The 65,721-nt window shown below is 37.1% G+C and overlaps 2 protein-coding genes and 1 long non-coding RNA gene across 3 annotated transcripts; 2 read left to right on the top strand and 1 right to left on the bottom strand.

Moving 5' to 3' along the window:
- Nucleotides 1-2,129: 2,129 nt before the first annotated feature.
- On the bottom strand, nt 2,130-4,164 carry LOC126690872 (uncharacterized). The gene is made up of 2 exons (XR_007644757.1): nt 3,943-4,164; nt 2,130-2,526 (listed from the first exon to the last, which is right to left on the bottom strand). It is a non-coding gene; the product is annotated as an uncharacterized LOC126690872 (long non-coding RNA).
- Nucleotides 4,165-33,765: 29,601 nt separating this feature from the next.
- LOC126691197 (uncharacterized) lies at nt 33,766-34,305 on the top strand. Its single transcript, XM_050386257.1, has one exon. It carries the CDS (start codon nt 33,766-33,768, stop codon nt 34,303-34,305), a length of 540 nt encoding a protein of 179 aa, XP_050242214.1.
- Nucleotides 34,306-39,848: 5,543 nt separating this feature from the next.
- Nucleotides 39,849-43,254, top strand: LOC126691196 (uncharacterized). Its single transcript, XM_050386256.1, has 3 exons — nt 39,849-39,928; nt 42,384-42,567; nt 42,640-43,254. Exons 1-3 carry the CDS (start codon nt 39,849-39,851, stop codon nt 43,252-43,254), a joined length of 879 nt encoding a protein of 292 aa, XP_050242213.1.
- Nucleotides 43,255-65,721: the final 22,467 nt, after the last annotated feature.

Genomic DNA, 65,721 nt, shown 5'->3' with positions numbered 1-65,721 from the left:
CGATTTAATTGTTACAACATTAAGATCACTTTGGTGAAATGAGATTAAGGATCTAATGACCAGAATCAAGATGCATATTTCCAATGTGAAATTACCCTTTTACCCTCCATGTGAGGTTAAATACGGGTTGAAAAATAGGGTGTCAATAGGTAGAGATCTAAGTACCTTTCTAACAATCTTAGGTTCAGGTATAGTTTCCCCAAGATTAAAGGTTGAGTTCACTATGTCCTTGAGCTTGGTATAGAATTCATCGAATGACTCATCTTCCTCCATCTTAATCTCTTCAAAGCTTGTAGTAAGCCTTTGAAACTTTGAATCCTTGATAGCCTTGGTTCCCTCATAGGTTGTCTGGAGGATGGTTCATGCTTTCTTAGCAGTTTCAGTAGAGGATATCTTTTCAAATTCCTCATTCGTGACTGCACTGAATAAAGCATTCAATACCCTATTGTTAAAGTTTGTTGCCTTGATCTTAGCATCATCCCAGTTGGCCAGCACTTTCGTAGGCTTAGTCCAGCCTATCTCTATAGCTTGCCACACTTTTTCATCTAATGACTGCAAGAAAGCTCTTATGCATACTTTCCAGTGTGCATAGTTAATGCCATCAAATAAAGGAGGTATAATAAGAGATTGTCCTCTATCCATGACAAACATGGGTCAATGGATCACACAATAAAGGTTAAAATCTAATCAGAGTGTGCCTACTTTGATACCACTTGATAGGTCAAGAATATATTGACCCCTTGTGATGAATTAACAAATTAATTAACCAAGTTAATTAATTAATTCAATTAGCATACAATACGCATGGTAGCATAAACAAATCACCAATTAACTAAATGCAGCGAAAATTAAATTGACATGGTGATTTGTTTACGAATGGGGAAAACCTGCACAGCAAAAATCCCATCGGGTGATTTTAAGTTCACCATTCCCGAGAATTCACTATTATCACAACAAGCGGTTACAAATAAAGAAATCTCAGTACCTTATACCAACCTATAGTTGAACCCTTACCCTAATACCCATTTAGACTTGTTCTGTATTGACAATCTCTCTTTTTCAATGCACGGCTCCCAATACGTGACTAACCAATTCAATGCACGGATCCCAGTACGCGGCTACTCACAAACTTGAGAAATATGTTGGCTGTAAAATTCTTCAATTCATCACACAATGAAGATCACAAAGCTCCTTGGTTACAAAACTCTATGGTGTACAAACACAACAACTTCTTCAAGAGAAAAATGAACTAGGGTAAATTTTTTCTCTGGTCACAATTTGCATGAACACTACTTTGCTTCACACTCGCGCAACCTTTGACGGTCCTTAAAATAATCCTTATATATGTTTAGAGTTGTGAGAAAAGAAAGCCCAAACATATGCACACGGATTGGATGAAAATCAGAACTGAAAATCTATTTTTCATAAACCTCGATAGATAGCTTATCTATCGAGCTAGCTGTCGAGCATCGGGCTTTAGCAACTTTTAGACCTCGATAGATACTAGTTGTCGATCTTTAAAATTCAACAAGTCTTCACTTATTTGTTTCTTGGACGGATTTGCATGGTTTTAACGCTTGATCTTGAAACCTTATTTCTTAAAGCATTAAACACATCCTATATCTACCCAATTACAAGTAAACTGTGTTTTGTTAAAGGATTAGCCAATTATATAAAACTAGCGCATGACCCGCGCAGTGGGCGGGCAAATTTTATTTATTATTCACAGAAAAATATGTAAAATCATAATAAAATTCTATTAGTAGAATATTAGTTGTTTCACTAATTGTCTATCAAACTCTAATAACATGATCATGATACAAAAATTTTGTGCTAACTCCATTAGCCAATCAAACATTATCATGATATCATTAAAATATTATGATAACTCCATAGACAATTAAAAGAAGTATACTGATTTTTTTAAAGAAAAAAGAAAGCTTCCCTCTTATATTTATTTTTCTTTATTATTATTATTTTAAATGATTAGAAACTCCCTTCTAATTGAAGGTCTATTTATGCATTAAATATGGTCAAATGAAGGCATACTAAATAAGGAAAATACAAAGAACCTCAATTATAAAAACTATGTTTATAACAATTACAGGATTCTTACTATAACTATCCAATTTAAACTACTCAAAGGACAATTAATTTCAAGAATACAAAAACTGGACGAAAGATATGTCTTTAGGCAGGGGGAAAAAAACCAAAACTTTTGAAAAAGTTATATTGTAGAGTTTTATCAATACCAATCACTGTACCACCCTATAAAAAAATAAAAGATGGTAGCACTTAATCAAAGTTACATTTATGAAATCTCACAGAGAAATCTGCAGCTACCTAATCCCTTTCCTAAGCCATGTACATCTACTTGATGCTTTTTAGCGCAATCCTTTTCCATAAATTTCTTGGTTCATAAGGATATTGACAATTTTTTCCCTCTTCTCAACTTCATTAATAGCCATTTTTATTTGTCTCTGGCAATTTCTCAACTACTCTCCAGCTCTTAATAGCAATTAAGACCTAACAAAGTAACATCAACATAAATTAGAGAATGGTGCACTATGTTGCACTCTATAAACTTCAAAGGATTATTATTAACATAAATCATTCAATATATTTGTCACTGACTGGGTATGGGTGTAGCAAACACATGCATGTACAAAATTTTGGGTATAAGCAAAAAAAAAAAAAAAAAAAAAATGCTTGTAATGTTGAATGCTCATGGGACCAAGACTAATCTAATTTAAAATTTAAATTCAATGTTTAGCAAGCATTTGGAATAATATATATATATATATATATATATATATAGCACATTCTATTTGTAAATTATCTGCATATCAAGAATCATAAACTGATTTAGGAATAAGCATCATCTTTAAAAAATAACTAACTCAAAAAAATATAGATTGTGGATAGGAATTTCAAAAACATTTCTTAAAGACATCATCTCTCAATAGAAGCTAAAAATACGAAAATATTTAACCAATAGACTAACATGTACCAAAAAATCAAATGGCATTCAAGACGATTAGTGTTAGACTCCTATAAGATTAACACAATGTAACACCCATATATTAGAATTGAATAATACCAAAATTGAAACACATATATTACAATTAAACACACACATAGACTAAGGAGAAAAATCCCATGATCATTCACTTAAAAAATCAAATGTCAAAAGCTCAAACACGCAAAAGTAGCAATAAAACATCACAAGTTATGCATAAAGCCATGCCTATATAACTTTTAATCATCCAAATGCAGCAATATTAGAAGCAATTTTAAGGATTCTTTCCTACTCTTAATGGTTTCTGCAACATAAAAATCACAATCAACATGTATACATCTCACAAAGGACAAAGAACAAATTTGTTAATGTTCCACTTGTCAATTGAAAAAATTCCCAAGTTAATGACCAAAATTGGAGTCATAACCATAACTGGAGATCGTACTAACTTCAATAAATATATGTATCTTTGTCTAAAAGAGTGTAATTCCTTTAAAAAAAAAAAAAAAGCTAGGTTATCTTAAACTTAGGCAACCAAAACAATCTGATTCCATCCAAACCAAGAAAAGAAGAAATACTGGACTTTAGATAAAAATGTTTTCTATTAAGCTTTGCAGTCAGGGGGGCTTTGATGAAGGGTGGGTTTGGTGAGTCAAAGAGGTGATGTAGTTTCCACTGGGGATGTGCCACCGCTAAGTCGTGCAAAGTTTACCTGCTTCTTGTGCTAGTCATGTCACCGACTTTACTTCCATTCCTATGTGTTTTAACCTATACGTTTTAAGCTATACACCACCATCATAATGCAAATACCTTAATCAAAGCCACATATAACCCAAAGATATACATCCAAACTAATCCAACTATTATAGAAAAAAGAAGATAATATTTAATGCACAAATTGAAAAATAAAGAGTAAAACTTACTGTTTGCAGTTCCGGCAGGTCAGTGGTGGGAGGGTTCTTTGTTTCTGTTTCTTCTCTGCAACACCATATACCCAAGTTTCAACATACCAATGTTGATTATCCTCTTTGAATACTTTGTCTTCTCCAAATACTATTTCTATTGTCTATAATTTACCACAATTGCTTTTCCTTAGTATCTAAAATTTTCAGTATCTACACTCCTAATCATTAAAACCCACCTATCCACTCTTTATATATATAAAAAAATAAATAATAAAAAACAGATAAAGAGAGCCCATAACCGTAAATAAACTTTAAACAAAGCAAAAAATGAGATAAATGCAGAGAAATTCTAATGGTAAAGCATAGAGAGAGGGAGATAGAAATCTGACCAAAATGCCTAAATCAAAACAAAGCAAATACCCAAACTGCCAAACATAAATCATAGTTATCACAAGATTTTGGTTTTTCTTCTAAAAATTTATATAAAAAAAAAATCAAAAAAATCAAAAAACAAAGAAAGCCAAAAAAAAAAAAAAAAAAAAAAAAATCATCTTGCATTGAGAGAGAGCTTTGTTTAAAACCAAGCGAGCACTTTCCCTTGCCATATGCTTCCTACATGTTGCAACGGCCTTATTGCAAGAAAAGGCTTTTGCTTTTATCTCTATATATTAAGATAGATTTAAGTTACATATCTTTTAAATAATCCAAAGCCAAAAAAATACATTTCAAGCACATTACTGATATCAAATGCTAAACAACAAAGTTAGCACGTTTGGTGCACACGGTAGGATAAGTAATAAATCCCACAATTGGCTAGGTGAAGGATTACATTTATTCATATATTAAGGTAGTGTTGTAGAATGGTAATAGACCTAAAAAATGTCTGAGTGAAAGTTAATGCCTCCTTCAATAATTTGTAATGTATTACAATCTTTGATCATTTAAGCTTTAAAAAAAATTAACAAATGCAGAAGCAAACTATATTGGCCAATTATATCTGGCATATATTATAATTTTTAGGTAATTTAACAATTTCTGCCAAAAGAGAAATCATTTTAAGTTTTACAATCAATATGTATACATTTCATAAAGAACAAATAACAAATTTGTTAATGTTCTACTTCTCAATTGAAAACAGTCCCAATTAAACTACCAAAATAGGAAATTAAAACAAATTTGTTAATACTGGACTTTACATATACATACATACATATATATATATATATATACACACACAACTTGGATAGAGTTAGATATAGAATTACCACTTCAAATAGTTATCTTCTCCTCTAATTTATTTCTCTCTTTTCAATTTCAATTTCAAATGAAGGTACATTATTAACAATACTTACAGTGGTTCAAGATTAATCTACATAGTTCCAATGGCTTTAAAAAAGGGACCATTCAGAAACAAAAATGCAAAAACTTTAAAATTTAAAATAAAACTTTAGTGTAGTTTTGATTACTCAAAGGTTTGTGCTTTGAGCAACAAAGCAAATCTTCATTTTATGTAAACTCAAAATCAAAGCAACCCAAATATTCAAAATCGATTCTAAATACCCAAAATATTGAGCCAAGCCAAATACCCTAAAAACGAAACTTCTTCTAACCAAAATCCCTAAATCAAAACCAAACCTTACCCAAAATACTAATTTAAATCATAATTAACCCCCAATTGATTCCCCAAATTAATACCAAAAACCCTTAATTTTTTAGTTTAAAGCAAAACTTTACCGAAAGCGATTCCAATAGTCTGATAGTGGGTAAAGGCTTATGGTGATGACAAAACTTGTGGTAGTGCCCCTTTCTCAATCCATGGTGCATTAACTTAACAGTCTAACGATTATTCTTCCTCTTCTTCCAAAACAAAATCCAATCGGTCGATCTCTCTACACTCTGTGACTAACCGACTCTCTCTCTACCGTTCTCAAACTTTTGGCCTTTAAACCTTGATTGTCCAAAGCCAATTGTAAATACCCTAAAACTAAACCAAAATCAAACACAAAATTAATTGAATCTAAATACTCCCAAAAGTTTTTAGTATATTGAGAAACTAAAACGAATCAAAAAATTAAATCAAAACCTAATGCAACCCAAATACCTAAATAAAAATTAATCCAACCAAATTTCTCAAAACTAATTCATATTTCATACCCAGATCTAAGAAAAAAATAAAAATAAATTAAAAAAAACCTTACCCTTGGTAGTTCTCTCTCTATATCTGTATCTCAAATCCTATGTGCACCTTCAGGTTACTGGTGCCAGTTCCGGTGGTCTAAATCGGGCATACTCCTTCTGCTTCTTTTTCTAGAAAATTTGAAAATCAAAAAGGTCGTTTTGGTGTAACTGGAAACAAAGATTTTTTGAGAGGAACTGAGGGATGGTTCTCTTCTTTCTTGATCGGAATCTCTAAAAACAAAGATTGAAGCTGGTCTTTAAGATTGGGCCTAGACTGTCTTATGGCTTGACGCAGTTGGCGACTTGCTCTCTCTCTTTGTTTCTCAGATTCTCTCTCTGTTTCTCAAACTCTCTCTAGTTCTTTGCCATTCAATTGGCTTTGTTTTAAACCGTATGGACAACACAGTAAAAAAATTAAATTGAAGCCCTCAAACGGTGCAACGTGTGGTATTTTGTATCTTTCAAAGTGTGAACGTGGCAACATTTTAAGGGGGCATTTTTCCCACCGTGGCAGCACCTCCTTAAAGGCTTCTGCTATTATATATAGTACTAGCATTTAGCCTGTGCAATGCACAGGGAACATTTTACACATTTAAAATACCATCAATTTGGCATAACTATACAATAAATACAACAGTTAATATGTTTATTAAAGGCTTTGTTTTCTCCTCGCTTGAGGTTTCTCTGTTGCTTGAGAGCTCAGCTTCTTGTGCTGCACTCTCTTGTACTGTAGAATTGGTTGTTGCCTTCTGTTGAAGGTGTCGTCAGGTTCCTTGGAGTACCAAGTGTACTCCTCGGCTAGTGGTTTTTTTTTCAGGGGTGAGGGAAATAGTTTCTATGGAGGCTCTTGCCCAATCTTGGACACGCCTTTCCCTATCTGAGAGAGAAGGGCCAGGTTGCTGCCTCATACCAGAGGATGGTGTAAAAACCTTCTCCATTGCAGCAAAGTTTCTGACTAAAAGAGCCCTTAATGCCGAAGCGATTGCTAGGACTTTTAATCCTTTGTGGCGAGCAAGAAAGGGTTTCAAAATTCAGAACATTGGTGATCATAAAATTTTATTTTCCTTCGAAGACAAAGATGATGTAGACAGGATCATGGGAAGCGAGCCGTGGAGTTTCGATAAGCATTTGGTTGCTATGCAGCGCTATGACAATGATGGACCACTTGAGGATATCAAGTATGATAGGGCTACCTTTTGGGTACAAGTCCATGGACTCCTATTGAGGTATATGACCATTGAGGCAGCGGAAAAAATATGCGGAAGGGTGGGAGAGGTGATCAAGCAGTCGGATTCGAAGGTTTATGATGGAGGTCACTTTATTCGAGTCAAAGTTTCTGTTGATATCACAATGCCGTTATGCAGGGGGCGACTTATCTCGTTGAAAGATGATAAGCAAGTTTGGGTCTCATTCAAGTACGAGCGTTTGCCAAACATCTGTTATTGGTGTGGTCGACTTACGCATGATGACAGGGATTGCGAGCTGTGGATAGAAAGCGAGGGGACTTTGAGGAATGATCAAAAAGAGTTTGGTCCCAACCTACGTGCTCCTCCATTCATGGTCTCCAAGAAGAATACTATTGTGGTACCGGGTTTTTATGCTACGAGGAAGGCGAGTGCGACGGCTGGACAAACATCACAGCCGATGGAAGAGGAGCAACCTGCCATGCAGAACCAGTCCGGTGGCAGCTCTGAAACGGAGTATACCTCAACTGGCAGTGACCGTTTCAAACAAGGAACCGTTACGCATTCAATGGACAACGGCCATAAAGGAATTAATCCCACTGATCATGCAGACCCGGATTCTCCGCTGCCTTTTAATTCTAATTTAAATGGGCTGCCCAGCTGTTTAAATGGAATTGATTCTGCCTTAAAAGAGACAATTAAGGAGTCATCTAAGTCAGAGAGGTATGGGAAGAGTCCGGATACAGTTGAGCTTTCCATGTCACGTGCCTCCTTAAGTGGAACAACTCCAGGTCAGCCAAGTGAAGCACCTCTCCCTCACGTGCCAAGGCAGCCAAGTGCAGAAACACATCCTCACGTGCCTGATAGGGTTTCACCAAATAATGTTCAGGGACGTGTTCTTCCTTCTTGGACCCGTAGGAGCAGACCACAAACAACACAGGAAATCACACCCACTCAATTTACCACAGGAAGAAAAAGGCCTATTCATCCAAGTGTTTTTTCTGAACTTCCATCAAAGCGGTTTTAGGCGTCTCAGATAGATGATGAAGGGTTACTTATATTGGCGGAGGCTGATTATCAGCCCTGCCAGGAGCAATGAGTTGCTTAGCATGGAACTGTCGTGGGCTTGGGAACCTACGTACAGGTAGAGAGCTTGTGGAAATTACGCGGGCAAAAGATCCCTCTGTAGTGTTTTTGGCCGAGACACTCACAGATGATGCAAGGCTAGAAATTGTACAAAGAAGTATTGAGTTTGATCATCGATGGGTTGTCCCAAGGGAAGGGAGAGGTGGAGGACTGGCTTTATTTTGGAGGTCTTCAATCAATCTGACCGTAGTAGATTCTTCGAAGTATTATATTCATGCAGTCATCAATAAGGATTCAGAAAATGAATGGCGGTTGACAGGCTTTTATGGTGAACCAGAGACAGCAAGGAGAATTGAGGCATGTGATCAACTTAGGTACCTCAACTCTCATTCTAATACTCCATGGTTGTGTGTTGGGGATTTTAATGAGATCATTAGGCAAGACGAGAAGGTGGGAGGTGGTATTAGGCCTCACAATCAAATGCAACTTTTTAGAGAAGTAATTGATGAGTGTGGGTTTATGGATTTGGGTTATATGGGTTCTAAATTCACTTGGGCTAGGCACTTTGAGAATGGAAGCTCGATATGGGAAAGATTAGATAGAGGTTTAGCCACAAACAGTTGGTTTTTGAAATTTCCCGGGACTAAGGTTCATCACTTGCGTTGTGATTCTTCTGATCATATTCCCCTTCACATTATTTTCTCGGGTTTGGAATCACAGAGTAGAAAGAAGCCGTTTAGATTTGAGGAAATGTGGCTTTCCAATCCGGGTTGTAATGATATTGTTGAAGCAGTATGGCATAACTCTAGTACCATTGAATCTAGTGTGGGTATTTTACATAGGGTGGAGAAGTGTGGTAGGGATCTAAGTTGGTGGAATAAGAATGTATTTGGGAATGTGCGGAGGGAGTTGGATAAATTGAGGAAATTACTCCTCAAGGCCGAAGGTGTGGCTGTCCTTAGTGGGGATAATACTAGGGTTAGGCAGTTGAAGAAGGAGATTGATGTGTTGAGGGATAGGGAGGCAACTATGTGGGCCCAAAGGTCGAGGTTACTATGGGCAAGACAAGGGGATAAAAATACGAATTACTTTCATAGCTGTGCCACAAAGAGGTTTAGGAAAAATTTGATTGAGGGTGTTAGAGATGGAGATGGTATTTGGAAGACCCATCCGGAGGAGATAGCACCTGTTTTTGTCAACTACTTTAACACACTTTTCTCTTCATCAGGATATAATGGGTTTGAAAGAGTGTTGGAGTTTGTACCTAATGTTATTACAGATGAGATGAATTCTTCACTTAGGCGTGCCTTTGATGCAAGTGAAGTTCAAGTGGCGTTGAATCAAATGGCTCCTTTAAAAGCTCCTGGACCGGATGGAATGCCCCCACTTTTCTACCAACATTTTTGGGGCACGGTAAACCATGATGTCACTTCTTCCATTTTGATGTGGTTGAATTCAGGTACTCTACCTACTCCCCTAAACCATACTTTTATTACACTTATCCCAAAAATTAATTCCCCCGAACATGTTCACCAATACCGTCCCATAAGCCTTTGCAACGTACTGTATAAAATTTTCTCCAAAGTTTTAGCCAACCGTTTGAAGAAAATACTACCTCTCATCATTTCTGAACACCAATCTGCTTTCACTAAAGATAGATTAATTTCTGATAACATTATGGTGGCGTTTGAGACTTTACACTGCTTGCAAAGATATAACTCTAGTAGACATGGTTATATGGCCATTAAGCTAGACATGAGTAAAGCCTATGATAGGGTTGAGTGGCATTTCCTTGAGGGGATTATGAGGAAGATGGGTTTTAATGATGGGTGGATTAATCTTATTATGGTGTGTGTGAGCACTGTCACTTACTCAGTTTTGGTTAATGGAGAGCCTAGTGGTTTGATTCGCCCAACAAGGGGTATAAGGCAAGGAGACCCATTATCTCCTTTCCTGTTTTTACTATGCACGGAGGGGCTGAATGGGTTGATTAAAAAGGCGGAGATGGATGGTGATATCCATGGTTTTTCCTTATGTACGAGAGGCCCAAAACTAACACATCTGCTTTTTGCAGATGATTGTCTTCTCTTTTGCAGGGCAACCATGGAGGAGTGTGGGAGGGTGCTGGATATTTTGAATGCTTATGAAGAGGCATCAGGACAAAAAATTAACAAAGCCAAAACAGCCCTTTTCTTTAGCAGAGCAACTGATGATGCAATAAAGAATAATATCAAAGAAGCTTGGGGAGTTCCAGAAATTATGCAGTATGAGAAGTATTTGGGTCTACCATCCTTGGTTGGGAAAGGGAAAAAAGCAAGCTTCAACTACATTAGGGAGAGGGTGTGGAGGAAAATTCAAGGTTGGGAAGGGAAGCTACTCTCACAAGCAGGTAGGGAGGTGTTGATAAAATCAGTCATCCAAGCCATCCCAACATACACAATGGGATGTTTCAAAATTCCCTTGGGATTGTGCGGTGAGATTGAAGCCATGATTAAAAATTTTTTTGGGGACAACGAGGTGACCGGAGGAAAATTCATTGGGTTAAATGGGATGACCTAACTAAACCAAAAGTAGAGGGTGGTATGGGTTTTAAAGATCTTGCCATGTTCAACGATTCACTCCTCGCAAAACAAGCTTGGCGGCTTTTGCATGATCATAACACTCTCTTCTACAAGGTCTTTAAGGCAAGGTTTTTTCCCAATACAACGATCATGGAGGCTAAGGATTCAAGATTGGGCTCGTATGCATGGAAAAGCATTCTCATTGGGAGGGATGTGATTCAAAGGGGAGCGAGGTGGAGGGTTGGCAATGGGAAAAAAATTAGAGTTTGGCAGGATCAATGGCTGCCAAGGAAGCATCCTCCCTTGTTATCTAATTGTCCAATTGTAGACTTTGAAAACTCAACTGTGGATATCCTCATCGATCCACACACTAGGCAATGGAACGTAGAGATGGTGGAGGGTTTATTCCATGAGGAAGAAGCAGATTTAATAAAGAATATTCCATTAGGCCGAACTGAGGCAGAGGACGTTCTGTTTTGGCCCTATTCAAGCAACGGGGTGTACAGCTGCAAATCTGGATACAAGTTTCTAAAAACGGAGGAAGAATTGATGGAGAGAGCTCATGACTTGGCAACAACTGATGACACACACGTATGGAAGCAGATTTGGTCCATGAATGTGCCACAAAAAGTGAAGACCTTACTGTGGAGGGCATGCCGTGAAGCCATGCCAACAAAGCATGCTCTGTTTCGGCGCAGAATTACAGAGGATGACTTGTGTGTGAGGTGCCGAGATGATACAGAAAATTCACTCCATGCATTGTGGTCGTGCTCTGAGCTTGATGTGATTTGGGCAAATCCGGAACAGTGGAGTTTCAGAGGTGAAGTTCACTTCTTAACCTTCAAAGAACTCTTATCTTGGATAATCAAACACACACAGCTGCTGGAATTGTTTGCAGTCACGGTGTGGTCCATTTGGAACCAGCGAAACCGAGTGCGGCTTAACCAAACAGCAGATGCCATCCATCAGATTGCTCTTCTCTCAAAAAATTGGCTAGCCGAGTACCAAGCAAGACAGATCAGTCCTAATCCATTTCCCATGCGTACTCAACCAACGAGATGTAAGTGGAAGCCTCCACCATCAGGTACGTTCAAGATTAATTTTGATGGAGCGAACTTCCCAACGGAAAAGAAATCTGGTATAGGAGTGGTTATTAGAGATAGCAGAGGTCTTGTTATTGCCTCATGTTCGAAGGTGGTGCACCAGATGCTAGGCGCTTCTGAGGTAGAAGCTATGGCTGCGACATGGGCTCTTTCCTTTGCAGCTGATGTAGGGGTGAACCGGGCTGTGTTAGAGGGAGATTCTTTGGATGTTATTGCGGGTTTAAGAGAGGATAGGATAGTTTTGGTGCCATACGGATTACTGTTGGAGGAAGCAAGGTTTTTGTCCCAACAATTTGATGAGTTGCGTTACTCTCATACAAAGAGGGAGGGCAACAGGTTAGCACATAGTCTGGCTAGATATGCAGTTGGCATACCAGATTTTTTAGTTTGGATGGAGGATGTTCCTCCTCAATTTTATTCTGTATTCCAAACCGATTTATCGGGTTTTTCTTAATAAATTACATTGACTTCTTTCTCAAAAAAAAAAAAAAGGCTTTGTTTTAATAATGCCAATCAATTCAAAAAAAAAAAAAAAAAAAGACAATTGTGGGATATAGAGTTAGGTTTAATAACATTGTCAAAAGTCCGAAATTCCCCATAGCAAAAAATAAAGTCTAAGAACTCATTAACCCAAAAAACATTTAGTGAGCTAAGCCATATTCTAGCCCTGATGAACTGTAAGTGCCAGCTCTATTTCACTTGGATGAATTGGGCCATTATCATTCACTTGTAAAAGCTATAGCACAATAGCACCTGGAAAAAAAAATGATGACAAATACATATCTTCTCACATGCGTTATTTTTTTATTTTGTCCATCTTGAACATGCCAACTACAAAGGTATACACAATAAGAACAAAATGGATTCTTTGGTGTGCTAAATGGATGATTGTTGTCCAAGGTTAAATGTAACCTCTGAAATGATAGAAGCTAATACAACCTTTTGAGCTCCACATTTCAAAAATTGTTTTGTTTAGTAGAAGTGCACTTCTATTCATAATCCACTCAAACTATTTTTGCTAATCTATAACAATCACGAAAGCTAAGGAGAACGTATTCAATAATAATATAAGGTAAAATTCCAATGTAAAAATACAAAGAAACAATATTTTAATATCTATTGGAAGAAACACTCTAAATTAAATCTGTGAAAAGTTGAAAACCACAAAAGAACCTAAAACAAAATTGGAAAAGAAAAATAAATTCATATTTTTTCTCTACCAAGTTACACTTTGCTCAATCATTTGTAGTCTGAATTCTAAGAATGCATCTTATAATCCTGGCCACCAAATCTCCTCCATGGAAGTTGTTGGGAAATTTAAACCCTGGTCAATAGAATTAACAAGTTTTAAATCCAAGTTGTTAATTAGATTTATTATTAATAAAACTTGTTAAAACAAACAAACATCAATATTATGTCAAAATCATGCAGCGGAAAAATAAATAAGACAAAATATGATGACCTAGGAAAACTAATGAAACAAACTAGTTTCACAGTAAAAAACCTGGGGGGAAACTTTCCCGAAAAGCAATCCACTATAGAAAAGAGAAGTTTCAGATCTAGTACAAAACCTTTGTCCCTAAACTCTACAATCCCCGTAGATAAACTCATAACAGAAACCTTCTACCGCTTCAGAACCTTTGAACTCTTCAATATATGAACGCCACCCTTTTTGTTGCATGGATCCCAGTACGTGACTAATTCCTTTGCACGAATCCCAGTACGTGACTCACTCACCAACTTAAGGAAGAAGAATGTTGGCTGCAAAGTTCTTCACTTCATCAACAATGAAGATCAAGAAGCACTTGGTTGCAAAACCCTAATGCGTAAAGACGCAGTAGTTTCTTTCAGAGAGAATAAGACATCGGTCACCTTTTGCATATGTTCTCCTTGTATTCTCTTATGTGACAGCCTCTAACATAAGCCTTATATAGATCTAGGGTTGTGAGAAAAAAAAACCCTACACAAATACAAAAGCATGTACCAAAAATCAGATCTGAAAATCCCAATTCCCGTAACCTTGATAGATACCTCGATCGATCGAGAATCTGTTGAGCTTCATTCATTAAATCTTGATAGATAGTTATCTGTCGAGTAGCTGTCGAGTAGCTGTCGAGCTATCTATCCACTGGTGTTGAGCTATCTGTCCAGTTTTAATGAATTGTCCTTCTTTACTTGTTTCTTGGTCCATTCTTCATGGCTTTAATACTAGACTTGAACAACATGTTTCTCGAAGTATTAAACACATCCTAGATCTAACCAAATACAAGTAAAGTGCGTTTTGTCAAAAAATTAGCCAATTACACAAAATATGTCCTTAACAGAAGTTTCAAGCGTGTAATGGTCATAAGCACTATAGTGTCAAGAAATTTTTTACTAAACTAATGTCCAAAGTTGAAGCACATACATGCTGGAGGAATTGCATCTAAAATCTCATCTATAACAAATTTAAGCACATCAAGCAGTTTGGATATTTTCTGTTTTCTTAACTTTTTACAATACAATTAAATTTTAGTAATGGCAGATTTCAAACCTTAATGAAACTAACAACACCTTAAATCTGCCAGGTTTAAAATGGTCTCAAGGAATGCAAATGACACTAATAGAGTTACTGGTTAATAAGAGAAAACATCGCTAATAGCTCAAACGAACTTTAATGTACTTATAAGTGGAATATAAGATCTTTTATATACTTAGCAGTGATTAGCAGAATCACTTTCACACCTGCTAGAGAAGCCCTCAATTGAATGTGGATGCCCAAGATTGATGTACTAATCTAAATAGAAAAAAATTAAATAGAATGTTGTTAACAATTGAAATTGCCAATTAGTTATAATATAACTTTTTAAGAACACTTGTAACAAACATGCATAACAGAATGAAACACATATTCATTACAGAACAAACAAAATCAAAATTAAATTACTGAAAACCGTAACAAGGTGGGAAGATGAAATTTGGGATTTGATGTATATACAGGGTTCTGTATAAAAAAGAAGGAACCAAAATAGATTGAATCAGAAAGAGTGTGCACCCGTATCGGACTCTACACCATACACTCACCTTTGCTGAACCTTGACAAACAAACATTTATCACCATCAAGACTTCTACCAACTTAAGCAAATATGAAGCACACTTTTCCCATATATTTTTATTTTAACAGAAAAACACATAAAACTAACAAAGCATATCTAAAAGCAATCCAATATGTATTCAGTCTCTCAACAATCATCTCCTTCTGGCCAAAACAAATTTTTTTTCCTAAACTCTGAACAAATAGAAGTCATGAAAAATAAACATTACTGCTATGCATGATAAAGAGATGCGTATATTTACTATTGCAAATAAACATTACCACTATTTGGATTGCATTTGATTCTACATGGGTTTTACAATTTTTTTGCAAATAATTTTTGAGGCTTTGGGAATGTCTTTTCTATTAACTCAAATAAATATCAAAGCAAAACTATATGAAGGAGTGAAGGGACTTATGATGCGTACTCAAAAAACACAACACCAAAACGCATTTAGAGTTTCAAGAAAGAATTATCTATATATATATATATATATTTAGGGCCATAATTTATTGTAATTGGCTAATTCTTTGACAAAATGCACTTTACTTTTAATTGGGTAGATCTAAGATGGCTTTAATACTTCAAGAAACATGTTGTTCAAGTCAAGTATTAAGGACATGAAGATTGATCCAAGAAACAACTAAAGAAAAACTGTTCATTAAGTCTCGACGGATAGTTCGACAGATACCTGCTATCGAGACTTAATATAAAGCTCGATAAATAGCTCGACAGTAGCTCGATCTATCGAGAATTACGATTTTAGAATTTCCAGATTTGAAATTCAGCCTAGTCTTGTGTATTTGTTTAGGGTTTCTTTTCTCATAACCCTAGACATATATGAGACTTATTTAAAAAGCCGTCACATACGGATACAGAGACCAATAGATTTATTCTCTGTGTAAAGCTTCTGCGTTTGTACACCTTAGGGTTTTGCAACCAAGTGCTTCTAGATCTTCATTTTTGATGAAGTGAAGAACTTTGCAGCCAATAACATCTGTTCAAGTTGTTGGAGTTAGTCACGTACTAGGATTTGTGCAAAGGTTAGTCACGTATAGTTGGAGTAAAGATTCAACTGTAGGTTGGTATTTCGGGATAAGCCAGGGTAGTTGGTAAGATTCCTTATACTTGTAACCGCTTAATTGTTGACTAGTGGATTTTTGGGAGTGGTGACCTTAAAATCACCTGGTAGAGTTTTTACCTTGCGAGGTTTTCCCCATTTGTCAACAAATCACTGTGTTCAATTTATTTCCCGTTGCACTTAGTATTTTTGGTGATTTGTTGGTGCCTTCACATTTTGCATGCAATTGAACTTAATTAATCAACTTGGGTAATTGAATTAATTAACCAGGGTCAAGCTATGTTAACTCAGCATATATATATATATATATATATATATAGAGAGAGAGAGAGAGAGAGAGAGAGAGAGAGAGAGAGAGAGAGAGAGAGAGTTAACATATTATGGTGTGGGAAATATGGATTGAATGGGAGATAATAATTTATTTATAGTAAAGAAGATGGGATAAGAAGAGTCAAAATAAAAGGAAGATGAATGGGTAGAAGAAAGAGTAACGGTTGGGTAGAGGAGAGTGGGAAGATCAAAAGGTAAAAGATTGAATGAATGTTGGAGAAAGTGAGAAATTAATAAAGAGAAGAAGAATTAAAAATGAGAGAGTAAGAGCTAAAAATAGGTGGATGATGTGGCACAATTAGAGAGTAGCAACATTAAATTCTATGCTTCAGCTTTTAAATATAAACTAACCGCGATTCGCATGTTGCACGTACTAATTATTTTTATGGTGGTTTTATTAATTTAAAAAAAAGTAAACTAATTTAATAAAGAGTAATTTATTTTGTAATCATATTTTTATTTATTATATGAACAATAATAAATCATAAATATAAATTTTGTCATACCAAAATGAAAACAATACAATTTTTCTCAAAAATTCAAAAGGCAAGTTAACGAAAATATTCATTATTTAATAAAATTTATTTATACCATTTTGTGAATCATTAAAAAAATATAAAATTTGAAAATTATTCTTTTAGTTTTAAAAAAACTTTCTCAAACCTTTTTTTTTTTCTGCTTAATCCAAAACATCGAAAAACGTAACTAATTAAATTAACAAAACTTAACAATGATTAATTGGACCAATTAGGAAAACAATTTGTTGTTGATAATCTATTAAAGTTATTATCTTTCTTGAAATTGTAATTTCATCCACCCAAAACATACTATCAAATAAAAAATTATTAGCAAAATTTATGAATTAAATTTCTATATATGCATTGTTATAAAATAATAATAATAATTAAAATAAATTGCAAAAACTAAATTTTGTCACCCTAACATTTGCTTTTCTCTAACTAAATGGCATTATAGAGTACTTCTAATACAACTATTAAAAATACTTTGTCCACCACAAAGGATTAAAAAATAAACAAAATTGGTAAAGTCTTATAGTTTAACATCTAAATTGAGCTTTTAAAAAAATCATGCTACGTAATAGAATAAATATCAAATTATCCGAATTTATAACGCAAGATGATATCATTTCGCAGTCAAAGAGAACAATAAATAAATAAATAAATTGCATTAACCCAAAGTAGAGTTTTAAAGAATATAAAAAATTATCAACCTAAAGTAGAGATGCAAGAAAAATAAAAAATCCACCAAAAAATTGAGAGAGAGAGAGAGAGAGAGAGAGAGAGAGAGAGAGAGAACCTTTTTTTGTGAGGGAACACTATGCATAGAATGGAAGAAATAGTGAAAAATATATAGAAAGAAGGTGTGAATAAGAAGAGAAAAAAATAAAGGAAGATGAAGGGAAAGAAGAAGAATGATATTAATGTAGAGGGTAGTGGGAAGATGAAAAGGTAAGGGAGAGAGAAAGGTTAGAGAAATAGTGGAGAGATGAAAAGATAAGAGAGGGAGAAAGGTTGGAGAAGTGTAAATATTAAAAACAATTATAGGAAAATTGGAAAGAAAAAAGATAATGACGTAGATGCTGATGTGGCTCAACTGGAGCGTAGCAACAATAAATGCTACGCTTCAGCTTTTAGATATATATAGATAAATATATAGATATAGATTTACATTAAAAAAAAAAAAGGTAAATTAACTTCAGCTCATACATTCTTAATGCAAATTGCATCCTCTAAACACATTTATATTCTTGTGATTAATGAAATTGGTTCTAGATCATGAACACCAAAGTGTAGATTTAAGTACACAAGACATCAGCAATAAGATACCTTGTGATTGTTCAATTCTTTCTAATATAAAATTTTATAACATGTATAGGGGATTGTCGGATATATTATAAAAATTTTATAAGCTAAAGGCCCACTTTCTTTAATAACTTTACAAAGCCCAAGCCCATAAACCTATTCTAAAAAACCCAGCATGTTAGGTTGGGGTTGGTGGCAGAAAATCCCATAAGTCCTCTCTTTCTCTTTCCTTCAACAATATACTGATCTCTTCAAAAATATACCAGTTTCTTATGGTCCATTTGAATTGAGGGGGACTAGAGTAAAATCGTCCCAAAATTAACCTATTTTCAGCCAACTCTATTTTACTCCCCTTCACTCCCACTCCCTCCCCCCTCAATCTAAATAGGCCCTTACAGATTGTGATTTGTGACATCAACATAAATGAAATTTTCCCTCCACACTCTTACTTAAGATATCAATCACACTTAAAATGTTTTTTTTATATATATTCTCTTCCCTCTTAGAAAGGTAAAAACTTTCAAACCTTTAAAGTTGTCATCATATTTGAATTTGGGGATTTACTCATCTGGAGATAATTTTCATGTAGAGCACGTCCTGCATCAAGCTTGCCATTGCGTAAGTCTAGCTATTTTCCTACTAGATGTACACTACTTTGTTCCATATAAGATTAGCTTTCAAAGATCAAATATACAATACTCTGTTTTTCTTTCACCCTCTATCTTATACTTATAACTTTCTCTTTAGGCATCTAAGATGAGTTCAAAACTCTGTTTATAAGTGCATGCTAATAAAGTTGTTATTGTATCCTAAAGAGCAATCTCTTGAGCCATCTACACTAACAGAGTCATTCTAATGGGGCAAAATCGCTTCTTAAGGACTGTGAATTCAGTTATGTGCCTTAGTTCAAAAAATCCATAAATTTCTTCTTTAAATTCTAGAGTTTATTTATGTATTGAACCATCTCTTGGTCTGCTTAATATTGAATTTTTATGCTATTACACTTGTTGATTTTGTTAAGTTAATTTGAGCAAATTCTTGTTTTACTGTATTGATATACTATTGAAATTGATTTATAGTTTTGTTAATTAATTTGAGCAATCTTCCTACACTTTTCAACTAGTAATTGAAGGGAATTTACCCGGAATCCGGATAGTGGCGGCTCTATACTTTCTTTCTAGGGTAGCCATAATAAAATTTAAATTATACAAACTCTACTCCCACCAATACTAAGGCCTCTTAAAATTAAGGAAAAAAAATCTTTAATCCCTATATTTTGGAGGAATTTTCATCTCAGCCCTTCTATTTTTATAATTTTTAATTTTATAGAAATATAAGCTTCATTTTGATCATTGTATGTTTAATAATGTTTTTTTTTTGTCATTACGATTCTGGGTGAGAGATAATCAGCTAACCCAAGCCACATTGGACGGAAGGTTAATATGTGATAGCCCAATACAATTAATTTATAGAGATGGGTTATCGAGGTCAACCTATTCAAGCCTTACTCGTTTGAATAAAATTAATAAGATTACGAGAAGTTTCCAGAAAGAAAGAAGAAAGTTTCTGAATTAGTTCTTCCTTGGGTTAGTCCAGGGATCAATGGTTCATATATTCCCTGAGTTTTGGTTACAAGGTTTGCTCTTAGAAGATAAAGGTTATTCTCTAAATTTTTCCGTCCCCCTCTCCTTAGGAAATTTGGAGTGTATGCTAACCCTCCACTTGTACAACCACTGATCTTTATTTGGATGCTTGTCCCATCAAGGCTTCACTGGAGGTGGTAAAATGTGTTGTAAGATGTAAGGGAACTATTCAGGGGTCATTTTGCGATAAATGCGGTTAGCTGAGTTGGTTTAGTGCATTGAATGCGGAAGTGATGGGTACTTTGCCTGGAAACTTCCCCTCTCCCTTACTTGCATGTCTCTACTTTCTTCCTCGGTATTTTTTCTTTTGGTTCAGGTGGCTTATCTAAATCCTTCCGAGACTACTTGGGCTCCTCGGGCAACTAGACCACTATTGCAGTCTCCACTCACCTAGCTGCCGCCAATTCAATTGCCTTTAAGGAAAGTGGCATGGAGTTTCGGAGAATTGTGTTTGGTTCTAATATGTATTTTCATTTTAAAAAAAAATGGTTTATTGCGAGAGAAACGAGTTTGTTTGGATAGGATGTACAAGGAAGAAGGAAAAAAATTAGTCACACCTACATTATACCTAATAGGACTAACCTAGTAACAATTGTGGTTCTTTGTAGTTATTAATAAAATTTGGATTAACTAATATGCTCAACCTAGCACACACCCCACATAACACATACTCGATCAATATCAAATCAACTTGGGGATCAAAATTTATCAATTTGTAATTTTTTATGTTTATATATGTGTGTGTTGGGTTGCCAAAAAATACTAAATGAAAAGAAAAGAAATTTGAATAGATTTCTTTTTAAAATTTATTTTATTCTTTTATTTTTTTTTATGTAGAATTTTTAGTAAGACGCTCATGCGACTTTACCAATATCAAGTTATCAACTAAATATTTTTATTATCATTTTGTTAACTTTTAGCTACCTTATTTCTAAGGGTGAGCATTTTGTTAATCACATTAATATTTATGGTCACTGAGATAAGGAAAAAAAATCAAACTGAAACATTGTTTAAAACACAAAAACCATAACAAAACATTTAAGAATACAAGAACTAAAATAAAAATTCCCCAAAATATGGGGAAAAAAAATCTAATTACATCAACTTTTTTCTTTCTGAAAATTTTTATGTGCACCAGGAATGAATAATCCAAGGAGCTGAATGAGTGTAGAGCAACATGCACTCAAGTTGGTGCCTTCTACCGATTACCCCGTTCACCAAGAATATGACAATTGACTGAAGAAGACAGTGACAAGTATAGCAGAAAAACGGGCTTACTTTAATTTCTCTCGTTTTTCTATAATGGCGGCCATGACTATGCGGATGCTACTCAAGGAACGGCGTCTACACCAAACCCATTCACTACTGTTAGTATCTCGTTTTGTCCTAAAGTATGAGACCTCTCACTTCTGCAATTGCATGATAAATTATAAAACACCTTCTCCGGACTCCGTAGGTGACTTAGTAGTAGAGAGTCTTTATGATCCGTTATATTTCCAAGTTCGGAAGTTGTGTGTTCGAATAATACTAAGCCTTTATGATCCATTATAGGGTTTATACCTGGGATGCACGGACGCGGCTCCCAGGTCGGCGCACCCGCGTCCGACGCGGCGACGCGGGAGGGACGCCGCAGACCGCGCGTCCGTCCCGCATCGTGCCGCGTCGCGCCACGTGGCGGATCTCGACTCGGGCCGACGCAGGCCGACGCGGCCAAAGTCGGCGCCGACGTAGCCGAAATCGGCGCCGACGCAGCTGAAATCGGGCCAACTCGGTCCGTATCAGCCGTATCGGCCTGTATCGGCCGAAACGGCCGAGTCAGCCCGAAATTCAAAAAAAAAAAAAAAAAAAAAAGGTGCAAACGCACCGTTTGACTTACCCAGACCCCTTAAGTCACTCACACTTCATCCAAATCTCCTCTCTCACTCCGTCCCTCATCTCCTTCTCTATGTGCTTCACTGCTTCGTCCCTCATCTCTGTGTGCTCCGTCTATAGTGATTGCTGTGTGCACACTGCACTGCTTCAGCCTTTAGGTGTGCTCTCTCTGCTCTTTTCTTGAATTTTTATTCTTTGTTCTTTACGATTTCTCTCTTTCAAATTGCTTAGAAATAAATTTGTGAATCTGAAAATTTACGTTTTAGTTGTTATCTACTATTACTCTTAAATTTGGTATTTGTTTATATAATGTGAAAAAGTAAAAGTATGCTTAGCAATATATTAAATATATATTATAAAAATATTTTTAATAATTTTTTAATCGCCGAGTCCTGCTGCACCCGCACCCACCTTTTTAAAAAATTGCCGAGTCCCGCACCCGCACCCGCACCCGCACCCGAGTCCCGAAACGCACCCGTGCTTCATAGGTTTATACATACATATATATATATATATATATATATATATATATATATATATAAAATAATAATTAAAAAAAAAACAAAAAAAAAAAACAAAAAACAAAACAAGCCCAACCTTTACGGCCAAAACCCCAATTCCATAATCACCGGTTCAACTTCCACAATTGTCAACTCTGTTGCCACTTGCCATGCCACCAGCCATTGTCGTAAGTCGTAAGTCGTAACAGACGGTGCTCCAAACAAAGACCCCGCAAGAGAGAGAGTCAATCACAGTGAAAATTGTATCTATTTGATAAAATTTACATATTCTTAATCATCTGACCATTGTTTGCAATTTATGAACATTGATGAACTCTTTCCAATATCTCCATGAAGGCATGATGCATCAATCAAAATTACAAAGGCTATAGTAATTCAACCTAATACATGATTGACTAGAAAGAGAAAGCAAATATATTAACTGATCATCTTTTAGAAAGAGTACTTTGACATGAAACTAACTTCTTCATAGACACATCATCCAAAGTATATTTTGGCCACATAAAAGATGGTAAAAAGAATCATACTACAATTTCTTGATAAGCAGATATATAGGGAAACTTCAGAACACTTCTCTTTTTATTCTGTACTAGAACTAGAAAGACAGTGAAAAGGATCACAAGAGTTTCCTTAAGCTGAAAATTACAAACGAGAAAGCTTTGAATTGACAGGGAAGTGTGAAAACAGAATTGTGGTTTGAACTTCCGTTTTAATGAAATTAGACTTCAGAGGCTGATTCAGGGCACCTCCTCCATCACTGGACACACGAGAAGGAAGATAAAAGCAGCAGCAGATGGATGATAAGAATCCCATGCTCTTTCTCTGCCTCTATACCACTGATCTCTTCCTCTCAAGGATTGATGCTATACCATTGGCCACTTCAATTTACCAAAAGGACTATGTGAAGCAATGTTTGCTTTTCTGATATTTTTCCTCTTAGTCAATGCTTGTGCTATGACTTATGAGTTATGATCAATGGCTTTTTTTTTTTTTTTTTTTTTTTTTTTTTTTTTTAAATTTATCTGTGGAAAAATTTAATGAATATCCTGATCACTTTGGTTTAAGAAATACTTTTTTTTTATTTAAATTATTAGAAAAAAAAACTCTTTTTTATATAGCTTTTATATTTCTCATAAAAGTTGTATCTATTAGGTTCTAAGGATTAGAAACTAATATATTAGGACTCTAATTTGTATTGTTGGCAAATCATGATCAAAACAGGTTTTAATCTTGTTTAGATTTACTCAAAGTATATGCGTTTTATGTAAAGTTGGAATCGAGTTACTGCAGAATTTATTGTGCAATTTTGTCTTGCTTGATCGATCGAGACACAAGCAGAATGTTTTTCTACAGAATTTTCCAACTTATCCAAAGCCCATATGATGCGTAGGGTTTTATGTTTTGTCTTAAGTATAAAAGGGAAAACCCTAGCCACGTTTTTATAGTCCATTATGCTGTGTGTGTGAATCTTTTGTGAGATCAAGAGATGGTTGCCTTCACACATACTTAGGGTTTCCAAGATTTAAGACTATGTCAAGAACTTGGTAATTGATTCAGTTGTTGCATTAAAGAGCTTAAAGAAACACAAGCAGGTATGCTTGTAGTTGCTGGAGAATCCAAAAAAGAAGGAGTTCGTGATCTCGGAGCTTGCATGTGGTTGTGTCAGTAAGTTTCTACTGGTGGGTAGCAGTAGGATGTTAGTGGTCTAAGTCATATTGTAAAACTTCGATTCTTTCATAGTGGATTCAGGTTTACCTTGAGGATAGTTAGGTTAAATCCTCTCCAGGTTTTTACTGGTTTGGTTTTCTGGTTCATCATATCTTTATGTTTTTTATATTCCGCACTTTACATTGATATGATTATATGATTGTGTTAACCTAGATATGAAATTTGAACTAAGTAAACACTTGGCTAATTTACTAGGTTAATCCAATTTTGTTTTAAGGTGTCTAAAAACAATTATGACATTTAGAAAAGGATGAGAAAAATAGCTTTTTCCCATTATTAAAAAATTTTAACTTGTTGCATCCTACTTTAATATTATACATCTTTTAAAGTATACAATGTATAATCCTGATCTCTCTTCTTGAATACATTACTTATCTCAATACATGCATAAAAATACATTGAATCAACACAAACCTATATGAAGATACTTTACGAAAAAACTAAATTTCTTATCAATCATCACTTAACAATGATTAATTTGATCGATTAGGAAAATAATTTTTTATATATAATCTATTAAGATTATTTCTCTACAGAAACTCCAAATTTGTCCACCCAAAAATATTATAAAATAAACAATTATTAGCAAAATCTTATAATTAAGTTTCTATGTGCATCATTATAATAATTGATAATAATAACAACAACAACAACAACAAAATAATAATGAAAATAAAATTGCGAAAGCTAAAATATGTCACTAGTCCAATTATTTCCATTTGATTAACCTTTGTTTTTATCTAAATAAGTGGCACTATAAATAGAGTATTCCTAATACAATTATTAAGAGTACTTTCTCTACAAAAACTACAATTTTGTTCACCCAAAATGATTTTAAAATAAAAAAAAAAAAAACTTAGTAAAGTCTCATAGTTTAACATATAAATGGATCATTGAAAAAATAAAAAAGGAAAAAAAAATTTTTGAACAGGAATTGGAATAACAAATTACCTAAATATGCATAAAAGTCGATGTAAGATTGAATTTATTCAATCATGTGTTGGCTTTATTCCGTGCCAAATTTGCTTGTAAATTAGCAATTAGATACCCTGTATTTAGATGAGAATTATGTAAGGGTAGTGTGTGAGAGAGTGTGAAGAAAACTCAAGTTGTGTGCACTCAAGAAGAGCCTCGCGACTGGATCTTGCGACTGGCAAGTCACCAAAGGTGGCATACATGTGAAGCATGTAGGGGAGCTAAAGGGTCACGACAGCTGGAGCACTACAGGACAAAACTTCCAGTCTGGCCAGGCAGTTAGCTCGCAACTCAAACTCATGACTCGTTCCAGTCTCAAGGTTGAGTCACCAAAATGCCCTGTTTGGTTGAAATTGACTTTTCGTATTCCTCATGCACCCTAATATAAATACCCTTATACCCACGAAATGTGAAGAGCTTCCAGAGAGAATTTTGAGAGAGAAACCCTAAAGAAAAACAAGATTGACTTATCCACAATCTTCATCCTTTGATTCTCCAAATTCCTTTACTCTCACCCTCTTCATTGACATATCCTTGAGAGGTACATTTGCCAAATCTTTATCTCACCAGATCCATATCAGTGAGGAGGTGTTTTGGTGCTTGAGAAGCAGTTCAGAAGGGACCAATTCATTTGGTTCATGCAATGGGCTATTGTGGGATCTGATAAGCTAGAGAAGACAAGGTTCGGCATAACCCTATTGGAGTAAGAAGCTTGGAGGGATTAGGTGTACTAGGTAGATTAGGCTTGGAGGGTCTTCTATTATTCATGTATCCTAACTTTATTCTCTAGTGGATTATTGACCGCTTGGAGGGTGGCGAAGGGGTTTTTCACTGAGTACTTTGGTTTTCTCTTCGATAACAATCGCTGTGTTATCTTTGTGTTTGCATCTTTCTTCCTTTACTCTTTACCTTTTAATTAATGTTGTGATTGTATTTAATTATTGTTTAGAGTGTGTTACCAATTTGGTTATAGCCTATATTTCATATTCTGTATATATATTGTTTGATTATAAGCTTGTATTGGTATTTTTGTATTTGGGAGTCCAAACGTTCATAGGTATTTTACACACTATTTGAACTTTCAGTCGATACAACTTTTCCAAAAAGAGAAACAAATGTGAAGTGACAATTAAATCAACAATAACAAAAAGAACTATTAGCGGGGGAAAAAGTGGTTGAAACAATAAAAAAATGTATCAAAAGAGACAAATTTGGGGGGGGGGGGGGAGAGAGAGAGAGTATTGACCTTTTTGCAATGAACAACTTGGAAAGAATAGGGGAGAGAGGTAGAAATGAAGCAAAAGAAATTTATAAGAAAATCAAGTGGGAAGAGTAAGGGTGGAAGCAAATGAGAGGTCCAAAAAAGTAAAACCGTAGAATTTATGACGATGGAAGGTTGGAAGGATGGAGGTAGATGAAATGTTCAAAAAAGTGAAACCGTAGAATTTATGAAGATATAAAGGAAATCAAATGAAAATTTTAAGAAGACATGATTGGAGAAGATGAAAATTTGAACTAAGAAGAAGACAATGGTGGAAGAAGATGAAAGGTTAAACAAAGTAAAAAAACTAAAAATTTAAAAAAAAAGGCTGCTAATGACATGGCACAAAAAGAGCTTTGTAAAACTTATTTTAAAGCTTCCATTATTATATAATAGTATAGATAGATATGTATAGACATTGTTTTTGGTTTTAAATTCTTCATTGATTGTATTGCTTAGTTATAAACATCTAAAGTAGATGAATTTATAAATGCAAAGTTATATATAAAGTTAAAACTGCCAAGATGAATGTGTAAAGTTAATCTATTTATATATTTAATACATTCTCAAAAAAATATTTATATATTCTAACATTTTAAACAAAATTTAGGAATAAAAATTAAATAATAAAAAGAATAATTATGCGGCAATGACATGACAAATGAGGTGGCGCAATATGAGCATAGCAACAACAAATGTTACGCTTCAGTTTTTAGATATATATATATATATATATATATATTTAAATAGTTATTAGTGCTTGAGTGACACGTCATAACGTAATGCAATGACTTAAGTAACATGGGGGCAGTGACCACATTTGTGACTGCGAGACCCTTGTTTTTCTTTGAGAACAAAAAAATGAAAAAATAGTTAAATTTAATTGCAATCATAAATGCAATTCATTAAAATTTTCAATTAAATTCAAATATATAATTGTATTTAATCGAATCTAATTATCCTCGTTAAAAATGACATTGTTTCTATTCAATTGGTTAAAGCCACTATGTTTTTTATTTGGACAAATTACAACTTACCCACCTATAGTTTGGCTAAAATTTAAGCTGCCTACCTATGATTTAAAATTTGACACTTTATCTACCTGAAGTTTGATCAAAATTTAAGTTGCATACCAGTGGTTTGAAATCCCATTATACAAGTATTCCGTTGGACACTTTTTTATCTTATTTGATCTTGTATTTTTATGTTTTTTATGTTTTTGGAGGAGAGACATAAAAGTGAATCAAAATCACATATTTAGCCATATTTTTAACAAATGTACGTTAAAGAAATCTAATTAAACTGAACTAACTTCAAGTGGGTAAAGTGTCAAATTTCAAACTATAGGTTTACAACTTAAATTTCGGTCAAATCACAAGTGGAAAAGTTGTAATTTGCCTTTTTATTTATTAATGAGAAAATCCACTATATGTTTGAATTTAATTTTATGGCAAATTGTACTGCAATTAAAAGAACTATAGCTAACTCTTTATCTCTCAAAAAAAAAAAAAAAAAATCTAAGTTTTGCCAATTACAAAATTTTATAGTTAATGAGTATAATTTAAAATTAATTTATAATGTTTACATTATTGTCCAAACTACTTCTCCAATCAGAGGGCACAAGAGTACTGATGAATTAGAATATATAAAATTAGCGTAGACAACTACATTTAACCCTACCATGGTACAATTTCACTATTTAAAATTGGGAAATGATAATGAATATCCTAAGGACATTTTTCATAAAATTGGTTTTAAATTTTTTTAAAATAGTTTATTAACAATTGCCCTAAGAGTACACGTTAACATGACCTTTAAAATTTTAAATATACATATAAAGTACATCCCACATTAAATTAGATCAAATATGGGTAATCTTAGATGAAAATTGACAAGATTTATCCCAAATTGCCTAAGAAAATTTGTGGTTTTTTTTTTTTTTTTGATAAATTGTTACAAATTTAAAATTTTGCCAACCTTACAAAGAAACTAGTTGTTAGGTTATAGATTGACCCCAGTTAATTAATTTAACTAGTAAGCTGCCTGTGCGATGCACAGATAATTTTATAATATTTTATGTAAAATAGTTTTGAATAATGTTGTACATAAATTATAAAGAAAAAATAAACTAAATTAGAGTAAAGAAATATACATATTTTGAGATATTAAAAATTGGTTTAGCAGCTTCACTGCATATTTGTAGCCTTCTTAAGGTAAGATTATTATTATTATTTTTTTTTAAATCATGAAACCAAAAATAAATGCAAAAGAGTAACAAGACCATGGAAATGAACTAATTTGTATTGTGTTCACATATTTCATACTATGAAATAAAAGTATACTCAACTCTCTGACTGTCTTCCACTCATCGATAGTGTGACATTAAGATATCATGTAGGCAAGTGTCTATGCATATGTCTTATAGATGATTTAAAATTAAATCATGGTAGAATATGACTTTACATTGTGTACCAAATATTCTCTCTACTTATATACCTAAAACAAAAACTAACTTACCAAATTACCTAAACCTAAATCATATTTAAGCCCTTAATTTAAAAAGAAAAAAAGATTACCCGTAGCGGTTTCGATGTCTTGATGGTGGTGGAGGCCAATATAACGGAGGTAGTGACCCCTCAGATTCCTCCTTCTCTCTCTTTTAAATGTTTTATTAGTCTCAAATCTTTTATTTTGGTAATATATAGTGAAATAGTGCCTTTTATTTAACAATCCACAACATTTTTGTGTCTCTCTATCTCACTCTAGAGTCTTATCTTGTTAGTTATTATTATTAGTCCTTACTTATTATTATTATTATTATTATTATTTTTGTTTCTTTGTTTTTTTTAAAATACTAAAACAGTGGGTATGCTAAAAGACATGAAGAATAGTGAAAGGTGTAACACCCCATAACTTTGATACGTATTTAATTATTATAGTAAATTATAAAGGAGGCCTACAATTAAATGAATTAAATTGATTTGGGCCAAAAATATTAAAAATAAGATAAATACTATGGGATATGAAGCCTAAGTGAGGTGACCTAAGTAAATATATGGGCCCTGAAAACCCTAGCCTTCTTCCGCTTTAGTCACACGTGTATTTTACTGATGGGGGCTTCATTTTTGCTTCAGTCGACTATTGAACTTTGCCTTTCTTCACTGTGGCGTTGAGTTGGAGTCTTCAGGTATGATTTTTCGCATGCTCAAGATTTAAGAAGTTTGAATAGTCAATAGCTAGCAATTGATATGAACATAGACTATCATTATACTAAAAGAAAACGGCTCCTATAATTTTATTATATTAGGTAAAGATTGGTCAATATGTCAGGAAGGAACACAGACATTGAAATTGAGCCAAATAGAGTAATAGGCTTGGATGTTGTCACCATGTTAAAGTGAAAAGAGTGCCCAAAGTAATTGCATTCACACATAGCCTCAATTGTTGACCGATCAACCATCACACTTTTATTATTGTCTAAATCCTTGTCCAGTAGCATTAAAGGGACAATAGGCAACTAGATTGATAGTAAGGCTTGTACGTGGCTTTCCATGTTAGATTGAATATATATATATATATATATATATATAAAATATTAAGGTCAATAGATGTCCAGCGACATCAAGAGAGCATACTAGCACTAGATTGATAGATTAAAGCTATCATGTGGATTTCAATGTTAAGTTGATTATAAATATATATATATATATATATATATATATATATATATATATAATGTTAGAGTCAATGGACATCTAGTGGCATCAAGAGGGAATGCTAAGCAACAAATTAAGGCAATACATGGCTTCCAATACTAAATTGGATAAATGTAATGTTAGAGGGAATGGATATGAATAAATAATATGGCTGTTACATTCAGGTTGTTCAAATATTTATTATTCGGCCCTATTGAAGTTTCATGAATACCTATGATTACGTTAATGGAAAAATCTGATAAGGCAGAAATATTTTTTAAGTCCAAATATCTTATCAAAACTGAAAGCGAATTGGATAGTTATGTGAATAAATGGAGGATTTTGGATATATCAAATATTGTCTAGGATAAAACCATTTAAGTGTGAAAATAGGTTTTTAAGTGGGAAATTATGTATTGATGAACCTATTTTTGGTGTTGCTAGGTTCTAATTCTACTGAATTGTTGTGATTCAAGGGAGGTTGATTTCTTTTATTTTTGCAACTAAGAGGTAAGTGGTGTTTACTAATTTTTGGGGGTTTTCTCAAAACAGTGTTGATTATTAAACTATTTTATATCAAGGAAATATGTTGATTATTCTATATATAAATTGATATTTTATAAATGTTTGATATGCACATTTACTATTCTTTTTATGAAAAACTTGTGGGACGACCTAGATTTAGTTAAACTTGTATGTATGAATATATCTTTATATTTTTTTAAGAATTATGAATGGATTATTTTTGTGAGCATATTGAATATGTTTTGAAAACCTATGGTAAGTCATGATTAGAAGTTCAGTATAGTATTTAGTCCTTAGCAAGGGACTGTCATACTGCAGTTAGTCCTTAGCAAGGGACAGTCCCAAAAAAGGAGACAGTGCACATTTGATAGCTGCTTAGCAAGGGAGTACACTATTGAGGATCCAAAAAAGGAAGCTCCTTAGCAAGGGAGTGTACCTTTAGGTTCCAAAGGAGCCATCCTTAAGAAAAGGAGGTTCCAGTCCCAAAAAGGGGACAACACAACCCTGTCAACGGGGCGTAAACGTTGACCACGAGAAAAGCCTAGGAATTTGTTTATATGATGGTATTGATATATATTTTATGATGGTTCACAATGTAAAGATATTTGTTTTTATGTGAAATATTTGATGATAAATATTGATGAGTTACAAGTTATGAATTTGTTGTAAGAATTATTTATTTGAAAGGTTTGCCCTCACACCCCAATGTTAGTGAATTCCATTTATTGAGTCATCTCACCCCCCTTTATTTCCCCTTACAAGTACATTAGGGAAATTATTGGAGTAGAGACTCGTGGAAGACAATAGTTATGAATTATTTTGTGGAACTGAGGAGTTTATTATGATTTTTATGGCATTAAACTTTGTACTAGAAAATTATTTTGAGGATATTTTGTCTTTGGTGGATTAGAGCTTTGACATTTGTGATGAGATTTTAGTTTGTTGGTTTCTTTTATTTAATATTTTTTTTATGGATTGTTCAGATTAAATAGACTTTTATTGCTTATGATTTTGGGGCATTACAATTGTGGTATCAGAGCTTAGGATATCATTCTGCAGACACTTGATGTACGGCATCGAGGTACCCAGACCCAATTGAGCCCTAGGTTCAGGCCCAATAGCACGACCCCATTTTTCAAATCTCTGCTTCAAACTACCTTTATAAACTACGAGTTTTAATCTCATCCCCTGGCCGGTGCTCGGCATAAATTTCCCAAACAACTAAGAAAGTCTTTGGTCCAGGCATACCATAGGATGCTCAGCAGTTCCCAGGAAACATCACTACCAGGCATATTAGCTTGAGTTGGAACCAAGTTCCAAAGCAATAATCTCAGCATTCCACTCTCACCTAAACACCCACTTACAGCAGATAATATTGGATCTTTGATTGCACTAACAATGGCAGTAATCATGACCTCCACACTAACTTAATGCAATAAATAGAAGAAGTTGGAGAAGAAAAAGGGGTTCAGAGAAAAGGGTGAAGAACAAGGGTGAAGTAAGAAAGTGAGAGAGTGGGAATATTACTTTGAGTCCCTGTGTCGAGAACGACCAAAAGTAGGAAATTCTAAAACCTACTTCATAAATAAGTTGTGAGCCAAAGTGAGACTCAAACATAGGAAATGTCCGAAGGGCGCTCGAGAGGCCAAGCTGAGAGCAAATCGATAGGATTTTCTCAATGCTCCACATGGTGGGAAAGAAGACAGAAGAGGCGTGAGGATGGGGAGCGTGCGCGAGGAGAAGAAGAATCTGGTCTGGGAGGAGGATCAGACCAGACTCACCGAACGATGTCGGGTGCCTCAGGACACGAGCAGCGTGATGGTAGAGACCAAGAGCTGGAGCAGTTGTGCAGACTGGTAAGAGATCTAGAGTTGGAAGTAAGGGGTTGGCACAAGGGAAGGAACCGAAACAACTAGGAAAGGAAGGATGATAGCGTGGGAAATCGAGGCAAAGAGGGCTCTAGCCAATTCGGTCCCCGATGATTTCGGGACCAGTCACTTTCCTGAGAATCAAGCCGACACAGGAACCACTTGCATTCTCGAGAGACGTGTCAGCATCGGAACTGTTCACACTTGCGTGGATATAAAGACCGAGGTTCGGATTCCCCAAAGGAATAGCGAACCCAAAATGCTGCCATGGACGCCATGAGCCGGGACTTATGAAGAGCTGCTTGGTCACCATTCTCAAATGAAATTGAACAGGCCCCTATGCCGAGTTAGTTTACATGGCTACCATTTAACTCCTACAATGGGAAAACAGACCCTGTGGAGCATGTCAATCATTATATCCACATGATGTCCTTGCATGCACACAATAATGCACTAATGGGTAAGGTATTCCCATCCAGTCTTGGATCCACAGCCTTGAGATGGTTCAATGGATTACGAAAAGGTTCCATTCGCAGCTTTACCGAGCTAATCCAGGAGTTCGGCGCTTGATTCGTGATGTGCAGCCGGGTGCCTCAATCAATGGACGCACTACTTTCCATAAAAATGAGGGTCAGCAAAACCCTTCGAAGTTATGCCAGTCGATATTGGGAATTATACAATGAGATCGGTGGGGGCAATAAGAAGATTGCGGCAAGCACCTTCATGATGGGGCTTCCTGAAGATTTCGAACTATGGGAGTCGCTGACGAAAAGACCTTTCGAGGATATGAGGCAACTTATGAGGGAGGAGTATAAGCGTCTCGAAGATGATCGACTGCAAAATAAGGGAAAGGCACCGTTGCTCGGGCGATCTCGGCAGGGCATTATTTTGACAAGACCAAAAAAGGATTTCAGGATGCAGGAGTAAGAACCGCAAATTGAAGGAGTGAATGTGGCGTTTAAAGAGCCGGTGCGCAAAATTCTAGATCGGATTAAGAACGAGTCGTTCTTCATATGGCCGAACAAGATGAAAGGGGACCCATCTTGGAGAAATCAAAACTTGTACTGCATATTTCACAGAGATAAAAGGCACACCACCGAGCAATGCTGGGTATTAAAAGATCATCTGGGGCAATTAGTAAAGGCAGGATATTTGAAAGAGTTCGTAGTGGATTCTGGTAACCGAGATGCCGGCCAGGGTGCTCAGTAGAAAGGGAATCCCCTCCCGCCACCGTTGGGAGTGATTGAGGTCATCCATGTTGCCCCAAGAGGTGTGACCATGATTAGAAAAGTATTAACGGTGGCCTGCATGGAAGGACAATCACCCGTGAAAATGATGAAAGTTGGTCGGCTGGCAATCTCTTTTGACGAGGAAGATCTGGAGGGGACAATCCAACCTCATGATGATGCGTTGGTAGTAACAGCACAGATAAGCGATTTTTTGGTGAAAAGAGTGATGATAAACCAGGGAAGTGGAGCTGATGTTATGTACCCAGATTTGTGCGAGGGGCTCGAATTAAAAAATCAAGACTTGGTGAAATATGATACGCCACTAATCTCGTTTGACGGAAGAGTGGTAATTCCCAAATGTCAAATTTCTCTCTCGGTGAATATGGAAGGCAAGGAAGTAATGGTGACATTCATAGTAGTCAGATTGTTCTCGCCGTACACGGCAATCCTGGGAAGGCCGTGGATTCACGCAATGAAGGTTGTTCCATTCACCCTGCATATGAAAGTTAAATTTCCCACTGAGGACGGAGTTGCCGTGGTATGGGGAAACAAGGGAGTGGCTAGGCAGTGTCTGGTCGCCGCAGTTAGGTGGAAGGGCGAGCCGAGTGGACAAAAGGAAACTACCGAAGGAACAACTTTATAGCAATTACAGAAGCCCCAAGAAAAAGCAGGGGCAAGTCGTGCTGAGGAGGTTTTGAAGGTTAAAATTTTTCCAGACACTGACAAGTACTTTCAAATAGGCACGAGCATGAATGACCGAGAGAAGGTAGACAAGTTGTTATTCCTTTTGTAGAATGTGGATGTCTTTGCATGAAGTTCGTACGAAGTGCCCGGCGTAGATCTTGAGTTCATTGTCTATAAGCTCAATGTGGACCCATCATTCCCCCCGAAAAAGCAAAAGATGAGAAGAGCATCGAAGGAGCATGTTGACGCGGTCAACTTGGAAGTCCAAAGGCTGAAGGAAGTAGGAGTGATAAAAGAAATATTCTTCCTAGAATTGTTAGCGAATACAGTGGTAGTGAAGAAAAAGAATGGTAAATGGAGGGTTTGTATGGATTTCACGGACTTAAACCGAGCATGTCCTAAAGATCTGTTCCCAATGCCCAAGATTGATCAATTGGTAGATGCTACATATGGGCACTCGAGGATGAGTTTCTTGGATGCTTTTCAGGGGTATCACCAGATTGCCCTGGCACCCAAGGACCTAGAAAAGACAGCATTCATTTCCCCAGGTGCAAACTATCACTATGAAGTCATGCCATTTGGGTTGAACAATGCTAGAGCCACTTACTAGCGGATGATGACGAGAATGTTCCAAGAGAAAATCAAGTGCACGGTAGAAGTATACATTGACGATATGGTGGTAAAGAGCAAACGGGAACCACGACATATAGAAGACCTCCGGGGAGTATTTGAGGTACTTCGGCAACATAAGTTGTGCCTGAATGCCGAGAAGTGTACTTTCGGTTTGGGGGCTGGTAAGTTCTTAGGGTATCTGATCTCTACTCAGGGGATAGAAGCCAATCCCGACCACATAGAGGGCGTGAATCGCCTTAGACCACCGAGCAATCCCAAGGAAGTACAAGTATTAACCGGGATGTTGGCCGCACTAAATCGATTCATCTCCAAATTTGCCGACCGATGTAGACCATTTTATCAACTTCTGAAGAAGTGGAAGGGGTTTGAGTGGGATGAGGAGTGTGACAAGGCCTTTCGAGACCTGAAGAAGTATTTGACGCAAGTGCCCATGTTAATGGCACCGAAGTCCAGAGAAGATTTGTTCATGTACCTTTCAGTGTCCAATCACACTGTGAGCGCTGTATTGCTGAGGGACCAAGGAGTGTAGCAGCCGGTGTATTACATAAGCAAAACCTAAGTAGATGCCAAGACGAGATATCTACCCTTGGAGAAGTTAGTATTGGCTCTGGTGCACGCAATGAGAAAGCTGCCGCATTACTTTCAGGCTCATACTGTGTTCGTCCTCACCAAATATCCCCTGCAGTCACTGTTAAAAAGATCAAACTTCATGGGCTGAATAGCCAAGTGGGGAACTCAGTTAGGTTCTTTTGACATAAGGTACAGGCCTCGAAGCTCGATGAAGGGACAGGTTCTTGCTGATTTCATTGCAGAATTCACCCCTAAGAATGATGGGAAGATAATCTGTAATGTAGAGAATCGCCCGTGGAAGGTGTTTGTGGACAGTGCTTCAAATGCTATAGGGGCCGAAGCCTGTATTGTCATAATCACTCTGGAGGGCATACAACTGGAGCATTCCTTCAGATTGGGATTCAAAAGTCTCTAACGATGAAGCCGAATATAAGGCATTTCTAGCCGAATTAAGGGCCGTATTATGCCTGGGTGCGAAGGATGTGGAGATTTATTCAGATTCTCGGCTGGTTGTTTATCAAATCCTAGGAAGCTTTGAAGCTCGGGACTCTCGGATGAAAGCCTATCTGAGCACAGCTAAGCAAGTCATTAGCGAGTTTGGGACAGTGAAGGTAGCCTAGGTAGGTCGGGCACAAAATAGACACGCTGACTCACTGGCCACATTGGCCTCGTCGACTATCGAGGAGATTCCTCGACTCATCAAAATAGAACTTATAAGCGAGCCAAGTATCAGTATGGAAGATAACTGTAACCCTGTTGGGGTTGATGTGGCCATGGTATCAATATCCAAGCTGTACTGGATTAACCCAATCATAGACTTCCTAGCTAAGGATAAAGTTCCGAACGATGAAAAGAGGCTAAAAAGATTCGTTGAGTGGCTCCCCAGTATTAGCTGTCGGCAGATCGCAAACTATACCGGAGGTTTTTCGGAGGCCCATACCTTTTATGCTTACATCTCAAGAAAGTAAATGAACTTCTGTCCGAGCTACATGACAGAGCGTGTGGCGGTTATCTTGGGGGGCTATCGTTAGCACATAGGGCGATGACTTAAGGGTTTTGGTGGCCGCATTTATGCAGAAGGATGCAGTGGAATATGTCCGGAAGTGTGAACAATGCCAAAAACACGCCCCTCTAATCCACCAGCTTGTAGGTCGTCTAAACCTCGTCAACAGTCCATGGCCATTTGCATAGTGAGGGCTAGACATCCTCGGCATTTTTCCCTAAGCAACAGGTAACCGTCAATTTGTGTTGGTAGCAGTCGATTATTTCACAAAATGGGTGGAAGAAGAGGCCTTAGCCAATATCTGGGACGTGGACGTGAAGAAGTTTGTATGGAAAAACGTAGTCACAAGATTTGGGGTGCCGGTCTCACTGATATCAAACAATGGGCTATAGTTTGACAGCAAAGCTTTCTAGACCTTTTGTAGTGATTTCGGCATTAATAACAGATATTCTACTCTGGCGTACCCTCAAAGCAATGGCCAAGCTGAGGCAGTGAACAAGACCATTTTGAACAGGTTGAAGAGAAGGTTGGACAGGGCAAAGGGGAGGTGGGCCGAAGAGTTACCTAACGTTTTATGGGCTTACCGTACAACTCCCAGAAGATCCACGGGGGAGACCCCGTTCTCCTTGATTTATGCGGCAGAAGCCGTGATACCGATCGAAGTAAGTTTGTGTAGTGCATGGGTCGCGGGATTTGACCCCATCCAAAATGACGGTTTAATGATGGAGCACTTGGATTGGCTAGAAGGGTGCCGGGAAACAACAACCATACGACTCGCGGAGTATCAACAGAGACTCGCCCAAAGATACAACCGAGATGTAAAAGGTAGAGAATTCGACGCTGGGGACTTGGTGCTGAGAAAGGTTGTGGGAAACATGAGGGACGTAGGTGCAGGGAAGTTAGCTCAAACGTGGGAGGGACCATACAGAGTTACCGCCATTGTAGGTGTGGGAGCTTACTACTTAGAAGACCTTGACGAGAGGCCACTCCCTCGGCCATGGAATGTCCACAACCTAAAGAAGTTTTATCTGTGACCAATCATGCTCGAAAATGTAAGTCCAAATCTTGTACTCCACTATAATCAATTTAATAATGTAGTTACTTGTCTAAGCTATTTTCGATTTTGTTATTGCGCTTTAAGTAATTGCATATTTAGTACGAATGGAAAAATTTAAGGACAGAAACTTCATTCTTGGTTCAATCAAAATCACTGAGCAGGTGGAAACCTTATCATTCTTACAAAAACTTTAAGGATAGAAACCTCATTCTCGGTTCGATCAAAATCGCCGAGCAGGTGGAAACCTTATCATTCTTACAAAAACTTTAAGGATAGAAACCTCATTCTCGGTTCGATCAAAATCGCCGAGCAGGTGGAAACCTTATCATTCTTACAAAAACTCTAAGGACAGAAACCTCATTCTCAGTTCGATCAAAATCACCGAGCAGGTGGAAACCTTATCATTCTTACAAAAACTCTAAGGACAGAAACCTCATTCTCTGTTCGATCAAAATCGCCGAGCAAGTGGAGACCTTATCGTTCTTACAAAAACTCTAAGGACAGAAACCTCATTCTCGGTTCGATCAAAATCGACGGGCAAGTGGAAACCTTATCGTTCTTACAAAAACTCTAAGGACAAAAACCTCATTCTCGGTTCGATCAAAATCATCGAGTGGGTGGAAATCTTATCATTCTTACAAAAAACTCTAAGGGCAGAAACCCCATTCTGAGTTTGGTCAAAATCGCCGAGCAGATGAGAACTGTGCACTAGGATTTGAGCCACCATGCCGTTCCCATTCTCAGGAAAACAAACATACATTATAAAAACACAATATATTAGGGCTCGACTTAACCCACCGTGCAGGCAATTCCTAGCCAAACATGCATAAGAATAAATAGCAACAACAAAAATAGATGAAGCTGTTCAGTCACCACAGCCCGATGACATAGGCAAATTAACCAAGTAAAAAAAAAAAGAAAAAAAGAAAAAAAGAAAGTGCAATAGAAAGAAGTAAAAGCATTAGAAAAGCGGTACGACAAGTAACTTGGTCAGGTGAAGGGTCCAGTTTAATCTGCTGCTTTGGGCTGCTGCTATTCGGCTACGGGAAAGTGCAGGTCCCCATCAAGCTGATCTTGGGTATTCGGGATGCTGGTGGCTTGCATTTCATTTGGCTCTACATAAGCATCGATCTATTCCATCAGTTCCCTCATACTTGCTGTTTCCTTCTCCTCAACGGGCACAGGGGGATCCTGCATGGTAGTGACAGAGCTTGGAAAAGAAATTTGGCTGGGATCTCTTAGAGGGGAATCTCGAGAACCCTTAAAACTTGCAGAACAGCAAACCACCTGGCCTCAAAACCCAACCTTTGAGCTTGGTTCACCACTGGCTCTGCAGAATTCTCAGCATTGGCAAACCCTTTGTTGTACTATTTTTCTTCGCAAGCCTCCAAAGCCGCCCTCAGGTCGACAAGTTCCTCGGCTTTGGCCGTATTTAAGTTAATTGCTTGGGCCAGCTTGACATCTGTTTCATTCTACTTAGCCAGGAGTTCCGCGCACCTCTTCTCCACCAAAGCTCTATTCTTCTTCGCAGCAGCCTTCTTCTCAACAGAATCAGCTGCCTTTAGTTTTTCCTTAGTCGTTTTGACAACTGTCTCCCACGCCTCCCTCTCTCGATCAACCTCCTTGACAAGATCTTTTGCACGACCACCGAGAATATGGGCCAATTGAGCAGCCTAACAAAGACAAAAATTAGTATGGAACTGAAACGAAGAGGATGATAAGTAATTTACAAGTAGAAAGTTACCGCGATAGTATGCCATTGTAACCTATGCCCCACGAACTCCTCTGACCCTTCTTCGAAGGCATGTACATCATCGGGCAGAAGGAGACTCATGGCCAGGGTTTGAGCTTTGCGGGCCCCCTCGCCTTTCTCCCATGTCCACACACAGGCAGTTGAAGGCAGAGGCTTGCCATCCAGTAGAAACTTAGGCTGTCACGCCGACGCGACTTGAGAGGAGGATGCAACACCCGACTAGATCTGGGTTTGCGGCTCGTGAATGACAATACCTCCTATTGGACAGGAGGGGTCTGAGTGGCTACATCTCTCGGACCCATAGGCAACTGATCGATGGCCCTCTGTCTTTTCTGGGCTTGTCCAGCTTGAGGAGGGGGTGGAAGGGGAGGTGCCTAGGTTTCGCTCTAAGAGGGTGGGGGCTGAGTGGCTTGCCGCACACCAGGTACGAAGCAATCAATGGTCATGGTCTTCTGGGTCACCATGTCTTCACCGAGAAAGGAATCAATGGCCGACAAGTTGGTTACGTCAGTTGTAAAGTGCTTGGCTTCCTCCACAGGGGCCTCGGGTTCAACAGGGTTCTCAGGGTGAGCGGGTCCTTGAACAAGAGCTTCTTCTTGGATAGCCTCGTGAGCTAACTCTCAGAGACACTAAGACATACGCTCTGCAGACTCATCTTGTAGAGACGCTAGCTCATCCGAGCAAGTGTAACGCTTTCCTAATTCCCTCGCCTCACTAATCGTAAGCTTCGGCGGTAGAAAATTCGCATACGAAATGTCTATGTATGACAAAAGTGGGCTGTCAAATAACAGTGCCTGTTTGAAGGACTGCCGGGTAGAATAAATTGGTTCGACCTCGAAGATTAGATGTGAGGCTCAGAGTTGTCCATCCCAATGCACAAATATCTCGGACTGAAGGATGAAATTCAAGTCTCTGACGTGGACTGTCCTAATGTCTAGGACGAATTATTTACCCTCTGTAAAGGAACAAGATACGATATCAACAACCAGTAGTAAAAAGTTACTTCAATAAAAGAAAAAAAAAACGGTTAAGTCAGAGATTGGTATGAACCCACTTTATGTCGTGAAAGGAGGCAGGGGATCTCCCCGGCAAACCAGTTGCCGCACACTCAGACAAACTCCCCAGTCGAGTTCCTATTCGAATTAGATAGGCATGATATCAGCCGTACCCGATTATCCCTAGTTTTTAAGTAATAGTTGGAAGTTTTATTCCCACAGAGACTGTACATGTGGTTTATGTCATGGTGATCCAACAGTAAATCAAATGTGTGATTCAACCTACTAACGCAACTAACTACTCGGTAAAAATTAGAAAGGAGCTGGTCGGGGCACAGCCCATAGTACCTAAGTGTGCTGGTCAAAAGAGGGTCCATGGGGAACCTAACCCCACCTTCTAGAACTACCACTAAAGGAAAAAAGGTTGTAGCATGCCCTCTGTGGAGAGCAATTTCACTCTCGTGGTAGTAAGCCACTTCCATGTCATCGGGGATATCAAACTTTTGCCTAAAGGTGGCCAAAGCTCCTGAGGCCTCCAGGAGAAAAGAATAGCCCATTTTTGAAATCTAATACTGAGAGATGGAACTCGTAGAAAGAAGTTGAAGAAAAAGGAGAAGGAAGATAACTTACTTTGGGCTCTAAGGAAGAAAGGGTCTCTGGGCTGATGAGTAAGCGCTCAAAGGAGTGATCAGCAGAGAGTATGCTCAGGAGGTAGAAAGTGAAAAAAGTGAAAGAATATTCTAAAGAGAACTATTTATAGGAGCAGAAGAGGACATAGGAACGTTTAATCAGTAATAAATAGGCACGGTTCACGAAAAACCCTACGAATGCCAATGATAACCGACACGCGCACCGCCTCATTTCACGAACCGTCAGGCAATAATGACAAATGAAACTGACACTTAAGAATAGCGCGTCTTTTAAGAAGAGCATTAATGGGAAGCCATAACCGCATGAGTCCCTAGCTGTTAGGCTTTCGAAACAAGAGAGCCGGTCGGTTCCTTGATTCTTCTCGGTAGCCGAGCATGAATCAAGGGGGGGTTAATGTACGACACCGAGGTACCTAGACCCAATTGAGCCCTAGGTTCAGGCCCAATAGCACGGCCCATTTTTCAAATCTCTACTTTAAACTACCTTTATAAACTACGAGTTTTAATCTCATCCCCTGGCCGGTGCTCGGCATAAATTTCCCAAATAACTAAGAAAGTCTTTGGTCCAAGCGTACCATAAGATGCTCAGCAGTTCCTAGGAAACATCACTACTGGGCATATTAGCTTGAATTGGAACTAAGTTCCAAAGTAATAATCTCAGCATTCCACTCTCACCTAAACACTCACTTACAACAGATAATATTGGACCTTTGATTACACTAACAATGGCAGTAATCATGACCTCCCCACTAACTTAGTGCTATAAATAGAAGAAGTTGGGGAAGAAAAAGGGGCTCAGAGAAAAGGGTGAAGAACAAGGGTGAAGTAAGAAAGTGAGAGAGTGAGAATATTACTTTGAGTCTTTATGCCGAGAACGACCCAAAGTAGGAAATCTTAAAATCCACTTCATAAATAAGTTGTGAGCCCAAGTGAAGTTAGGCCCAATAATTTCATTTACGCGTACGCACACTTGAAAACTAGGTTATGATCCTGTAGACACTTGAAAATTAGGATATGATTCTGTAGACACTTGAAACTAGGCTATAATCTTGATTTTTTATCAGAGCATTTGGTATTTAGGTTATGTTTGATGAGAAATTTTAAATAATCTTAGCAATGTTACTTCTTATTTTTAGTAATAATAATTGTTGCACTGTCTATATTTCTTGATTTCTTTGTTAGCTAGGTATCATGCCACCCAAAAGAAAGAGAGTAGCTAATTCCAATAGTGAGGAACCTATTGTCAATTTGCGAAGGCCAACCAAAGCAAGGGTTGATACTGAGGCCGAAGTCACTCAAGATGAGAAAAATAATGAACGTCCTAGGGTGACACGCACTGATCCTTTGGATGAAGCTGTTGCCTGACTGTTGGATAGGTTGACCCATGTTGCTAGTAGAGGCGCAGATAGAGTAGAGGCAAGGGCTGGTTACTCTTTTGAGACTTTTATGAAGCAGAATCCCCCTTCCTTTGATGGGAAGCTAGATCCTACAGAAGTTGAGAACTGGTTCTTGCAAATGGAGAAACTGTTAGAAGCTTTAGATTGCACTGACTCTCAGAAGGTATGGTTTGCAACTTTCAAGTTGATTAGAGAAGTTGAGCGTTGGTGAAGATCCACTAAAGCCATTTTGGAGGGAACGGACACTAAGAGAAATCCCATCACTTGGAAGAAATTTAAAGGGGTTTTCTATGATAACTACTTCCTTGAGGTGGTTCGGGAACAAAAAGAAAAGGAATTTGCTGATTTGGTGCAAGGAAATATGACTGTTGAGCAGTATGCAGCTAAATTCAATGATTTATCTCACTTTGGACCCCACTTAATCCTTACTGAGGCAAAGAAAGCAAGCAGATTTCAAATGGGGTTGAATGAGAGACTTCGACACCATCTGATTGTATCAAGGGTTGATAATTTTGCAAAGTTAGTTAAGAGAGCTATGAGACTAGAGGAAAATTTCAAGAATAATGTTAGGAAGGAGAACCCACCTAGAAACACTAGACAGTTAGGCTTTCAACAAGGTAGTGCTCGAGGTCATTGGAACAAGAAAGGATCTTTTGGGAGGTTTGGGAGTAATTCATCATCAAATAAGCTAGAAAATAAGAATCCACCCCAGAATGCTCAAGGTAGAAGTTCGAATGCTTGCCCTACATGTGAAAGGTTTCATGGAGATAAGTCGTGTTTCTTTGAAGGAAAGGCTTTTTATAATTGTGGGAAGACATTACACTTAGCTAGAAGCTGTACATCTCCTTAACAAAACTCAATGGCACAACCTGGAAGGAATGATCAAAGGAGGAGGGCACAAGGGAGGGTGTTTGCACTCACTCCACAAGACGTTCAAGCTTCGGATACTATGGTTACAGGTATCCTCCCATTATTCTCAAACTTTGCTAAAACTTTATTTGATTATGGATTTACACACTATTTCATCTCCTCTCGATATGCTAAATTATATGATAAGAAACCTGGACTTATGGATTATGACTTGTCTATGGCCACACCTATGGGTGATTCTTTGGTGTGTAATTCTATGCTTAATTCTTGTGTCATCCAAATTAAGGATAAGGAAATGTTAGCAGACTTGATTTTGATGGACATGTATGACTATGATGTAATTTTGGGGATGGACTAGTTGGCGGCTTATCATGCTAGTGTAGATTGTTTTGGAAAAGAGGTGGTGTTTCAGCCTCTAGGAGAACCCGAATTTCGGTATAAGGGCTCTAGGATGCATGCTTTACCTAGGGTGATATCTGCCCTTCGAGCTCAGTGTCTATTACGGAAAGGGTGCCGAGGATACCTAGCTCATGTGGTGGACACTAGGAAAGAGGTATTGAAGTTGGATGATATCCCTGTTGTGAGGGAGTTTCCTGATGTCTTTCCTGAAGACCTACCAGGGTAACCTATAGATAGAAAGATTGAATTCTCCATTGATTTGCTCCTTGGAACTTCTCCTATTTCGAAAGCACCATATTGGATGGCACCAATTGAACTTAAGGAACTCAAGGAAGAGTTACAAGAACTCGTTGATAAGGGGTTCATCAGACCAAGTGCATCTCCTTAGGGTGCACCAATTTTATTTATGAAGAAGAAGGATGGGACTATGAGATTGTGTATTGACTACCGTGAGTTAAACTGGGTTACTATGAGAAATAAACACCTTCTCCCTCGTATTGATGACCTATTTGATCAATTGCAAGGGGTACAAGTCTTCTCTAAGATTGACATTCGTTTTGGGTACACCAATTGAAAATCAAGGGTGAAGACATACCCAAGACAGCTTTCAAGACTAGGTATGGGCACTATGAATTCTTGGTAATGCCTTTTGGATTGACCAATGCTCCTACTACATTTATGAACTTGATGAATAGGGTATTTCATGAGTACTTAGACCACCTTGTTATTGTTGAAAGTTCAAAAACGTGTACAAAAACACTTTTGAACGTTTAGACCCCCAAAAATCAATTTAATCAACACAAGCAATATGTTAAACAACTAGTGTGCGGAAACTTAACATATGCTATAACATGGAATTGATTAAACAACTATCTAAGCCACAACAAAATAAACCACAGCAGATAATGTAAAGGCAGAGATAGAGAGGAAGGAAGATGCAAACACAGCGATAACACTAGATATGTTATCGAAGAGGAAACCGAAGACCTCGGCGAAAAACCTCTCCGCCGCCCTCCAAGCGGTAATCAATCCACTAGAAAATACAGTTGGGATACAAGGACAGTAATAAACCCTCCAAGCCTAATCTACCCAATGCACCTAAGCCCTCCAAGCTTCTTGCTCCAACGAGGTTGCGCCGAACCTTTTTCTTTTCTAGCTTTCCGGATTCCGCTACTACACCGTAGCATCAACCAATGAATATTGGCTCCTTCCTAACTGCTTCCCAGAACTCCAAACGTCTGTCTCACAGAGATGATAATGGTGAGAACCAGGTTTGGTATAATGGCCTCTCAAGGATTTGACAATGGAGAGGAAGAGAGTGAGGGAATTTGATGAGACTCTAAGGTAGAGATTGTGGGTGAAACAATCTGGTTTTTCTTTAGGGTTTCTCTCTCAAAATTCTCTCTCGAAGCTCTCTTTCAATCGTGGGTTAAAAGGGTATTTATACTGAAGTGAAGAGGAATGCGAAACGTCAGGTTTTTCCAAAACAGGGGTGGCTCGCGGCTTGACCTCGCGACTTGACTAAGTCGCGAGTTAACCGTATGGCCAGTTGTCCTGTTTTGTCCTGTAGTGCTCCAGCTAGCATGACTGTTCATCTTCCAGCATGCTTGGCACGTGTGCATCTTCTGGCGGGTTGAAGCCGCGAGTCCAGCCGCGAGTCCAGCCGCGAGTCCCAGCCGCGACACTCTGTTTTCTTGCACACTCTTGAGCAATCTTCACACTATCTCACTCACTACCCTTACAACAATCCCACCTAAATACAGGGTTACAAAATGCTGAATTACAAGCAAATTTGGCACGGAATAAAGCCAATTAGATGGTTGAATAAATTCAACCTTACAATCTCCCCCTTTGGCTATTCCGTGACAAAACCCTAAAACAGACTCTAGACTTAACATGTGAGTTGGGAACAGTTGATCAAAACTCACTCACACCTAATTCTAGAAGCTGTGAAGCACTTGAATCATATGAACATAAACTCCTGAAACACAACAATACACCATGATCATTGTAAGCAGAAAATTATAAATGCATATGAAACAGGCAATATGTGATCAAGCAAAGATGGAGTTAATAAACAAACCATGGCTTGATCAACCAAGTGAACACCACAAGGTAGTGATCACAGTGTTCATTCACACTTGGAATGAACACAAGGACATACAAGTTAATAAGCACAAGGCAAGACACTTGTATGTACAACACTCAACCAATGCATAGCACACAAGGCATATGCATCTAGGAACAATCCTACAATGGCACAAGAGTGACAGTACAACAATCACAATGCAGAACATTTAGATTAAAGTACTGATTTCAACATAGCATAAAGGCTGCACTTAAGCATGGTACATACCACAAGGCCTACAAACTATGCATAAAACATTAACCCTAAAAGCTTACAAAAGCACATGGGTACAAACACATTATATTGAATAAAAACTTAAACAATATAAACTAAAAGTGCTTAAAATTTCTCCCCTTCAAAGTGATGAGAAGCTGTGATGCACTTGGAACATATATACTTGTAACCTGAAACACTTGCACAAAATACATTAGACCCTCAAGGTAAAGCAAGTAATAAAGAACAAGTATAATATAGCAAGTATAGAAATGGCTATAATGATCACATAGCAAAGCAAATGATCATCTGAACATGCATTCAATGAAGCATAATAGCATAGGGATATATGCATGACCAAAGCACAAACATGATGCAATGAGAACACCAAAGCATAACACAAAGCACCATAAAGCCAACAAGAAAACAAACAGAGCAAGGTTTACTAGTTAACACAATGTCTTCTCCCTCTTGGTATATGCATCTCTCCTATGAAATATCTCTCCCCCTACAAATGTGCATGAGAAATAGAATTTCTCCCCCTAAGGATGTGCACAAGAGTCATATAGAAATGACAAAATACTCCGAAACATACTCTAGAGTATACTCTCCCCCTTTTTGTCAGGAATAGACAAAGGGTCAAGGAGAAACGAGGGCAAGAGATGAAGGTACGAATAATGCCAATGATGCATGAGGGAAAAATGAAAAAAAATTTTGAAAACAACTTTGAAAATAAGCCTCAATATGCAAAACACGCGATTTTCGCGACTGAGTTAAGTCGCCAGGGCAAGCCGCCAAAACGCTCAAAGACAAAATTTTGAAAAATTTTCTAAGTGTTTTTCGCGACTGGAGGGTCTACCCGCGAGGGAGTCGCGAGCTGAGCCGCCAAAATCTCTGAGTAACCCTTGCGACTGGACCTTCCACTCGCGAACAAGTTGCCAAAAATGACCCGCGAAGACGCGACTGAGTCTCGCGACTTGACTTACCCGCGACTGAGTCGCCAAAACAGGGCAAAACTGGGTTTCTTGAAAAATTTCAGATTTTTTTTTTTAACAAAATACTTTCCAAAAACACCTAAAACACTCAAAAATCTTTTTGCGCTTGAATTAACAAAGATTGAGCATGTGAAAGCACATTTCATCAAGTACAATCACACAATTGAATATGGCATTTATTGAACATAAACTTGTGTGTTGTGTGTGGATATCAACAATGAAATAGTCCTTAGTCTAATGTGAAGCTTCAATGATCAATTCAACCAAGGCATACACAATTAGCACTAGATCAAGTGATCCATCTCAATTATAGAAATATGTATATATGACCTCCCACAAAACTTGATAACATATCTTGGAGCTTTACATTTGACTCCACTTTCTGCCATAACATTTGATCTTTTGAGGCAATCATCTCTCATTGTGAGAGGGATATATAACATTTCTCTTTTGAAGAACAGGCCTTTGGCCTTTTTGAAAGAAATTTCACTTTTAATATAAGGTCGCTTACCATTTTTCCTAGTCAAATACTAGAATGTGCGACAGGCTTTTGCAGCTCAATATCTCTTTTCATTTGGAGATTTACATTTGGTGAGCTCTTTTTAGCAAAAAAAATAAAAAGTGGGAAGAGATATAGACACAAGTCTATGCATGTTTCAAGATCAACATAACCATTCACTAATCATTCATGACAAGTTTGAAGATCTATTTACAACAATCACATAGATTTCCAGATTTTTCCCATAGTGATATGAGTGCAAAGAAACAAGCAATGCTCGAAAATGCACAAAGCCATTAACACAAAGGTACAAGGCAAAACAAGTTTTGAGACAAAACTCAACAACGTCGATCAAGCTTTTTGATTTTCTACTTTTTATGTGGTTTTGGATTTTTACACACACAAACCAAAGACATAAAAGTAAGATCACAACAAAAACAAAACAATGCATATAAAGATATGCATGATGCACAAATGCATGACAATGAAGCATCTAATGCATGAAGGGTCCTACAAAGATCGAAAGAATTAGATCAAGGACCAAAGGAGCAAAAGCTCAACCATAGGAACCCTTCCTCATCCAAACAGAACAATTGTTTGGAATGAGTGTCTCATGAGAAGTGAGACGAGGGTTGGAAGAATGAGAACCGGAGATGCACATAGACAAGGAGTTAAGAGCATTAAACACTTTCTTTAACAACATGCTATCATCACTCAAATCCGGTTTATCCTTTTTAGCACAACTTCCAAGAAGCTCAAGTTTTTCTTTTCTTTTGATTCTTTTAAAAGCATGAAACTTAGAGCATTGAGGTCTTAGATGACCAAAGGCACCACAATGGTGACACACAATGTGTTTAGGTCCACTAGGCCTTTTGGGAAGGGATCTAGCAATATGGTTTTGTTCCCTCTTCAACTTATGACATTGAGGTCTTATATGACCAATCACACCACAATGGTGGCAAGTTGGAACAAACTTAGATCCATCCAAAGCCTTAGGTTGAGACCTAAACAGAGGCTTTGACTTAACAGCCTTTCTCTCCACCTTTTGATTTCTTTTATGTGGAGCAATGTACACCGATTTGTCCTTTAAGGAAGAACACACACTAGGCACAAAATCGGGTATCACAACATGATTGCAACAAATATTATCATCCATTTTATCAATGGGTTCAGCAATCAAACACTTGGCATGCATCTTAAGAGATTCATTTTCACATTTAAGATCATCAACAAGTTTGTTAGACAAAACAAGTTTAGCATCCAAGTCCATATTCAAACATTCAAACTCTTTCAGCTTTTCAAGAGAAATTTCAGCAAGTTTTTTATATTTCTCAACCAATTTGTTGGATTCATTGAGCTTAGCAATCAAATCATCCTTTTCACAAAATAACTTGCTCAAATTCTTTTGAAACTTCTTAGCATTTTTCTTCAAGAGTTTGTCAACAACACCCATGGATTCAATTAACATGTCATCACAATTATGAGGATTAGCACTCATAGAGACATTTTCACAAACAAGTGGCATGTTACATTCATCACCAACCAAATCATGCAAAGAGGCATACAAAGCACAATCCATGGCAAATAAACAAAAGGGGTCAAGGATCACACTTAGGTATTTAAACCACAATAAGTGTACCCGCTCTGATACCAATTGAAAGTTCAAAAACGTGTACAAAAACACTTTTGAACGTTTAGACCCCCAAAAATCAATTTAATCAACACAAGCAATATGTTAAACAACTAGTGTGCGGAAACTTAACATATGCTATAACATGGAATTGATTAAACAACTATCTAAGCCACAACAAAATAAACCACAGCAGATAATGTAAAGGCAGAGATAGAGAGGAAGGAAGATGCAAACACAGCGATAACACCAGATATGTTATCGAAGAGGAAACCGAAGACTTCGGCGAAAAACCTCTCCGCCGCCCTCCAAGCGGTAATCAATCCACTAGAAAATACAGTTGGGATACAAGGACAGCAATAAACCCTCCAAGCCTAATCTACCCAATGCACCTAAGCCCTCCAAGCTTCTTGCTCCAACGAGGTTGCGCCGAACCTTTTTCTTTTCTAGCTTTCCGGATTCCGCTACTACACCGTAGCATCAACCAATGAATATTGGCTCCTTCCTAACTGCTTCCCAGAACTCCAAACGTCTGTCTCACAAAGATGATAATGGTGAGAACCAGGTTTGGTATAATGGCCTCTCAAGGATTTGACAATGGAGAGGAAGAGAGTGAGGGAATTTGATGAGACTCTAAGGTAGAGATTGTGGGTGAAACAATCTGGTTTTTCTTTAGGGTTTCTCTCTCAAAATTCTCTCTCGAAGCTCTCTTTCAATCGTGGGTTAAAAGGGTATTTATATTGAAGTGAAGAGGAATGCGAAACGTCAGGTTTTTCCAAAACAGGGGTGGCTCGCGGTTTGACCTCGCGACTTGACTAAGTCGCGAGTTCCAGTCGCGAGTTAACCGTATGGCCAGTTGTCCTGTTTTGTCCTGTAGTGCTCCAGCTAGCATGACTGTTCATCTTCCAGCATGCTTGGCACGTGTGCATCTTCTGGCGGGTTGAAGCCGCAAGTCCAGCCGCGAGTCCCAGCCGCGACACTCTGTTTTCTTGCACACTCTTGAGCAATCTTCACACTATCTCACTCACTACCCTTACAACAATCCCACCTAAATACAGGGTTACAAAATGCTGAATTACAAGCAAATTTGGCACGGAATAAAGCCAATTAGATGGTTGAATAAATTCAACCTTACAATTGTTTTTATTGATGATATTCTAATCTTCTCCAAAAGCATGGAAGAACATGAAGAGCACTTGAAAATTGTTTTTCAAATTTTGAGGGAGAAGAAGCTATATGCAAAGTTTAAGAAGTGTGAATTTTGGCTTGATCAAGTAGTGTTCCTAGGGCATGTGATATCTGAGGCAGGGATTTCTGTAGAACCTAGTAAGGTTGAAGCTGTGGTTAATTGGGCAAGACCAACAAATGTGAGTGAGATTGGAAGCTTTTTGGGCCTTGTTGGCTATTATAAGAGGTTTGTGGAGGGATTTTCTTGTATTGCAACTCCTTTGACTCAACTAACTCATAAGAATGCCAAGTTTGTGTGGACAAAAGAATGTGAGAAGAGTTTTTAGGAACTTAAGTAAAGGTTGGTCATTGCACCAGTACTAACCGTCCCTAGCAACTTGGGAGGCTTTGTCATTTATAGTGATGCTTCAAGAAAAGGGCTGGGTTGTGTGTTAATGCAGCATGGTAAAGTTATAGCTTATGCTTCCCGCCAATTAAATAGTTATGAACAAAATTATCCCACTTATGACTTGGAGTTAGCTGCAGTGGTGTTTGCATTAAAGATTTGGAGACATTATCTGTATGGTGAAAGGTGTGAGATTTATATAGATCATAAGAGCTTGAAGTACTTCTTTACTCAAAAAGAAATGAATATGAGACAACGAAGGTGGCTTGAGTTGATTAAAGATTATGATTGCTCAATCAATTACCATCCAGGCAAGGCTAATGTTGTAGTTGATGCACTTAGTTGAAAGTCTTCCAATTTCTTAGCTGCCTTGTTAACTACTCAAAAGGACATTATTAAGGACTTGGAGAGGATGGGAAGTGAAATTTTCATGGGTGATTCATAAGTCTTTATGGCCAGTTTGACAATACAACCCACTTTGATTAAGAAGATTAAGAGTTCATAGGTTGATGATGCACAAATTGTAAAGATCATAGAAGAAGTACAAGAAGGGATGAAACCAGGATTTAATGTGTCTAATGATGGTGTCTTGAGGTTTGGAAAAAGACTTTGTGTGCCAAATGATGTTGCATTAAAGAAGGACATTATGGAAGAAGTCCATCGTACCCCATACTCAGTGCACCCTAGTAGCACTAAAATGTATTGTGACATTCGAGAAACTTATTGGCGGAATAACATGAAGAGAGAGATAGCTCGGTTTGTGGAGCAATGCTTGACTTGTCAACAAATTAAGGCACTACACCTGAAACCTTCAGGACTACTGCAACCACTTCCCATTCCTGAGTAGAAGTGGGACCGTATATGTATGGATTTTTTAACTGGTTTGCCAAGATCTCCTAAGGGATATGAGGCCATTTGGGTAATTGTGGATAGGATGACAAAAATAGCACATTTTATTCTAGTAAAGATGACTTGTGTAAGGTTGAATTTAATTAACCATCTTATTGGCTTTATTCTGTGCCAAATTTGCTTGTATTTTAGCATTTAGTAACCCTGTATTTAGGTGGGTTTTGTTGTAAGGTTAGTGAGTAAGATAGAGTGTTGATTGCTCAAGAGTGTGCAAAAAAATAGAGACTCGCGGCTTGATATCGCGGGTGGCTCGCTGCTGCAAGCCGCCAGACGCAGCACACGTGCCAAGCATGCCAGAAGGTGAATAGTCATGCTAGCTAGAGCACTACAGGACAAAACAGGACAACTGGCCATACAGTTATCTCGTGACTCAATCAAGTCGCGAGGCCAAGCCGTGAGCCACACCTGTTTTGAAAAACCTGACGTTTCACATTCTCCTCTCACCTCAGTATAAATACCCCTAATACCTACAAATGAAAGAGAGCTTCTAGAGAGAATTTTGAGAGAGAAACCCTAGAGAAAAACAAGATTAATTCACCTACAATCTATACATTAGAGTCTCTTCAAATTCCTCTACTCTCTTCCTCTCCATTGTCAAATCCTTGAGAGGCATTTTACCAAAATCCTGTTCTCACCATAATCATCACTGTGAGAGGGCTATTTGGTGTTCTGGGAAGCAGTTAGGAAGGAACCAATCTACATTGGTTGATGCTATAGTCTAGTAGCGGAATCCGGGAAGCAAGAAAAGAAAAAGGTTCGGCGCAACCTCGTTGGAGCAAGAAGCTTGGAGGGCTTAGGTGTAATGGGTAGATTAGGCTTGGAGGGTCTATTGCTGTCCATGTATCCCAACTATATTTTCTAGTGGATTTTTTATCGCTTGGAGGGGGGCGGAGAGGTTTTACGCCGAGAGCTTCGGTTTCCTCTTCGATAACACATCACGTGTTGTCTTTGTGTTTGCATCTTCCTTCCCTTTTATCTTTTCCTTCTATTATCTGCTGTGGGTTATGATTTTAATTTGGTTTAGATAATTTTTCCAATTCTATATTATAGCTTTTGTTCATTTTTTGCACACTAGTTGTTTGACATAAAGCTTGAATTGGTTAATTTGTATATTGGGGGTCTAAACGTTCAAGGGTATTTTTACACTATTTGAACTTTCAATTGGTATCAGAGCGGGTACACTTCTAGTGGTTTCATTACCATTGTGTGATCCTTGACTCCCTATTGAGATGGATCGGTCTCAATCCCTAAATGCACCTCCATATTTTGATGGTAGTAATTATGCTTTTTAGAAGGTTCGCATGAGAGCTTTTCTGTGTTCTATTGATGAATCTATTTGGGATGCTGTTGAGATAGGTTGGACCAGGCCTGGGGAAGCCAAATCCACATGGGATAAGATAGCATTCACTGCATCTAATGCTAATAGTAAAGCACTCATTGCTATTTTCTGTGGTGTGTCTCCAGATGAATTTCACAGGATCTCTCACATTACCTTTACTAAAGAAGCATGGGAGATATTGGAGACCACTTACGAAGGCACGAAGAAAGTACAAGACACCAAGCTGTAGATGCTAACCACTCGGTTTGAGGAGTTAAAAATGAGTGAGGATGAGTCCTTTGACTCTTTCTATAGCAAGCTAAATGAGATGATTATAAGCAAATTCAATTTGGAAGAGAAAACGGAGGACTCTAAAATTGTAAGGAAGATCCTTCGATCATTGCCAGAAAGTTTTCGTACTAAAGTGACAGTGATTGAAGAGAACAAGGACCTTGATGACATCAAAGTCCAAGAGCTGGTTGGTTCTCTTCAGACCTATGAGATGTTGCTGTCCAATCAATGGAAGAGTAAATCTCTTGCTCTTAAGACTATTAATGAGAAAGTGGAAGACCATGACTCATCGGGAGAAGATGTGGTTGACAAAGATGTTGCATATCTTGTAAAAAATTTCCGTAAATTCTTGAAATTCAAAAATAATGACAAATTTGGTGATAAAGGAAAATTCCAAAAATCTGGAAGGGAGAAAAGGGAATTCAAAAAGAAAGATGGAAAAGAGTCCCAATCTACACAAGGTGTCACTTGTTTCGAATGCAACAGGCATGGACACTTTAAGAAAGAATGTCCAAATTATTTGAAATCGAAAGGCAAAGTGTATGCCACGACATTGAGTGACTCGGATTCATCCGACTTAGACTCTGAAGAAAGCTGTGATAGAGAAGGGAACTATTCAGCTTTTATGACTATTGCCCATGTTGAGTCTTCAGACGAGTTGATTCTGCTTGTATGAGACCTTGGAGAATATGGTGATGATGAATCACTGGGAGTTGTTGAAGAATCAGATGCTGAAGAAGATGAAAGCACAACCAATCTTCAAGAGAATTATAACTCACTTCTGGAGAAGTCGGGTGAGTACACAAGGATGGCCAAGGCTGCTGTGAGAAAAATGAAGAAGGCAGAGGAGGACTATAAAAGTCTCCTAATCCCATATAGGGAGGCCAAATGTGAGATAGAAACACTGAATGGTGAGCTGTCAGAAGCTTACACAAAAGTGAGATTTCTTGAACAAGAGGTTGTGCAAGCAAATGCTAAAATAGAGAGGGTCACCACCAAGAAGCTAGATGATGTTATTTCATCTCAAATGAACTTTTCAGACAAATCCGGATTGGGATATGCCGGAGGAAGTAGCTCATCTGGAAATGTCACTAAAGAAGTTAGTCCTACTGCTGAGAAGCCCAAGATAGAGGAGAAGAGAAATGTGGGGAATGAACAGTTGTTGAATTCACGTAATCAATCTGTGGGCAGGTCTGAATCTCAAGCCAAGTCTCGTCCACGGCCACAAAGAGGTCCTAGATCAAATTATGTGTGTCATCATTGCGGACTTCAAGGGTATACTCGACCAAATTGTCAAAAGTTAAGAGCAAAGAATAGTGCAACTCCTCAAAGGTCACGAGGACCTAGAAATGATAGAAGAAATTGGGCTGGTGAACCATCAAGAGATCAAAATGGTGATCCCGGAATGATGAACGTGATGAAGATGATTGGTGCATTCACCAATTACTTGGAAAGCTTCACACGAAGGTTTGAAAGCCCTAACTCTCGTACCCAATCCTATAAGGAAATCACCCCAAACACAAGCGACGTGTGGGTGAAAAAGGGTACTCATGCATAAGCATTACAACATGTCCATGCATTAATACTTCCTATGCTTTGCGACGATGTTTGATTGTTTGCTTGTTGTTTATGTTGATGGTTGTTTGTTTGTCTATTTGTGCTTACTTTTGGTTTTGTTTTTGTTTTTGATCAATCTTTTTCTTCTTGTGTCAAAAATCCAAAAATCACATAAAAATTAGAAAATCAAAAAGTTTGATTGACATTGTTGAGTTTTTGTCTCAAAACTTGTTTTGCCTTGTACCTTTGTGATAATGACTTTGTGCATTTTTGAGCATAGCTTGTTTCTTTGCACTCTTATCACTGTGGGAGAAATCTTGAAATCTATGTGATTGTCGTAAATAGATCTTCAAATTTGTCATGAATGATTAGTGAATGGTTATGTTGATCTTGAGACATGCATAGACTTGTGTCTATATATCTTCCCACTCTTTAATTTTGTTTTTGCTAAAAAGAGCTCACCAAATGTAAATCTCCAAATGAAAAGAGATATTGAGCTGCAAAAGCCTATCGTATATACTAGTATTTGACTAGGAAAAACGGAAAGCGACCAAAAATTAAAAGTAAAAGTTTATTCAAAAAGCCAAAGGCTATCTCATCAAGGTAAAGTATCTATTATCACTCTCACAATGAGAGGTGATTGTCTTGAAAGGATCAAAAAGATCAAATTTTATGATTGAAAGTGGAGTCAAATGTAAAACTTCAAGTTATGTTATCAAGTTTTGTGGGAGGTCATATATGCATACTTCTATAATTAAGATGGGTCACATGATCTAGTGGTAATTTTGTATGCCTTGATTGAATTGATCATTAAAACTTCACATTAGACTAAGGACTATCTTATTGTTGATATCCACACACAACACACAAGTCTATGTTCAATAAATGCCATATTCATTTGTGTGATTGTACTTGATGAAATGTGTTTTCACATGCTCAATCTTTGTTGATTCAAGCACAAAAAGATTTTTGAGTGTTTTAGGTGTTTTTGGAAAGTATTTTGTTCTTAAAATTTGAAAATTTCAAAAATTCATTTTTGCCCTGTTTAGGCGACTCAGTCGCGGGTTAGTCAAGTCGCGGGCCTCAGTCACGAGTTCACGGGTCTATTTTGGCGACTTGTTCGCGAGTGAAAGGTCCAGTCGCGAGGGTTACTCAGAGATTTTCGCGACTCAGCTTGCAATGCTCTCACGGGTAGACCTTCCAGTCGCGAAAAACACTTAGAAAATTTTGTCTTTAAGTGCTTTGGTGGCTTGACCTGGCGACTTGTTGGCGACTCACTTCAGTCGCGAAAAACGCATGTTTGGCAAAAATAGGGGCAGTTTTTAAATTTTTTTCAGTTTTCCCTCGAACTTTTGTGACTATTCATCTTCTCTCTCAACTGTCTACTTCCCAAACACTCCGTGTACCCATTTTCAAACTCCATTGTTGCTTCTTTTCAACTCAAAATCTTCAAGTAACAGGTATGGGTTTTCTTTCTCGAACTCTATTTTACTTGATTTTGTGTTTTTCCCTTTTGATTATTCGCATGTGTGTATGTTTTTGAGATTTTTTTGTTTCGACAGTTGCTTTTTATTCATGCTTAGCTAGTGGAAGCTATTGATTTAGTTTGAACTTAATTAAGATGTTGGTTTTGTTCTTCATCATGTGCTTAGCTAGGGTTTGTTATTTATTGGTTACTCATCTTGTCTGATCTTGTGTTGATGTGTTGATTCAAATTGTTCCTATCTTGGATGTGAGGTTTACTGTGATGAATGTGCCTGTTCATCTATTGTGTGCATCTGTCTTTTGTTCTTTGAGTCATGTCATTCTCATCAAAATGTATGTCTCATTGACATATATCTGTCTTTAGGATGCTTTCAATCTCTGCTGCTTTAATGCTTCCCTGCATTTTACTTGTTGTTCTTGTGTATCCTTTTTTTAAGCTTGTTCATCCGTGTGGTTGATTTAAGTAGCATAAGGTTTAAGTGTTTTTAAGTTCATCTGTGTGGTTGCATTTTTGTCCTTGTTAATAACATTGGACTGATTAGCTCTACACATGTATTGTTCTATGTTGTTGTGGCCTCTTCTGATTGTTCACAGATGGCACCTTCATCCCCAAAGAAGAAAACACCTGCAAAGAAGGCAGATAAGAGAATGAAAATGGACCCTAACTTGTTCAAGTCTGTTTCTGACTTTGAGAGATACAAGGACTTCTTCTTAAAAGCAGGAATTATTCAAGAAAGGTTTGTGGATTTGGAGGATTTAAGGGACACTTTGATCCCCAGCTATTTTGAAGGGAGAGGATGGGAGAAGCTTATGTGTGATCTCCCAGATGTGTGTGAACCCCTAATTAGGGAGTTTTATTCTAATGCTGTGATAAGGGAGGATGAACTAAGCTGCTGGGTTAGAGGTAAAGAGTTCACTTTGGATGCACATGACATTGATGATGTGTTAGGTCTTGAAGGATTAGAAGATCAAGAGTTTGTCAATTACAAAGATAGGATTCTGTCTATTGAAACTGTACAACAGAGGATAGGTGGACAGAGAGAAGGGAAGTGTCTGAATACCACAGCTTTTCCAGTAGACATGAGGTGCCTCACTATAATCATGATGTTTAACCTATATCCCATAAGGAAGTTGACTACAATCAACAGTGCAAGAGCAATTTTTCTGATGGACCTCAAAGAAAATACTTTCATTGACATCAATTCCCACATATTTGACACTATTGTGGATGAGACTAGAACCACTTCTAGGCCTAAACTGATCTTCCCTAGTTTGCTGATGAGGATCTTTAGAAAGAAGGGTGTTCCAATCCCTCGAGACATCTGTCCCATGTCCACACCTTCTGCAATTAACAAGCTAACCTTCAAAAAGATAAGTGTTCAGCTTCCAGGTGAAGAAGATGAAGGTGATGAAGGAGAGGCTGTCCCAATGGAGACTGAGGCAGAGGCAGCAGGGCATGCATCAACCTCAACACCGAGGAGGAGTGGCAAAAGGACTAGAGCGGCAAAAGGACTAGAGCATCAACTTCTTCAGATACACCTCCAGATGCATTTCAAGTCATTCTGGAATGACTTGATGGAATCAGAGGGGTCCAGATCGAGCACTCTGAGAGGATGGCAGCCATGCAGGACCAGATTGATATTTTGTCTGTAAAACTTGACAGCTTCACCACTCAGCATGGACAGTGACCCTTTGGCCATTCCGGTCAAAAAGGGGGAGACATAAAAGTTTGTTTTGTTGAGAAGCAGAAAAGTAGCTCTTAAGGGGGAGTAATATATATGTTTGTTTTGTTGAGAAACAGAAAAGCAGCTCTTAAGGGGGAGCAGTCATAATCAGACATTGTTTATCTGTGCTTATGTTTTTGGGTATTTTGTTTTTTTGATACATTGTGGTTTTGGTGTATTTCTGTTTCTAACTCATAACTTGAACTTGGTTTACTCTTTTATATATATTGTTGATGTTATTCAGTATATATTGTGTTTTGTACCCATGTTGCTTTTGGAAGCTTTTAGGATTATGTTTTATGCATATTTGTAAGTTTTATGGTTTGTACCATGCTCTATGCAGCCTTTTATGCTTTATTCTAATCAGTACTTCTATCTAAATGTCTTGCATTTTGTTTTAAGTACTGTCACTCTTGTGCCCTTGTAGGATTGTTCTTAGATGCATATACTTAGTGTATTATGCATTGGTTGAGTGTTGGGCATACAAGTAGCTTGCTTTGTTCTTGTTAACTTGTATGTTCAAGTGTTCATTCCAAGTGTGAATGAGCACTGTGATCACTACCTTGTGGTGATTACTTGGTTGTTCAAGCCATGATTTGAAACTTCACTTCATCTTTGCTTGATCACCTTAAGCCTGTTTCATATGCATTTTATACTTTTCTGCATACAATGATCATGGTGTATTGTTGTGTTTCAGGAGTTTCATGTTCTTATGATTCAAGTGCTTCACAGCTTCTAGAGTTAGGTGTGAGTGAGTTTTGCTCAACTGTTCCCAACTCACATGTTAAGTCTAGAGTCTGTTTTAGGGTTTTGTCACGGAATAGCCAAAGGGGGAGATTGTAAGGTTGAATTTAATCAACCATTTTATTGGCTTTATTCTGTGCCAAATTTGCTTGTATTTCAGCATTTAGTAACCCTGTATTTAGGTGGGTTTTGTTGTAAGGATAGTGAGTGAGATAGAGTGTTGATTGCTCAAGAGTGTACAAGAAAACAGAGACTCGCTGCTTGATCTCATCGGTGGCTCGCGGCTATAAGCCGCCAGACGCAACACACGTGCCAAGCATGCCAGAAGGTGAACAGTCATGCTAGCTGGAGCACTACAGAACAACTGGCCATACAGTTATCTCATGACTGGATCTTACGACTCAGTCAAGTCGCGAGGTCAAACCACGAGCCACCCCTGTTTTGAAAAACCTGACGTTTCAAATTCTCCTCTAACCTCAGTATAAATACCCCTTATACCCACAAATGAAAGAGAGCTTCCAGAGAGAATTTTGAGAGAGAAACCCTAGAGAAAAACAAGATTGATTCACCTACAATCTATACATTAGAGTCTCTTCAAATTCCTCAACTCTCTTCCTCTCCATTGTCAAATCCTTGAGAGGAATTTTACCAAAACCCTGTTCTCACCATATTCATCACTGTAAGAGGGTTGTTTGGTGTTCTAGGAAGCAGTTAGGAAGGAACCAATCTACATTGGTTGATGCTATGGTCTAGTAGCGGAATCTGAAAAGCTAGAAAAGAAAAAGGTTCGGCGCAACCTCGTTGGAGCAAGAAGCTTGGAGGGCTTAGGTGCACTGGGTAGATTAGGCTTGGAGGGTCTATTACTGTCTATGTATCCCAACTACATTTTCTAGTGGATTTTTTACCGCTTGGAGGGCAGCGGAGAGGTTTTACGCCGAGGGTTTCGGTTTCCTCTTCGATAACACATCACGTGTTGTCTTTGTGTTTACATCTTTCTTCCCTTTTATCTTTGCCTTTTATTATCTGCTGTGGGTTGTGATTTTAATTTGGCTTAGATAGTTTTTCCAATTCTATATTATAGCTTTTGTTCATTTTCTGCACACTAGTTGTTTGACATAAAGCTTGAATTGGTTAATTTGTATATTGGGGGTCTAAACGTTCAAGGGTGTTTTTACACTATTTGAACTTTCAACTTGCTCACTTGATCAACTAGCACAGATATATATTGATGAGATTATGAGTCTTCATGGAGTTCCAACATCAATTGTGCCAGATCGAGACCCAAGATTCACCTCAAAGTTTTGGGAAAAGCTACATAAAAAAGCTTTGGGTACCAATCTTACCTTTAGTACAACCTTCCACTTGTAAACAAATGGTCTATCAAAAAGGAATATTCATACTTTGGAGGATATGTTAAGGGCTTGTGTATTGGATTTCAAAGGAAGTTGGGAAAAATACTTGTCTTTAGTAGAATTTGCCTATAATAATAGCTACCACTCTAGTATTGAGATGGCTCCCTATGAGGCTTTGTATGGTAGAAAATGCAGGTCCCCATTGTGTTGGGAAGAGGTTGGTGAGAGGAAATTGTTGGGGCTAGAAATCATTTAGATGACATCTGAGAAGATTAATCTGATTCGTAAAAGATTGCAAACAACACAAAATCGACAGAAGAGTTATTATGACAACTCGAGAAGGAAAGTAGAATTTGAAGTTAAAGATATGGTATTTTGGAAAGTCGCCACAATGAAGGGTGTGATGAGATTTGGGAAGAAGGGGAAGTTGAGTCTTGGATTTGTTGGTCCATTTGAGATCCTAAAATGCATCGGTAAAGTTGCCTACGAGTTGGCCTTATCGTCTACACTTGTAGGAGTGCATAATGTGTTTCATGTTCCATGTTGAGGAAGTACATCCCGAATCCTTCACATGTTTTGAACTATGAGCCACTCAAGATCAAAGACAACTTGACTTATAAGGAAGTTCCAATCCAAATTCTTGACCGCAAGGATCAAGTGCGACGCACCAAGACCATATCATTAGTTAAGGTCTTTTGGAAGAATCACACAGTGGAGGAGGCATCTTGGGAGCGAGAAGATGAGATGAAATCAAATTATCCAGTGTTGTTTGTTAACAAAGGTATGTACAATTTTGAGGACAAAATTTTTTTTTAGGGGAGAAGGATGTAACACCCCATAACTTTGATACGTATTTAATTATTATATGTAAATTATAAAGGAGGTCTACAATTAAATGGATTAAATTGATTTGAGCCTAAGATATTAAAAATAAGATAAATACTATGGGATATAAAGCCCAAGTGAGGTGGCATAAGTAAATATATGGGCCCTGAAAACCCTAGCCTTCTTCCTCTTTAGTCACACGTGTATTTTACTGATGGGGGCTTCCTTTTTGCTTTAGCCGACTATTGAACTTTGTCTTTCTTCACTGTGGCATTGAGTTGGAGTCTTCAGGTATGATTTTTCTCATGCTCAAGATTTAAGAAGTTTGAATAGTCAATAACTAGCAATTGATATGAACATAGACTATCATTATACTAATAGAAAATGGCTCCTATAATTGTATTATATTAGATAAAGATTGGTCAATATGTTAGGGAGGAACACAGACTTTGAAATTGAACCAAATAGAGTAATAGGCTTGGACTTTGTCACCATGTTAAAGTAAAAAGAGTGCTTATGGTAATTGCATTCACACATAGCCTCAATTGTTGACCGATCAACCATCGCACTTTTATTATTGTCTAAATCCTTGTCCAACAGCATTAAAGGGACAATAGGCAACTAGATTGATAGTAAGGCTTGTAAATGGCTTTCCATGTTAGATTGAATATATATATATATATATATATATATATATATATATAATATTAAGGTCAATAGATGTCCAGCGGCATCAAGAGAGCATACTAGCACTAGATTGATAGATTAAAGCTATCATGTGGATTTCAATGTTAAGTTGATTATATATATATATATATATATATATATATATATATATATATATTTATAATGTTAGAGTCAATGGACATCTAGTGGCATCAAGAGGGAATGCTAAGCAACAAATTAAGGCAATACATGGCTTCCAATACTGATTTGGATAAATGTAATGTTAGAGGGAATGGATATGAATAAATAATATGGTTGTTACATTCAAGTTGGTGAGATATTTATTATTCGGCCCTATTGAAGTTTCATGAATACCTATAATTATGTTAATGGAAAAATCTGATAAGGCAGAAATATTTTTTAAGTCCAAATATTTATCAAAGCTGAAAGTGAATTGGATAGTTAAGTGAATAAATGGAGGATTTTGGATATATCAAATATTGTCTAGGATAAAACCATTTAAGTGTGAAAATAGGTTTTTTAGTGGGAAATTATGTATTGATGAATCTATTTTTGGTGTTGCTAGGTTCTAATTCTACTCAATTGTTGTGATTCAAGGGAGGTTGATTTCTTTAATTTTTGCAACTAAGAGGTAAGTGGTGTTTACTAATTTTGGGGTTTTCCCAAAACAGTGTTGATTATAAACTATTTTATATCAAGGAAATATGTTGATTATTCTATATATAAATTGATATTTTATAAATGTTTGATATGAACATTTACTATTCGTTTTATGAAAAACTTGTGGGACGACCTAGATTTAGTTAAACTTGTATGTGTGAATATATCTTTATATTTTTTTGAGAATTATCAATAGATTATTTTTGTGAGCATATTGAATATGTTTTGAAAACTTATGGCAAGTCATGATTAGAAGTTCAATATGGTATTTAGTCCTTAGCAAGGGACAATCATACTGCAACTAGCCCTTAGCAAGGAACGGTCCCAGAAAAGGGGACAGTGCACATTTGGTAGCTCCTTAGCAAGAGAGTATACTATTGAGGATCCAAAAAGGGAAGCTCCATAACAAGGGAGTGCACCTTCAGGTTCCAAAGGAGCCATCCTTAAGAAAAGGGATGTAAAGGAGGTTCCAGTCCCAAAAAGGGGACAACACAACCCTGTCAACGGGGCATAAACGTTGACCACAAGAAACGCCTAGGAATTTGTTTATATGATGGTATTGATATATATTTTATGATGGCTCACAATGTAAAGATATTTGTTTTTATGTGAAATATTTGATGATAAAATATTGATGAGTTACAAGTTATGAATTTGTTGTAAGAATTATTTATTTGAAAGGTTTGCCACCACACCCCAATGTTAGTGAATTCCACTTATTAAGTCATCTCACTCCCCTTTATTACCCCTTACAAATACATTAAGGAAATTATTGGAGTAGAGACTCATGGAAGACAACAGTTATGAATTATTTTGTGGAACTGGGGAGTTTATTATGATTTTTATAGCATTAAACTTTGTACTAGAGAATTATTTTGAGATTAGAGCTCTGACATTTGTGATGAGATTTTAGATTGCTGGTTTCTTTTATTTAATATTTTTTATGGATTGTTCAGATTAAATAGACTTTTATTGCTTATGATTTTGGGGCGTTACTAAAGGTGTGGTGTAAGTTTAGGCAATTAATGAGATATTAATGAGATAATAGTAAAATAAGATAATGTGAACTTTTGGGTAACAATAAAAAAATCTTAATGAAAGAGGTGAAAAAAAGGCTAAATGCAAAATTAGAGTGCCACTTGACAAGATCTCGTGCACTCTCACATGAGGTCTTTGAGAGAGAGACATTTTGTAACAACTTTTATTCTACAATATTCCTCCATTTTTTTTTTTACTCATTCCTTGAACTGAATAATTATAATGGCTATGTGTGAGCAATTTATAATTGTTGCTTCACTACATATGTAAAGCCTTTTCAAGGTAAGATTATTATTATTTTTAAATCATGAAACCAAAAATAAATGCAAAAGAGTAACGGAACCATGAAAATCAAATAATTTGTGTTATGTTCACATATTAAATACTATGAAATAAAAGTATGTCCAACTTTCTCACTGTCTTCCACTCATTGATACCACAACATTAAAACATGGTGTAGGCAAGTGTGTATGCATGTGTCTTATAAATGATTTAAAACCCTGGTACTGTATGGTTTTACATTGCATACCAAATATTCTCTCTACTTATATACCCAAAACAAAAATTATCCAACCAAATTACCCAAACCTAAATCATATTTAATCTCCTAATTTAAAAAGAAAGAAAAAATATCCATAGGGGTTTCGGCGTCTTGATGGTGGTGGGAGGCCAATATGACAGAGGTAATGGCCCCTCAGATTTCTCTTTCTCTATCTTTCAAATGTTTTGTCAATCTCAGTTCTTTTATAGTGAAACAATGCATTTTATTTAACAATTCACAACATTTTTGTGTCTCTCTATCTCCTTCCAAGGCCTTATCTGGTTAGTTATTACTATTAGTCCTTAATTATTATTTTTTTGCTTTTTTTAAAATATTAAAATGGTGGGTATACTAAAAGACATGAGAAAGAGAGAAATGTGTGATGTAAGCTTAGGCAATTAATGAGAGACTAATGAGATAACAGTAAAATAAGGTAATCTAAACTTTTGGGTAACAGTAAAAAAATCTTAATGAAAGAGGTAAAAAAATGCTAAATGCAAAATTGAAGCGTCACTTGGCAAGATCTCATACACTCCCGCGTGAGATCTCTGCTTATATATATATATATATATATATATATATAGAGAGAGAGAGAGAGAGAGAGAGAGAGAGAGAGAGAGAGAGAGAGAGAGAGAGAGAGAGAGAGAGAGAGAGAGAGAGAGATGATTATTCCTTTATAACTCCTAATCACTAATCAACATGAGTCTCAAAAAACTTTGTGATAGGACTTTATCATATGTACAGAATAAGCATAGATTTTTTTTATCTTTATTTTTTTAAAAGGATATTGCTATTGAGTTCATCCTTATAAGAATTTAAGCATAGATTAAATTTTCATTATTTTTGACCATTTTTCTTTGATTCCTTTATAATTTATGTATTGTGTTGGTTTAAATGAATTTTTTTTCAAATTTTCATAGGATGGAATTTAGATAAGATGTTCAACTTTAGCATTGATTGTAAGTCTTGTACATGGAACAAATAGAGATAAGAAATTAAGAATATGGTCCATTTTGGTCAGCCTTAGCTAGATTTGTCTAGTCATCAATTTTCTCTCTTGCCAAAAGTCCGACTTATTTTAGGTGGAAGTTTCCTTGATTATTACTTGTATATGAAATTCCAAGATCATTAAATTGGAATAGGTCCCTTACTAACCTAACCAATTGCAATAGGATGAAATTTATTCCCATCCACACTAAACATTGTGTACACTACAAATTTTTTCTACATCTCACAATGATACGTTGTTGATAGTTGTCATCCAAGTCCAACATGATTGAGAGTTGTGATTGAGACTATGGCCCAGAAGCTTTACTATTCAATACTTTGCTAGAAAAATTAAACACTCATTTGATGTAATAGGAGACTATGGAATTTGACAAAGTATACACTGGGGTTTGTTCTTGATGTTGTGAAATTGGTATAGGTACTAAAAATTCTAGTTTGATTAGTTGGCAAGTCATGTTCTTTAATCGTGAAAATTATACAATGGAAAACTTTTATATTCCTACAATAAATGTTTTGGAGAGAAAATTGTTAGCCCCCTCATCCCATTGGGACCCCCTTATTTATACAAAGGAAAAAGGGTCCAATATTCCTAAGTGGGACTTAGTTACATGGAATTTTTGTGCAATTATGCCTAGATTTCTTTTAAAAATTTAATTATAATTCTAAACTCTAATTTGGTGATTTTTGTGGTTTGATTTTGATTCAGTAAAGACATATTAGCCAAAAGAAACGAAGGTAGAGCTATTAAAGAAATTTGTACTTTCATATTAGCAATTACAGAGGGCTAATGCTGCATTGTCATTTGTGGTTGTGGTATGAATAATGTTGTTTGGGCAGCTGATTGAGGCAAAGCAATTGTTAGGACATATGT

This window comes from Quercus robur, chromosome 7, assembly GCF_932294415.1.
Source record: "Quercus robur chromosome 7, dhQueRobu3.1, whole genome shotgun sequence".
Lineage (NCBI taxonomy): Eukaryota > Viridiplantae > Streptophyta > Magnoliopsida > Fagales > Fagaceae > Quercus > Quercus robur.
Note: the sequence above shows the minus strand (reverse complement) of the source record. Positions and strands in the feature narration are given on the sequence as shown.

What these genes read in the sequence shown, in the direction of transcription:
- LOC126691197 (XM_050386257.1), top strand. Translation starts at nt 33,766, where the DNA reads ATGATGAAAGTTGGTCGGCTGGCAATCTCTTTTGACGAGGAAGATCTG.
- LOC126691196 (XM_050386256.1), top strand. Translation starts at nt 39,849, where the DNA reads ATGGCCGACAAGTTGGTTACGTCAGTTGTAAAGTGCTTGGCTTCCTCC. An exon ending in GGTTCAACAGGGTTCTCAGG is followed by an intron (nt 39,929 to 42,383) that starts GTGAGCGGGTCC and finishes ACTGTTGGATAG; the next exon opens with GTTGACCCATGTTGCTAGTA. An exon ending in ATTGCACTGACTCTCAGAAG is followed by an intron (nt 42,568 to 42,639) that starts GTATGGTTTGCA and finishes GCCATTTTGGAG; the next exon opens with GGAACGGACACTAAGAGAAA.